Source organism: Cucumis sativus, chromosome 1 (genome assembly GCF_000004075.3).
Source record: "Cucumis sativus cultivar 9930 chromosome 1, Cucumber_9930_V3, whole genome shotgun sequence".
NCBI lineage: Eukaryota > Viridiplantae > Streptophyta > Magnoliopsida > Cucurbitales > Cucurbitaceae > Cucumis > Cucumis sativus.
This window is the reverse complement of record NC_026655.2, coordinates 13,411,389-13,483,477: the sequence shown is the minus strand read 5'-3', so window position 1 is coordinate 13,483,477 and position 72,089 is coordinate 13,411,389. Positions and strand designations below refer to the sequence as shown.

General features: G+C 34.1%; 3 protein-coding genes and 3 long non-coding RNA genes across 9 annotated transcripts; 1 reads left to right on the top strand and 5 right to left on the bottom strand.

Moving 5' to 3' along the window:
• Positions 1-17,035: 17,035 nt before the first annotated feature.
• LOC116406423 lies at positions 17,036-18,054 on the bottom strand. The gene is made up of 2 exons (XR_004219436.1): positions 18,022-18,054; positions 17,036-17,232 (listed from the first exon to the last, which is right to left on the bottom strand). It is a non-coding gene; the product is annotated as an uncharacterized LOC116406423 (long non-coding RNA).
• Positions 18,055-28,470: 10,416 nt separating this feature from the next.
• On the bottom strand, positions 28,471-40,169 carry LOC101206810 (importin beta-like SAD2). Its single transcript, XM_011651111.2, has 22 exons — positions 39,794-40,169; positions 39,438-39,573; positions 39,269-39,356; positions 38,920-39,069; positions 38,348-38,510; positions 37,787-37,971; positions 37,479-37,652; positions 36,764-36,909; positions 36,550-36,673; positions 36,297-36,477; positions 35,760-35,919; positions 35,382-35,423; positions 35,186-35,304; positions 34,903-35,101; positions 33,727-33,858; positions 31,939-32,042; positions 31,680-31,859; positions 30,936-31,075; positions 30,702-30,841; positions 30,462-30,622; positions 29,458-29,581; positions 28,471-29,360 (listed from the first exon to the last, which is right to left on the bottom strand). Exons 1-22 carry the CDS (start codon positions 39,881-39,883, stop codon positions 29,209-29,211), a joined length of 3,090 nt encoding a protein of 1,029 aa, XP_011649413.1. The 5' UTR covers positions 39,884-40,169; the 3' UTR covers positions 28,471-29,208.
• Positions 40,170-43,812: 3,643 nt separating this feature from the next.
• LOC101208181 (spastin) lies at positions 43,813-47,754 on the bottom strand. 2 transcript variants are annotated; one of them, XR_004216437.1, is made up of 9 exons: positions 47,260-47,752; positions 47,146-47,181; positions 46,841-46,934; positions 46,371-46,458; positions 46,154-46,281; positions 45,167-45,739; positions 44,684-44,819; positions 44,528-44,596; positions 43,813-44,056 (listed from the first exon to the last, which is right to left on the bottom strand). XR_004216437.1 is itself a non-coding variant. In XM_031885011.1 (8 exons), exons 6-8 carry the CDS (start codon positions 45,508-45,510, stop codon positions 44,549-44,551), a joined length of 528 nt encoding a protein of 175 aa, XP_031740871.1. In that variant the 5' UTR covers positions 45,511-45,739; positions 46,154-46,281; positions 46,371-46,458; positions 46,841-46,934; positions 47,146-47,181; positions 47,260-47,754; the 3' UTR covers positions 44,273-44,548. The 2 variants fall into 2 exon arrangements, 1 of the variants encoding a protein (XP_031740871.1); XM_031885011.1 differs by lacking the exon at positions 43,813-44,056 and having other exon boundaries at positions 44,273-44,596; positions 47,260-47,754.
• Positions 47,755-50,067: 2,313 nt separating this feature from the next.
• Positions 50,068-53,749, bottom strand: LOC116403231. The gene is made up of 3 exons (XR_004215890.1): positions 52,523-53,749; positions 52,401-52,435; positions 50,068-50,512 (listed from the first exon to the last, which is right to left on the bottom strand). It is a non-coding gene; the product is annotated as an uncharacterized LOC116403231 (long non-coding RNA).
• Positions 53,750-58,849: 5,100 nt separating this feature from the next.
• On the top strand, positions 58,850-63,185 carry LOC105434625. 2 transcript variants are annotated; one of them, XR_004214029.1, is made up of 4 exons: positions 58,852-59,010; positions 61,153-61,313; positions 61,675-62,424; positions 62,517-63,185. It is a non-coding gene; the product is annotated as an uncharacterized LOC105434625 (long non-coding RNA). The 2 variants fall into 2 exon arrangements; XR_004214028.1 differs by lacking the exon at positions 62,517-63,185 and having other exon boundaries at positions 58,850-59,010; positions 61,675-62,087.
• LOC101222277 lies at positions 62,131-65,017 on the bottom strand. Of its 2 annotated transcripts, XM_031880123.1 has the most exons (3): positions 64,539-65,017; positions 63,786-64,399; positions 62,131-62,532 (listed from the first exon to the last, which is right to left on the bottom strand). In XM_031880123.1, the coding sequence occupies exons 1-3, from the start codon at positions 64,893-64,895 to the stop codon at positions 62,508-62,510; spliced, it is 996 nt and encodes a 331-aa protein (XP_031735983.1). In that variant the 5' UTR covers positions 64,896-65,017; the 3' UTR covers positions 62,131-62,507. The 2 variants fall into 2 exon arrangements, with proteins under 2 accessions (XP_031735983.1, XP_004151123.2); XM_004151075.3 differs by lacking the exon at positions 62,131-62,532 and having other exon boundaries at positions 63,516-64,399.
• Between the last annotated feature and the right edge of the window lie 7,072 nt (positions 65,018-72,089).

Genomic DNA, 72,089 nt, shown 5'->3' with positions numbered 1-72,089 from the left:
ATTCCCGTTGATCATAAAAATATCAAAACTTTGCTTAAAATTTCCAAAAACCACAAAAACAGGCCAAAGACATTAGCTTGCGTACAAAATATTGTGGCAGAAGTTGGCAGGTGCGCGTAGGGCTTGCCTTGCCATGTCTCGTTCTAACCTCATGTGCAGCGTGTCACAATCACAACTTTTCAAACACGGAACAGACTATTGTGCGACACTTGTTGTAACTCGATGAACACGTCAGTTGTATGAAATTCGATACGATGTAGCCTCCCTATAGATTTTAAGAGAAATTGGTTTTATTAAACATGAGAGAGAAAGGAAAGCATTGGAAACATCGTTAAAAAAAACTTTGAAGACTGTTCATTGCAAAGAGAGCTTAAATTACAAAGAGTACCATTAGTGTTGTTTTTAAGAAAATTGTTTTCTTCTAGATATTATAACTCTCTTTCCTTCTAGGAATAGAAAATGAAGTAGAAGAGAATCATGAGATTCTATTAATTTATAAATAATTAAATTAATATATATTTCAAATCTACTGATTAATTAAACATTAATCAATTAGTTAATAATTAATGAAATCGAATTTAATTAAATAATATTAAACTAAACTATTAATTAATTCTCCAATTAACTAATAACACTAAATTATTTATCTTATATTTAACTTAAATTAAATTTGAATCATATTCAAATATAAGTTTCTCTCAATAATTTTAAATATGAATCCAATTCACATTAAATTAATATTTGAACTCATTCAAATATTTTATCTCTCATAAATTAATTTTGAATCATCCCAAAGTTAAATTTATATAGTAAAGTTTGATAAACTTTATATTATAATGTATCACTATACATTATACTAATTCCCAAGTTAAATTTAAACATTTTAAATTACAACCAATACAAATAAATCTCATTACCCTTTACGAGCTAGGAAAGGGACCTAATGGACCTACAGATCAGAAGCTACAACGATCTAAGATTAATTGGCTAAACTCATTAATCAATATTTGTTAGCTTTGTGTACACTCCACTAAAGACTCACAACTGAACTCTTCTCACTAAAAATATATTTATGTGTCCACGGATATAGACCAATAATAGTAAGTTAGTCCTTCACGAGTGTTTGTAACACCAGTTGGACCAATTTACCGCTTTACCCCTATGTTATCTCTAATCCTTAAAAACCAGTGCTCCTCTAATGAACAACTTGTTTATGGTCCTACTAATAAACAAAAACCCCTCTCATGTCATAGAGAGGGTACGAGCCCTTTGTTCAAGTTTTGGAGACACCATTTAAGCTAACATTCATCTACTTACCCTAAAGTAGGAAATGAGTGAATTCCATTTTGTGCAATTATAATCCCAACTCCCCACTCAGTCTTGTCCCCAAAATCACTACTACAAAAACAGGCTCTCTTGACGGTTGTAGTTTTCCTTTCTTGACGTTTTTTCCCAAAAACGTCAAGAAAGATGTGATTTCAAATAAAAAAACGTCAAGAATTTTTATGAAAGGCCAATTTTCAACTTTCTTGACATTTATTAAACGTCAAGTAAGATGTACTTTTTCTTGACGTTTTTTAAACATCAAGAAATATCTAATAATTTTTTGACGTTTTAAAAACGTCAAGAAATTTATAAAAAAATTCTTGACGTTTTTTAAAACGTCAAGATAATTCTAAAAAATCATTGATGTTTTTAAAAACTTCAAGAAATTTTAATTTGTTTTTGATGTTTTAAAAACGTCAAGAAATTTCCAAAAAAATTATTGTGTTAATATTCTTTTACAAAACGCAACGTTTCAATTAGATCACTTCCCCTTTTCTTAATTAAACCTAATTCACCGCGACTTTGTCCCTTCTCCACCCGAAATCAAAAGCGTCGTTCACCTAACCTTCCCTTCGCATTCATCTGTGCATTCATCTGCGTTCATCGCCGAAAAAGACTTCCCTTCGCGTTCATCAGCGTCACCTTCTTCATTTGCCTTCATCGTCCGTCACCGTTCGTCTGCTTTGCGTTCCCTTCACCTTCGTTGATTTGCGTCCGTCTGTTCACCGTTTGAAATGTGTAAACACATTCTCTATTCGAAAACGAGTAAACACGTTCACCGTCCTTCTGTCGCATTCCACTTTCGCTAAACCTCTATTCGTTTCCAAATCCTTCATGGTTACTCATTCATTTTCTTCCCTTTCTAAAGGTAATAATTTTCCTTTTTTCCTTTGTGATTAAAATTTGTAATTTGGAATTTAAAATTGGAATGCAAACTTAAAGAAGAGGAAATATGCCTTAGAGAATGGAAGAAAGGTTTTGCATTTTAGGCTTGAAAAGGGGGGATACAAGTTATTATAATTGTAATATATAATATTTTGAACAAGGCTACCAAGCGTGCGAATATGATTCATTGGTTAGTTTAGGGATTGGAAAGAGAAGGATTGTGGAGTTTGTGATAATATTTTGGTACACTGGAGCTGGAAACAGAGAATATTAAAAAACACATACTGTTATACACAATATTATAATAATACGAATCACTAGATTTTCTTCTTCGTTTTCTTTTTCTTCTCCTCGAATTTTTGTTATGGGTATTGTATTGAGTTTTGTGTTTTATATTGTGAAGTATAGGTAGCTAAACTCTTAATCCTAGGGATAGATGTAGACAAAGTTTATGAATTATTCTTTGTAATGCATCTGATTATCTGCTCTTAATCTTTTCATGTTTTTATGTGAATAATGTTCATAATATCTTAATCACAGATTAATTGTTGATTGGCCATGAACCTTAATCTTTGCATGACTAGAGTGGTTATGAACTTGGAAAGAGCTAATTAAGGATCCTTGAGGAGGTTGTTGAAAGAAGTGGACCTAAAAACTTTTGTTTGTTAATAAAAAGAAAAATGAACAGAGATTCATCTTCGTGAGGGGTCTTGATGTTTAATTTAATTTAAATTTTGTATGAATTTTTAATTACGAGCATTTTAATATGTTGCGTTTTAATCCTAGGGATAGATGTAGACAAAGAGCACTATAGCCAAGGTATAGAGTGAGGGAGATAAGGTTTATATGTCTTAGAGAATGGAAAGATGGAATTTGTGCTAAAATCATTAGTGTTCCAAATACAATTATGAATTGGGTATAGTTGCATTCCCCCTTCTGGATTGCATAGCACATAAATATATTCTCATGGATTGCATAACACATAAATATAATGTCAAAAACAATAACATAAAACACAAACTTGATTTAGTTTCATTCACACTTGTACACCAACATGTTTCAAGGAATGATCATATATTAAAAATCATTTTCAAATTTGGTAATATAAAATGGAAGAAGTGAGACCTTGAGGTTTTGACCACCAATACTATCTAACTGATGAGTTTATGATTTTTGTTTCTACTATGTTCTTTCCTTAAGCTTTAACTTGCTTTAGGGGCAAGATGGTGAAGGTCTAGTCCACAACCTTTCCAAGAATTTAATGATGTTTGGGTCGACCCAATTATTGTTATTGGACACCGTTTTATGGTAATTGGTTGTTATGGTTTTTAAGTGTGTTTTGATATCTTGTGTTAAAAAGTAATTGCAAAAAGTCAGAAAAGTTTGTTAAAGATTAAGTGTTTTTAAGTTTGTGATTCCACTTTAATTCTCACCAGTACTTGCTGAACGGAAGCCTCTTGTCTAAGACAATTCGAGTGGAATAACTCTCGTGACTACCACAACATTTGGGAACTCACCAAATGTAAGACTATTCCTTTATCCTAGCATTTGATCTCTCTCTATAATTTGGTTTGCTATCGTAAGTTTGATTAAAATAAATGCTGATAATTCAACTCCAATGTTCTTATTTTCTTATCTCTCATTCAGTCAGTTAGAATCAGAACTCATTTATTTATCTTGTCTCCATAATTTGGATTCAAAGATTCATCACAATAATCTTCTCAACAACATTCTTGAAAAGGTATTGAATTTTCAACTATGTGACCTTTATACACAAATTTCTTCAAAGAAATTTACATTCTTTAGAGTTTAGAGCTTTGAATTCTAGTACAACTTATGAAGCTTTTGATACTTGTTAGACTTTTTGCTTGGTGCGGATAAAACCTTATTTACATTCTTTCTTTCCTGCATGTTCTCTTTTGATATTTGTTAGACTTTTTTTGCTTGGTTGTCCTTAGTGTTTTCCTCTTTAGCTGAAATTTCTCTTTCTTGAAAAAAATAGAGCCTTAAAAATAAAGTATCCTCTAACATTGAAAATGGTAAAATGTACAAGTGTATTACATAGAATGTGTATATACAAATACAATAAACTAGGGCATCCTCATACCCATTACACATCTGCCACTTTTCCTAGATTACCTAATGTACATAACTCGCAGATCTAGACTTTCTAGAAGACCCTTGAACACTTTAGCCATGAGAGTCTTTGTAAATGGATTAGTAATATGCCCCACTATTATCACAATATAGAGTGATGGGGTATGTTCATGTTTGGAACAACTTCCAAATTATGCAAGAACTTCCTCAGCAAAACTGCTTCTTTTGCTGCTTCACAAGTATCAATATACTCAACTTTCATAATAGAGTGTGTAATGACGCGTGGCTCAGGCTGCTTGATCATGCTAGGACATGCTTCCTGCATGTCCGAAGCCTAAATAACCTCTTTCGCTCAAAACACACGCTCATCTCACCTTGTCATCCTGGCAATCAACCCACCCTTGGCCTTGCCTAGAAATATGATTTTTCTACCAGAAACTTAACTCGACTTTGAAGCTTAAATCAATAAGATTCCTTCTACAAACTTACTTAGAATGTCTTCACTAGCTTACCACAAAGTGTCACTAACAAATTCCAAGTATTGAGTTATGTAGCTCCAAAATACTCTAACATTGTTTAGGTTTTTTTTTTTTTTTTTTTTTTCTGAAAATGACCTTTGAGTCTTTCTTCACTTCAATGCCTTTCTTCCTGGTAGCCTTTCTCCTGATACTACACTCAATTTAGGAGATTTTCGAAGTAGAGTTACCCAATTAACACAAGTTGATTGTTAACATAATTCGTCCAAAGTTGTACATATAGTGATCCTTGCATGCTCTTTGGTTGACACTTTTATTATCACCTCTTACGCCTATACTTGCCACTTTCCACCTCATGCAAGACACTTATTTGGCAAAACTTAGGTATCTTGTATGTTGTCCACTTGTACTCTACCGCACATCTTACCTCATATTGCTTAAGTCATCCTTGGACGCATATCCCTTTTTCTATAAGGGTTCTTTAGTAAATTCTTACTGCCAAGAATGCCTAAGACTTTTTTTTCTCGCCTAATCTCCCAAACATCCCTCAATGCCTTCAACAAACCATGCCATCTTGACTAGCATTTGGTTGAATTGCCCCATTGGCCGCATGGCCTATGTCCACATAGCCCACCTCTTTGTTGCATGACATTCCTTATCCACGTTCTAACTTCTTTAGAGTTTCTTGACATTTCCTAGATGCTTAGCTTCCTTGCCTAGCGCATACCCTTGGTCATATAGCCTTGTCTTATAGAGGTTGTCTTGACACCTTTCGGCCATACCACATCTCAACCTTTGGCCACCCAACATGTCTCTTTAGAGGTTCGCTTGACACTTTTGGCCGCCTAGAGTATGCAACATGCCCTAGCTAACACTTAGCCAATTTTCGAACACCCTTTAGGCCTTTCTTTGTTACGATGACACTTTTCTTTTGTCATCTTAAAAATATTAACACATCTTCCATAACACTTCAACTAAACTATCCAATCTTAAACCATCTTTCTCCTAACATCAACCCCTAATGTCCTATTGAGTTATTTAGATGAATTAAGGATTATTGGGTATCGGGTTTACACGCGAGATGTAAGTCTTCCTCCTTGGAATTACGTATAGTAGTGTGCGGAGGGAGAGGAATGTGATGCAGTTCTTCCTCCTCAACCCTAAGGAATTCGTCTTCGCTAACAATGCCCTTTTTATCGGGTAAGGGCTTGTTCGGTCAGGTCGTGAGGTGAAGGATGTTGTTATAATGATGAGGTATTTGGTGGTGAGAGGATAATATTAAAGGTTTTGAGGTGTCTTCTTCTTCTCTGCCATTCCATTCTTCTCCCTTACTTTATTAAAGGTTTTGAGGTGTCTCTGTTCTTCTTTATTTTGATGGAGTGTTATGGTTTGGTTGAGATTCGCCTGAGAACATGCATAAGGGGTGATTGGAGAAAAGCTAAAAGCTTAGGAACCGTCGGAGGAAGGGCAGATCATTAATTGTATGTTACGCCTTCCTCTGACGTGGTGGCAGCAACGTTGAGAATAGATTTAGGGATTCCCGACGTATCATTAATCGCGTGGGAATATGTTTAGGGATTTCTGACGTTTAACAAATCAGGTCAAGAATAGGGTGCTATTCCCGACGTTTTCGTTGTGCGTCAGGAGTTCTCTGTCTTTTTTAACTCCATTCTTTACATAAAAAAAACATAAAGAGAAAGAAAATGAGAGAGGGAGAGGGAGACCGAGAGGAAGATTGAGAAGAAGAGGGCATTGTCATCTCCATTGCCGTCCCTGTTGTCGTCCTGTCGTCGTCGCCATCGGTAAGTGGTTTAGTTTAGATATTGTTTTGTTTTAGTTAATTAGTTTTAGTATTTAGATTTCAAATTTGTTTTAGGTGTTAGATTTTAGATTTCAAATTAGTTTTAGTATTTAGATTTTGAATTAGTTGTAAGTTTTAGTATTGAAATTTAATTTCAAGTGTTGTTAGAATTTTAAATTAGTTGTAGGTTTTAGAAATTTGAATTTGAAGTGTTGAAGTTGAGATTGAAGTGTTAAAGTTGAGGTTGAAGTGTTGAAGTTGAGTTTGAATTTAAAATTTTCAATTTGAATTTAGGAATTAATTGAAGTTATTTTTTTTAAAAAAAATAGAGGATCTCCCGACGCATGGTTCCTAGACATCTCTCGATGCTATATTGACAACATCTTCGACGTTCATACAACGTCGGAAGATGTCTAGAAACTCTCGACGCACAACATTGTGCATCGGGAGAGGAACTCCCGATACATTTTTCCTGACTTGTGTTCCGACGTATATTAGTGCGTCAGAAAAGCCTTTTCTGACGCTTTTTATATATCTCCCAATGATTTTATGCATCGAGAGAGCCCTCATTTCTTGTAGTGTTAGACAAAGAGCTTCAATGTGGTAGAGGGGAAAGGCATGACACCTTTAGGTTTCATCAAAGGGAGGATTGAGGTTCTGATTACGGCGCTAAGGTTAACTGCGCCATCTTCTTCTTAATGCAATAAATCATCATTGTGCACTCTAGTGGGATGGTGTTGTTGTCAACCAGGCAGGCGGTTTCGTTTTCAAGTCTTAGTTCTTAATTCTTAACAACCTTTGAGTATTGATGCTCTACCCCAACCCTCATCCAAAACGATAACTAACACAATGGTTTGGAAGTTTTTGTGAAACATCATCTATACTTTTTCTTTAATGGTCGATGAAAAAAAAGTCAGGAAAATGGTATTTCTGACCATTTTAAGTGTTACCAAAATATCACATTTGGTGTAGTATGGTATTGTTTTGAATATTTTTGTAAAATAGTGGATCAAGAAGTTTTACTAAGATAAAGTTTCATGTTGGACAAGAGGATAGTGGATGGGAATTAAGTTGAATGGTCCACTTTTTTTTAAATCCTTTAAGGTTTTATGAAAACCTTTCACAATACCTTTTCATAATCATTTTGTAAAAATAATATCAAATCATTTAAATATACCAAAAAATTATTTCATTTCAAATAAACCTTTCTATGCTTAAAAAATCATTTCATTTTGTCAAGGATCCCGAATCGTTCTCTACGCTTGGTCTCATTACCTCGCGTTTAGACTACTGTATCAACAGCATCTGAGAACATACAAATTCGTCTTTGTTGCTCATACCGCTAAGCTTTATACGCTCATTTCAATGCATAAGTCAGCTTCTTATTACCATGTAGTTCGTACACTCCATAGTGGCCTTCACTCTTTATGTGCACACAAAAGTTAGCATCATCTCAAAGAAACATAATATTGAAATCATAGTCATCAAATCAAGCTTTAACATTATAAATAATGCTTGAAAACATAACTTTTCATAGAAATCTTTCTGAAACATTCTCATCTGAATTCTTCTTTCGAATCAGTAAAGAGAAATCGTAATAAAGTTTCTTAACATAAATTCTTTTGACTGAAAAGCACTCACCAAACTTTACTAAAGAAGTCCTTCTCACAACCATCTTTTCGTGTGGCTAAACCAACAACACTTTAGCATTTCAACAAAACTCTCATCATCCCCTCCTTAGTTACCTAAATTCTCCTATTTTATAGATCCCTTATACTAACTTAGTCATGCAAATCCTTAATATTTAACCTAGTCATGCTCAAATCCTTAATCTTACATGTTAACCCATGTCAAATCAGATTTGACATTTTCTTTACAAACCTTGCTCCCCACCTAACCCAAACCGTGAATAAATTCAACCACTTAACATTTCTCGTGAATAACCTTATCGCTTGATTATATTTTTATTATAAGAAACGTTCCACATGAACTAACCAACTTTTACTCGCATAAAACTCTTATCACGAACTTAAACTCCAAGGCTTCCTCGTAGACTTCTTCTCCACGAAATGCTTGATTCTTCTCGCGAAGACCACCCAAAACTCCTAGTCTAACACTCAAAACTTTCATTTCTTAACTTACGCAAAGACTTTTTCGCTTCTTATCGCACAACTTCTTTCGCGAACTACACACTTATCGCAAAAAAGTATACTTAACCGTAAAAGATCTTATCACTTAATCTTTCCATGGATTTATTTGAACACCAACTTCTTAATTCTTAGCCGAATTTTACTTCCTTACTCGAATTAGAAATGGGTCGCACAACTTCCTTCGCAAACTACCCACTGAATCGCAATAACGTATACTTAACCATAAATTTTTTTATCGCTTAATCCTTTTCGTGGATTTATTCAAACGCCAAATTCTTAATACCTAGCCAAATTTACTTCATTACTCAAATTAGAAATGGGTCTCACATTTAGAGCCTATCGCTTCTTTAAGATACATGATCTTACTGATTCAGAGAAATTAACCACAGGCGTTATTAGTTTTGATGATCTGGCATTGGATTGGTACCAAGCACAAGAAGAGTTGGAAGTTTTTAAGAATTGGGCTGACCTGAAAGAACGAATGCTTGTACAGTTTCGATCAATTCGAGAAGGAACTTTGGTTGGAAGATTTTTCTCAATCAAACAGAAAATGATCGATATTTAGCTCTAGTAGCATTTCTTCAAACGGTAGTTTTAGAGGAGACTTTGATGATTGGGCTTAGCCCATGAATAAAAATGGAAGTGGAAACTGTGGAACCGATTGGGTTGGCCCAGATGATGAAATTTGCGTTGAAGATTGAGAATAAGGAACTAGTGAGAAAAGAGTGGGTTGAGCAGTGCATTTCATGTAAAACTGCAACTCACCCTATCTATTGTGGAAAACAACAATACAATGATGACTAAGGAAGAAACCAGCAATGGAAAGTCTACTGATGAGAGCTATCACCCTTTGGCCATACCACATCTCAACCTTTGGCCATACCACATCTCAACCTTTGGCCACCCAACATGTCTCTTTAGAGGTTCGCTTGACACTTTTGGCCGCCTAGAGTATGCAACATGCCCTAGCCAACACTTAGCCATATTTCAAACACCCTTTAGGCCTTTCTTTGTTACGATGACACTTTTCTTTTGTCATCTTAAAAATATTAACACATCTTCCATAACACTTCAACTAAACTATTTAATCTTAAACCATCTTTCTCCTAACATCAACCCCTAATGTCCTATTGAGTTCTTTAGATGAATTAAGGATTATTGAGTATCGGGGTTTACACGCGAGATGTAAGTCTTCCTCCTTGGAATTACGTATAGTAGTGTGCGGAGGGAGAGGAATGTGATGCAGGTCTTCCTCCTCAACCCTAAGGAATTTTTCTTCGCTAACAATGCCCTTTTGATCGGGTAAGGGCTTGTTCGGTCAGGTCGTGAGGTGAAGGATGTTGTTATAATGATGGGGGATTTGGTGGTGAGAGGATAATAGACATGCGAGAGGACTTGGGTAAGATTCATGAGGGGGAGGTTCAATTTTTGGATGAGGACTGGAATTGAAGGATTTGGATTTTTGAGGAGGCGATGAGAGAGTTAGGGGTCGGATTGCAAGAGCTTTAGGGTCGATGACCAAGATGTTTATTAATAACATGTGTTTGATACATAATTACAACACTTTGACCAAACAACCAATGCTTAACTATTTTCAAAACGTCTGGTCATCTCGCTGCAAATCCTTCAACCTTCTTCTCTACTTGGCCTAAACACCTCATCTTGGAAGATGAATTTTTGAAAGAATGTCTAAAAGACTAAGGTTTTATGAAATCCTTTTCGCAATACCTTTTCATAAACATCATTTCGCATAAACAACATCAAATAATTTTATCTCGCATAAACCTTTCTTTATCCTTAACATACTCATAACATAACAATTTCACATAAACACACATTAGTTAACATTCATTCATTTCACCAAGGATTTTGAATCGTTCTCTACACTTTGATGTAGAACATCTCCCTTCTTGATGTTTCTTGAGTTTTATCCTAGAGGAGTGGTTTGAATTACCATTTTTATAGTTTAGGATTAGTTATTTGAATTACCAATTTTGTATCTTGAGTTAGTTATAACTAACTCAACTCCAAGTTAAACTAACTCAACCCTAAGTTAGTTTAACAACTCTCGTAATCTCCAGCCTATAAAAAAGCTTCTCATTTTCATTAATAAGACATAAAAAAAAAGAGGCATTATACATAAAGATTTCTAGCTTTGCAATTACTGCATCAATTGGTATCAGAGCGTGATCCTAGCTCACTCTTCCCTAAAAAACTTGGATCCTACCACTCTTATCCATGGACGCAGAAGCCTCCTTCAACCAAGGCTTGCAGTTGGTAGAACAAGCTATTGAAGAACTTCGAAAAGGGCAGTCGAATATACAGCAATCGTTAGTAGAATTAACAAACCTTTTTACCCGATTTCATGTCCAACCTTTAGAAGAAGCAATTCATCCCCCAAGAAACCCAATTGCAGCAAACCAAGAAAGACAAGAAAGACCAATAAACCCTGTTGTAAACCAAGAACTACTAAGAAATCAACCTATTCACATCCACAATAATCGATTGTATGGAAACAACGTACTTGGAAATTTCTTAAACGATTCTGACTCTTTCGATGAAGACAACTTGTTGAACATTCATCAAGAACCTCAACAAAGGTTTGGACTTCGACCATACTTTCAAGAAGATCAAGAAATACGTATGAAAGTGGATCTCCCTACCTTCAATGGTCGAATGGACGTGGAGAAGTTTCTTGATTGGATCAAGAACGTAGAAATTTTTTTCGACTATGCCAATACACCCGAACACAAGAAGGTTCGATTAGTTGCTCTCAAACTTCAAGGTGGCGCAAGCGCTTGGTGGGATCAATTACAAAACAATAGACGATTATTCGGTAAACAATCTAAAGATTAGCTGAATATCTTATAAAAAGATGTTGCCGTAGGCTTAGTGGTGACAGGTGAGAAAGTAAGCTGTATCTTTTATGACTCTTAAACGTTGAAGTCAATCAATGAGTTCCAAATGCAATATTGGAAGTTTTCTTAAATATTTTGATGCTTTTGCATGTTGTGAAAGAACTTGGTTAGATGTGAGAAAGGGGTTTATGAGATTAGTTACTTACTATTCCCTTTTTCACTGTCATTGCTACTCCGTAGACATGCTATGGGCTCGTGTTTCTGTAGAATATAATTCAGATGCTCTTTCTCTAGAATATAATTTATGTGCTTTCTCTACAAATTTGAAGTAATTTCTACTGCTTTTGCTAATATTCTCTAAAGCTTATTCAAAATGTAGTTGTTTAATGACTGTTCAGATTTAAAATATATTATAGAGTTAAATTTAACACAGTTAATCAGCTTAAGCATTTGACTCTGGTGTTCTTAAGATATAAATTCAAATCCCTATAATTTTATCATGTTGATCTTTTCAATCTTCTCACATACCGTCTTCATTTCATAATCTTGCCTACTAGCTGTGTATCATCAATGAAATTACCATAGGAGTCCACATGTGGTAATTATGGATCTAGCACGATATACTGCGTATCATGTTGTTGGAGATCAGTTTAAATGATTAACCAGTCTATTGGTGGTTTGAGTCTTTTCTTTTGAATCTATAGGTTGTTCAATGGTCTAATATTAACTGTGTTTAGATTTATGGTAATTTTCATTCTTTTACAGCCTTAATAACCAAGAAAAGGTGTGCTTTGATAATCTTTTCTTTCTCTTCAGCATGTTGGTAATGTAGAAAGATTACATGTATACTATGCCCATGGACTAGATAGCCCAACCTTTGTTCGCCGGTGTTATTGGCTCCTAGATAAGTATGTTATGGTTGAAAGAAAATTGTTAAATTGCTTGCTACCAGTTGTTTCAGTGGGGTCTATCCCCATCATGCCACAAGCAAAGAAAAATGAAATTAGACAGTGGCAGTATATCGTGTTCTACTTATATAATTTATGACTTTCTTCTGCTTTTTGTTCAGGACCTTTGAACACATTGTCCTTGTTCATTACCGTGAAACACAAGAGGTTAGGTTCAACACAATGCATCTGCAGTTACTAAAATATTATCTTGAGACAAACTTTTATCATTTGGACTACTACATCTATTTAAGATTTGCTGATTTTTCCTCCATGGTTGCAATATTAGAACTTCATCCAAAATAATGTTGTCATGTGTGTCTTTAAATTTTTACTGGCAGTCTGGCACCATATAGATCTAGTAGTTGTGCATGCATGTCTTCCTCTCTATCCTCCATTGAAAAACTCGATAATTATCTATTTGTGTTTTATTTTGATGATTTAATCCAACATTTATTATGGATAAAGTCAGCCATAAAATACATATGTTTACTACTGCTCTTTGTACATTTTAAATACTAGATTTCTTGATGATTGTTGTCTTTAAGTTGCTCTTAATGTTGTTGCATATCGAGAAATGCACTGTAATTTCTGTACCAATTTTATCACTGCTTTTAACTAAATCTTCAAAAATCAAGGCACCACCTGGATGTAGAGTGCTATATGGTGATTCAAGTGTTGAGAGTTCTCTTTCTTCTGCTATCCATAAATTTATGGAATGGAAAGGCAATGATCATGACACTATTTTTTGTCAGATAAACACAGGTTTCATATGCTTCAACTCTGTGGTGCTTCACAGCACACGGATAAAACTTCCAAACATTCTGCACCCAATATTACCATAATGCATTTGGACACTTCATTAACAACTTCTTACAATTAGCCTTTCTATATTGAAAATAATTCGTTGTCTTAACTTCATGTTGCTGCTAGTTTCAAAATTTTGCATCCACATCGTTGAACTCAAATTCTGGTTCTGTCTCTAACCCATCAAGGCTTTTATAACTTGATTCCAAGGCTACTCATGTTTATTCTCTTGGTGAAAATGAATTGTTAGGTGATACTGGCCGAACCTGTCAAAAATAAATGAGTCATAGTTTGTTTGATCATTCATTTTCTAATCTTTCTTCTTTATATTTAATTAGTTGTTTAATTTCTTAAAAAAGAATTCTGGTTTATTTATAGTATATTTGGTAGTATGCATGCCTCAGCTCCTTTAATGCATGTCTCTTACAGTATATTTGGTAGTCTTTTATAATGTTACACCCTTTTTTTTAATTCCTAAAACCTTTTAACTTTCCAAATTTTCATTCATTCTTTTAGAAAATTATTTTCATTATTTTTTTATGGTTACAAAACCATCCATTAACTACATTAATTAGACAATTCACTCCAATAATAAATAAATAACTTTTTTGGATCTAAGGTCTTTTCTCATTCTACAAATTTAATTTACTATATAAAGGTTATTATGCTAATTGAAAAATATATTTCTCTCAAGTATGCAATGACAGAAAATTAGGTTATAAATATAAAAAATATATTTTTAGGTATTATAATTTTTTTAAAAAAATTATATTTTAAATTTTTAATAAAACCTTGCATTTGGGGATTCACATGTTGTTACTTGTCGAACCAAAAAAGATAAATTCGTGGTGAAAACTCTTTAAAAGCCCAATTCGTGGAAGGAAAAATTGAAGTGTGGCGTTGAGTTATTTTGTTGTTGAAGAAGATCAGTAAAAAACCCACAGCATTAAAACTTCTTTTTGTTTCTTTAAGTATATTTTAGATTGCAACGTATTTTCTATTTGGGTTTAGTTAGGGTTTCTCTTGTTTATTCCAAGATATGCATGGATAGTTCATGTTCGACTATTTGGAAAGAGGGATTTATGTAGCACGGGTATTATATTCTGGTTTTGGAAGTGTCGAGATAAATTAAGGACTTTTTTAATCTTCTTCAAACAAACCTATACGAAGGCGAAGAATAATTTGTGCTTGTATTTTAGTCGGAATAAGAAGAAACATGAAGAGAATGCCCACGAGGAAAATGACCATGAGAAAAAGTTGTGTATTCCTCCATCCATAACTGAGCTCTCTAATGTGTATTCCTCCCTCCATAACTGGCTTACTTTGGATAGAAAGAAGAATCCTTCGAAGCCCTAGACTTGTCTCTACCGCATTCGAAAATGCCAAGTTCTCTCTGAGGATCTCTAACTTCTGCCGTGTTCACCGTCCGTCCGTCCGCGTTCACCACGTCTGCGTTCACCGCGTTCACCACGTCCGAGTTTATCTAATATATTTTTCCAAATCTTAAAGAAGAACTTTTGATTTCATTGGAGTTTATCATTAGAGGCATTACTATATTGGCTGCCTCTCAGTGGGCGATAGGTTTTCCAATGGTCATTTGAGACTGGTTGATAATAGCAAAAGTTAGAGCTTGAGAAGAAGGAGCGAAGAAAGTAGTGAAGACAAAAGAAGAAAGAAAGCTGAGTGAAAAACGAAAATTGACAAGGTAGAGATGTGACATGAAAATGATGATGAGAAGTGAAGGAGGCACGACACAATACTGGTACACAATAACAAAGCCTTGATAATTAAAAAAAGGATGGTGCCAAGAAAATTTAAATACAAAAAAAATGAAGGTTCTTGCAAGTGTATTGAGTGAATGGGAGAAAGAAAGGATAAAAAAGGTAGAAAGAGAGAAAGAGAAGTCAAGGGTAGAGATACATAGCTTTGTATATAGAAACTTTATGTTTATACTCCATTATACGTTGTGGAGAATATAACATCCTGATATGTTTGATTCAATTTGAATGATGCAATTATTTATTTTTCTGCAATAATTCTACTTCTAGAACCTAAATTTTGAAAGCCTACTAATTTTTCAGAATTAATTCGAGACCCCACTTTTGCTCCCCTTCCTACCTACGGTTACTTTTTGCTTAAACTTTAAAAGTTGTTTGAAAATTTTTGCTGAAACTTGTAAAATTTGTTTGAAGTTCGTATATCTCTCACATATTGCAAGGTTTCTTAATTATTTTATTGAATTTCCTACATAAATGCATTCAAACATGAGTTGACATAAATGCATTTTGCTATCAAGAGAGTATACCATACATGCATGTGTAGGACTTTTATCCCTTATATTTTATAATTTGTCTTACTACTGTTATTGACTGATATACCAATATACATGTGTAAAGTATTGATCATATAATTAATATTAAATTTATTACATTCACTCATCAATTTAAGTTTTTTAGTCAATGTATGTTCATGATGTACCATGGTCATATCATAATAGAATAGATCCAAGATTATATATGTTCAAACCAACTGGTGATTTAATTATCAAAGATATTATGATTTTGTCCAGTTTTTTTTTCAGTCACTACTAGAAAAATGGATTTTAATCAAGACATTGTGTCGTTGAAAATAAAAGAAAAAAGAGGTGGGATGAGGTACATTGTGTTGTTGAAAATAAAAATATGGATTATTTCTTAAAACAATCATATTGACACAATTTAATTTATTTCAAAACAATTTTTGCGTCATTAATTAACAATTTTTTTGTCATTAAAAAAATTTTCAAATGAAAAAACCTCAAATTTCAAAAAAGTTCGAAGTGGGCTACCGAGTCGTTATGAAGAACCCTTGCCCTCCAATTTTTTGCCACTTGCCGTCGTCGATTCCACACTCCAACCACTGTTGTCGTTGCTCCCACAACAAGCCTTCGCCGTCAAACCCACCAATCTAGCCACTTTCGTCGAATAAATTTATTTAGAAATATAAGTTTTAATGACACTTGAAATCAAGAAAAAGGGATATGAGGGAATAAAATGTGTCGTTAAAAATAAAAATACAAAATTTTTTGTGACACAAATTGAGTTTTCTTGACAAAATTTTCGCATTGTAAATAATGGCATAAATTATGTGTCATTAAAAATTACCCTAATAAAAAATCAATGTTTTCCTTCAATCATATCGCTTTTTGATTTTAAAACAAATAATTCGAAGCTTTCATCCCACTTGTGAACAATGACCGAAAAAAACCTTACTTCATCCCACATCGTCACTGTCTTTAGCTCTCTCGCAAATGCTCTCTGGCGACGTTCCCCCCTCTCTCGCAAATACTCTTCACGACTTTTCCTCTCTCTCTCAAAATTAAGCTCTTCGCCCACCGTTTGAAGGAACTCACCAAATTTGCAAGTAATTGAAGAATTTGTGGTCCATGAGATCGATTAAGTCCATTTATGAGTTAGTTTGATTAGATTATGTCACATATACATGTATTACAATTAAGGGACACTTGCGAAAATGGCAAAATAAGTTATAATAATTAAGTCCATAGAACACATACTTTATTATTTGAGAAAGTGACAAAAACAAAGACCAACTGTAACGACCCAACTTTTCTAGGTAAGTCGAGGTCGTTAATTTTTGACAAAAGACTTTGGTTGATACAAAATGAAATGTAAGCCAATTGAAAAACAACTTTAAGTCAGGCCTGATTTTCAAATATTCCAAAAACTTAAAAAAAGTACTATTTACAAATAAAAGTTTGTAAGCTAAGTTTCAATACAACGTCTTAAACCTAAAAAAAACAATAAGCGGAAGCAAAATAACACATTTCCTATGGCAATCACACTTCCTTCCTGCCCCTCGCCGGTTTGCCGCCTTTATTACCTTTGCCTGAAAATTAAACATAAGAAGGGTGAGTATAAAAATACCCAGTAAGAGACCCTCTACTGGTCCCGTCAGGGGAAAAATAAATTGTTAACATTCTATTGGGACACCCTGTACAGTCGCAGTCTTGTGATCCCGTAGGATGCACATTTCAGTCTAACGCCCGAGGGACGTACATTTCAGTGTAGTGTTCTGCAGAAACACATATCAGTCTAATGCTCCCGAAGGTGCAGAATAATTGGTGATCCCGTGGGACACCTACAAGGCACACATCCCAATAAAAGCTAACAATTTTTCCCCTCAATCCATTCGTACCATCTTTCAGTTACTTCAAAATATAAAGTTCTTTCACTCAACGTTCTAACAGTCAACTTATCTCACTTTAGCCCAATGTCTGTCAGTAACATACTAATACGTCAGTCAATCAAACTATATAGTCATAACGCCTCTCAGTTCACCAGCACACAGTCATACTTTAGTATAACGTACACCCAGTCTAAACGACAATCACAAGTTCACATCCGCATCTCATACAAACACAATCTACAATTGTCGTCCTGTCTACATCCACACACATATATATATATTCCAAGACAATCACAATATGCATTCAACATCAAGTCTACTTCAATCCATGTGTATATATAGATTTTCAGTCATCCACAGTATACATTCAACACCGAACCTACATCCATACATATATATATATTGTCTCAATCCATTTACTCAATCAGAGGTGACTAACATTACAATTCAAAAGCATAGGTGAGTCCAGTAGAAAATAAAATCCTTTACCTCACTTTTATGCAAGTTCTTCAATCTATTAAATCCAATGGTTAAAAATCGGCCGATTTTTCGTATGGTAAAGCCTTGGCCATTTTTTGACCGTTTTTGGCGCAACCGTTGTGCACCCCGAACGAGCCCCACCTAGGGCCTAGGCTTTTTTTCTGTGTCATACAGGGTGCAATATAGATGTGTTTCCACACCTATCCGCGGGCTTTCATCGGTCTAAATAGGTTGCACAAGATCAAAGAAACACACCTAAACCATTGGAAGAAAAGTATTGCGACGAAAATAAAAACTGAGTCTGGGCAAGTCCGGGCGGTTTTTAGGGGAAAATACTTTAACATTACTCAAAGTGAGGCCGCCTAGTAGTTATCTGTGAATTTTTGGGACGTTTTTCACATGGTTAAAAATCGGCCGATTTTTCGTATGGTAAAGCCTTGGCCATTTTTGGACCGTTTTTGGCGCAACCGTTGTGCACCCCGAACGAGCCCCACCCGACCCCTAGGCCCTGGGCTTTTTTTCTGTTTCATACAGGGTGCAATATAGATGGGTTTCCACACCTATCCGCGGGCTATCATCGGTCTAAATAGGTTGCACAAGATAAAAGAAACACACCTAAACCATTGGAAGAAAAGTATTGGGACGAAAATAAAAACAGAGTCTGGGCATCTCCGAGCGGTTTTTGTGGGAAAAGACTTTAATATTACTCAAAGTGAGGCCGCCTAGTAGTTATCTGTGAATTTTCGGGACGTTTTTCACATGGTTAAAAATCGGCCCATTTTTCGTATGGTAAAGCCTTGGCCATTTATGGACCGTTTTTGGCGCAACCGTTGTGCACCCCGAACGAGCCCCACCTAGGGCCTGGGCTTTTTTTCTGTGTCATACAGGGTGTAATATAGATGGGTTTCCACACCTATCCGCGGGCTATCATCGATCTAAATAGGTTGCACAAGATCAAAGAAACACACCTAAACCATTGGAAGAAAAGTATTGGGACGAAAATAAAAACTGAGTATAGGCATCTCCGAGCGGTTTTGTGGGAAAAGACTTTAATATTACTCAAAGTGAGGCCGCGTAGTAGTTATCTGTGAATTTTCGGGACGTTTTTCACATGGTTAAAAATCGGCCGATTTTTCGTACTGTAAAGCCTTGGCCATTTTTGGACCGTTTTTGGCGCAACCGTTGTGCACCCCGAACGAGCCCCACCTAGGCCCTGGGCTTTTTTTTCTGTGTCATACAGGGTGCAATATAGATGGGTTTCCACACCTATCCGCGGGCTATCATCGGTCTAAATAGGTTGCACAAGATCAAAGAAACACACCTAAACCATTGGAAGAGAATTGTTGGGACGAAAATAAAAACTGAGTCTGGGCATCTCCGAGCGGTTTTTGTGGGAAAAGACTTTAATATTACTCAAAGTGAGGCCGCCTAGTAGTTATCTATGAATTTTCGGGACGTTTTTCACATAGTTAAAAATCGGCCGATTTTTCGTATGGTAAAGCCTTGGCAATTCTTGGACCGTTTTTGGCACAACCGTTGTGCACCCCGAACGAGCCCCACCCGACCCCTAGCCCCTGGGCTTTTTTTCTATGTCATACAGGGTGCAATATAGATGGGTTTCCACACCTATCCGCGGGCTTTCATCGGTCTAAATAGTTTGCACAAGATCAAAGAAACACACCTAGACCATTGGAAGAAAAGTATTGGGACGAAAATAAAAACTGAGTCTGGGCAAGTCCGAGCGGTTTTTAGGGGAAAATACTTTAATATTACTCAAAGTGAGGCCGCCTAGTAGTTATCTGTGAATTTTCGGGACGTTTTTCACATGGTTAAAAATCGGCCGATTTTTCGTATGGTAAAGCCTTGGCCGTTTTTGGACCGTTTTTGGCGCAACCGTTGTGCACCCCGAATGAGACCCACCTAAGACCTGGGCTTTTTTTCTGTGTCATACAGGGTGCAATATAAATGGGTTTCCACACCTATCCGCGGGCTATCGTCGGTCTAAATAGGTTGCACAAGATCAAAGAAAAACACCTAAACCATTGGAAGAGAAGTATTGGGACGAAAATAAAATCTGAGTCTGGGCATCTCGGAGCGGTTTTTTGGTGGGAAAAAACTTTAATATTACTCAAAGTGAGGGCGCCTAGTAGTTATATGTGAATTTTCGGGACGTTTTTCCCATGGTTAAAAATCGGCCCGATTTTTCGTATGGTAAAGCCTTGGCGCATTTATGGACCGTTTTTGTCGCAACCGTTGTGCACCCGAACGAGCCCCACCTAGGGCCTGGGCTTTTTTCTGTGTCATACAGAGTGCAATACAGATGGGTTTCCACACCTATCCGTGGGCTATCGTCGGTCTAAATAGGTTGCACAAGATCAAACAAACACACCTAAACCATTGGAAGAGAAGTATTGGAACGAAAATAAAATCTGAGTCTGGGCATCTCGGAGCGGTTTTTTTGTGGGAAAAAACTTTAATATTACTCAAAGTGAGGGCGCCTAGTAGTTATCTGTGAATTTTCGGGACGTTTTTCCCATGGTTAAAAATCGGCCGATTTTTCGTATGGTAAAGCCTTGGCCATTTATGGACCGTTTTTGTCGCAACCGTTGTGCACCCCGAACGAGCCCCACCTAGGGCCTGGGCTTTTTTTCTGTGTCATACAGAGTGCAATACAGATGGGTTTCCACACCTATCCGTGGGCTATCGTCGGTCTAAATAGGTTGCACAAGATCAAAGAAACACACCTAAACCATTGGAAGAGAATTATTGGGACGAAAATAAAAACTGAGTCTGGGCATCTCCGAGCGGTATTTGTGGGAAAAAACTTTAATATTACTCAAAGTGAGGCCGCCTAGTAGTTATCTGTGAATGTTCGGGACGTTTTTCCCATGGTTAAAAATCTGCCGATTTTTCGTATGGTAAATCCTTGGCCATTTTTGGACCGTTTTTGGCGCAACCGTTGTGCACCCCGAACGAGCCCCACCTAGGGCCTGATCTTTTTTTCTGTGTCATACAGGGTGCAATATAGATGGGTTTCCACACCTATCCGTGGGCTATCGTCGGTCTAAATAGGTTGCACAAGATCAAAGAAACACACCTAAACCATTGGAAGAGAAGTATTGGGACGAAAATAAAATATGAGTCTGGGCATCTCGGAGCGGTTTTTGTGGGAAAAAACTTTAATATTACTCAAAGTGAGGGCGCCTAGTAGTTATCTGTGAATTTTCGGGACGTTTTTCCTATGGTTAAAAATCGGCCGATTTTTCGTATGGTAAAGCCTTGGCCATTTATGGACCGTTTTTGTCGCAACCGTTGTGCACCCCGAACGAGCCCCACCTAGGGCCTGGGCTTTTTTTTTGTGTCATACAGAGTGCAATACATATGGGTTTCCACACCTATCCGTGGGCTATCGTCGGTCTAAATAGGTTGCACAAGATCAAAGAAACACACCTAAACCATTGGAAGAGAATTATTAGGACGAAAATAAAAACTGAGTCTGAGCATCTTCGAGCGGTATTTGTGGGAAAAAACTTTAATATTACTCAAAGTGAGGCCGCCTAGTAGTTATCTGTGGATTTTCGGGACGTTTTTCCCATGGTTAAAAATCGGTCGATTTTTCGTATGGTAAATCCTTGGCCATTTTTGGACCGTTTTTGGCGCAACCGTTGTGCACCCCGAACGAGCCCACCTAGGGCCTGGGCTTTTTTTCTGTGTCATACAGGGTGCAATATAGATGGGTTTCCACACCTATCCGTGGGCTATCGTCGGTCTAAATAGGTTGCACAAGATCAAAGAAACACACCTAAACCATTGGAAGAGAAGTATTGGGACGAAAATAAAAACTGAGTCTGGGCATCTCCGAGCGGTTTTTGTGGGAAAAAACTTTAATATTACTCAAAGTGAGGCCGCCTAGTAGTTATCTGTGAATTTTCGGGACGTTTTTCACATGGTTAAAAATCGGCCCATTTTTCGTATGGTAAAGCCTTGGCCATTTTGGACCGTTTTTGGCGCAACCGTTGTGCACCCCGAACGAGCCCCACCCGACCCCTAGGCCCTGGGCTTTTTTTCTGTGTCATACAGGGTGCAATATAGATGGGTTTCCACACCTATCCGCGGGCTATCATCGGTCTAAATAGGTTGCACAAGATCAAAGAAACACACCTAAACCATTGGAAGAGAAGTATTGGGACGAAAATAAAATCTGAGTCTGGGCTTCTCGGAGCGGTTTTTGTGGGAAAACACTTTAATATTACTCAAAGTGAGGGCGCCTAGTAGTTATCTGTGAATGTTTGGGACGTTTTTCACATGGTTAAAAATCGGCCGATTTTTTGTATGGTAAAGCCTTGGCCATTTTTGGACCGTTTTTGGCGCAACCGTTGTGCACCCCGAACGAGCCCCACCTAGGGCCTGGGCTTTTTTTCTGTGTCATACAGGGTGCAATATAGATGGGTTTCCACACCTATCCGCGGGCTATCATCGGTCTAAATAGGTTGCACAAGATAAAAGAAACACACCTAAACCATTGGAAGAGAAGTATTGGGACGAAAAGAAAATCTGAGTCTGGGCATCTCGGAGCGGTTTTTGTGGAAAAAAACTTTAATATTATTCAAAGTGAGGCCGCCTAGTAGTTATCTGTGAATGTTCGGGACGTTTTTCACATGGTTAAAAATCGACCGATTTTCCGTATGGTAAAGCCTTGGCCATTTCTGGACCGTTTTTGGCGCAACCGTTGTGCACCCCGAACGACCCCCACCTAAGACCTGGGCTTTTTTTCTGTGTCATACAGTGTGCAATATAGATGGGTTTCCACACCTATCCGCGGGCTATCATCGGTCTAAATAGGTTGCACAAGATCAAAGAAACACAGAGTGTGAGGCCACCTAGTAGTTACCTGTGAATTTTCGGGATTTTTTCACATGGTTAAAAATCAGCCGATTTTTCGTAGGCTAAAGCATTGGCCATTTTTGGACCGTTTTTGGCGCAACCGTTGTGCACCAGAAACGAGCCCCACTCGACCCCTAGGCCCTAGGCTTTTTTTCTGTGTCATACAGGGTGCAATATAGATGGGTTTCCACACTTATCCGCTGACTATCATCGGTGTAAATAGGTTCCACAAGATCAAAGAAACACAACTAAACCAATGGAAGAAAAGTATTGAGAGAAAAATAAAAACTTAGTCTGGGGCATCTCCAAGCGTATTTCTTCGAAAAAACTTTAATATTACTCAAAGTGAGGCCACCTAGTAGTTATCTTGTAATTTTTGGGACTTTTTACGCATTGTTAACAATCGGCCAATTTTTCGTAGGCTAAAGTATTGGCCATTTTTAGACTGTTTTTTGCACTACCTTTGAGCACCACGAACGAGCCCCACCCGACCCTTAGGCCCTGGGCTTCTTTTTTGTGTCATACAGGGTGTAATTTAGATGGGTTTCCACACTTATCCGCCGACTATCATCGGTCTAAAGAGGTTCCACAAGATCAAAGAAACACAACTAAACCATTGGAAGAAAAGTATTGGGAGAAAAATAAAAACTGAGTTCGGGGCATCTCCGAGCGGTTTTTATTGGAAAAAACTTTAATATTACTCAAAATGAGGCCACCTTGTAGTTATCTGTGAATTTTCGGGACTTTTTTCGCATGGTGGAGAATCGGCCGATTTTTCGTAGGCTAAAACATTGTCCATTTTTTGACCTTTTTTGGCGCTACCGTTGTGCACCACGAACGAGCCCCACCTGATCCCTAGGACCGTGGACATTTTTCTATGTCATACATACTGCAATGTAGATGGATTACCACACTTATCTGCCTACTATCATCGGTTTAACTAGGTTCCACAAAATGCAAGAAAATAACTCAACCATTCGAAGAAAAGAATTGGGAGAAAAAAAAAACTGAGTCGGAAGTATCTCCGAGCAGGTTTTGTGGGAAAAAACTTTCATATTACTTAAAGTGAGGTCACCTAGTAGTTAGATATGAATTTTTGATACTTTTTTCACATGGTTAAAAATTGGCCGATTTTTCGTAGGCTAAAGCATTGGCAATTTTTGGACCGTTTTTTGCGCTACCGTTGTACACCACCATCGAGCCGCACCCGACCTCTAGGCCCGGGTCTATTTTTCTATGTCATACACTGTGCAATGTAGATGAGTTGCCACACTTATCCACCGACTATCATCTGTCCAAATAAGTTTCACAAAATGAAAGAAAATAAATAAACCATTCGAAGAATAGTTTTGGGAGAAAAATAAAAACTGAGTCGGGGCATCTCCGAGCAGGTTTTGTGGGAAAAAATATTCATATTACTCAAAGTGAGGCCACCTAATATTTAGATGTGAATTTTCGTGACTTTTTTCACATGGTTAAATATCGGCTGATTTTTCGTACGCTAAACCATTGGCCATTTTTTGACTGTTTTTGGCGCTACCGTTGTACACCACCAACGAGCCCCACCCGACCCCTAGGCCCTAGGCTTCTTTTCTGTGTGATACAGTGTGCAATGTAGATTAATTGTCATACTTATTCGCTCAGTATCATCGATCTAAATAGGTTCCACAAAATGCAAGCAAATAACTCAACCATTCGAAGAAAAGTATTGGTAGAAAAACAAAAACTGAGTCTGGGGCATCTACGAGAAGTTTTTGTGGGGAAAATCATTCATATTACTCAAAGTGAGGCCACTTAGTAATTAGATGTGAATTTTCGAGACTTTTTTCACATGCTCAAAAATCGGCCGATTTTTCGTAAACTAAAGCTTTGGCAATTTTTGGACCGTTTTGGGCGCTACCGTTGTACACCACTAACGAGCCCCACCTGATCCTTAGGCCCGGGGATATTTTTCTGTGTCATACAGTATGCAATGTAGATGGGTTTCCACACTTATCCGCAGACAATCATCGGTCCAAATAAGTTCTACAAAATGAAAGAAAATAACTCAACCATTCGAAGAAAAGTATGGGGGGAAAAATAAAAACTGAGTCTGGGGTATCTCTGAGTAGGTTTTCTAGGAAAGAACTTTCACATTATTCAAAGTGAGGCCATCTAGTAGTTAGATGTGAATTTTTGAGACTTTTTTCACATGGCGAAAAATCGGCCGATTTTTCGTAGGCTAAAGCATTGGCAATTTTTGGACCGTTTTAGGCACTACCGTTGTACACCACCAACGAGCCCCACCCGATCCCTAGGCCCAGGGATATTTTTCTGTGTCATACAGTGTGCAATGTAGATGGGTTGGCACACTTATCCGCCGACAATCATCGGTCCAAATGAGTTCCACAAAATGAAAGAAAATAACTCAACCATTCGAATAAAAGTATTGGGAGAAAAATAAAAAATGAGTCTGGGGTATCTCCGAGCAGGTTTTTGAGAAAAAAACTTTAATATTATTCAAAGTGAGGCAAAGTAGTTATATGTGAATTTTCGAGACTTTTTTCACATGGTTAAAAATCGGCCGCTTTTTCGTATGCTAAAGCATTGGCCATTTTTTTACCGTTTTTGGTGCTACCGTTGTACACCACCAACGAGCCCCACCCAACCCCTAGACCCGAGGCTATTTTTTTGTTTCATACAGTGTGCAATGTAGATGGGTTGCCACACTTATCCGCCGACTATCATCGGTCTAAATAGGTTCCACAAAATGAAAGAAAATAACTCAACCATTCGAAGAAAAGTATTGGGAGAAAAATAAAAAACTGAGTCTGGGCATCTCCGAGCAATTTTTGTGTGGAAAAACTTTCATATTACTCAAAGTGAGGCCACCTATTAGTTAGATGTGAATTTTCTAAACTTTTTTCACATGGTTAAAAATCGACCGGTTTTTCGTAGGCTAAAGCATTGGCCATTTTTGGACCGTTTTTGGCGCACACCAACGAGCCCCACCCGACTGCTAGGCCCTGGGCTATTTTTCTGTGTCGTACAGTGTGCAATGTAGATGGATTGCCAAACTTATCCGCCGACTATCATCGGTCGAAATAGGTTCCACCAAATACAAGAAAATAACTCAATCATTCAAAGAAATGTATTGGGAGAAAAATAAAAACTGAGTTTGGGGTATCTCCGAGTAGTTTTTGTGGGAAAAACTTTCATATTACTCAAAGTAAGGCCACCTAGTTAGATGTGAATTTTCGCGACTTACTCTAAATTTTCTAGGTATATTAAACCATTTAATTTACCTAATGACATCTTGTGCTAATATGAATAAGGTGAATTCAACGCTAGTTTCAAGTCAGTTCTCAGGCAGGAGGTGTTCCCTAAACCGTTAAGTACTCCTAGCCTTAGATGAACTTTACTAGTAGAGTTACTTTATAACCTTAAATCCTATTTGTCCTTCGTTAAATTAATATAAAACATAATTCTAATCCTACTAATGTGTTCTTAGGTCTATTTGATTTTAAATGGTTTAAAATTAAAACAAATTAATCCTAAGATCCTATGTTCGCATGCAACTCTTCATTGTAGGTTGACGGTTTATAATTATCAAATTTTAGAACTATTACAAAATTAATTAATTAGTCCTATAATATGCATACTATGTTTTAATTAATTAAAATCAAATTATAATTAAATAATAAACCATGCAACATGCAAAACATTATATTAATATAATAATTATATTAAACTATGAATGTAATATGTTCAATACAAATTGATTTTCATCTTAATTAATACACTTATATTAAAAAAAACATGAAAATCATTCAACCGTACACAAAACATTAATTTAAATATAAAAAAATTTATTTATCTAAGTAATATCATGCATCATGCTTATCCAATTTCATATATTTAAAATATCAACATACTTTAAATAACTCATGAAAGTCTATCCTCCCACCGACTCTCCATATCATAAAGCACTCTCGTCCCAGCTTGCTCAACGATAGGACCACCCTGCAACCACAAATCAAGTCACAGTCTAAATTGTCTACCATCCCCACCTCCATTCGACATGATCTTTCAATAGTGTATTTCTACACGTATATTATATACAATTGTATCATATGGATCAAATCCCTAAATTCAAAGTTATCGTACAAACTTAATGCTAGTTGGGATACTCATTTTATCCAATTGTATTTCTAGTTAGTTTAATTTATCACGAGATACTATATTTACTATATATTTTTTTTATATAAAATAAATCTATATTTCAAATTCAAATTTTAAATGCAACGAAAAAAAAGTTGGTTTTAAGTATATCTATTAGTGATAGACACCAAAAGACAGTCATTTGTGTTGACGAATAATAGATAAGAATAGTCGATCGATGGATAATTTATCATATTCTAAATATTTCGATTTATTTTTCTACTTGAAAATCGCTGTAAAAATTATTTATTAAATTAGGTAATTTTGGGCTGTTTCTTTTCAAATTATTTTGGGCTGTTTCTTTTCAAATTATTTATGAAAATAAATTAGTCTTTTCATCATATATCCAAAGCATAAAACTGATGTTGCAAAAGCTTTTGTTTTTCCTCTGTTTTGGGTTTTGTTTTATGTGGTTTTATACGTTTGTTTAGTCTTTTAGACTAAAAGTTTTCCTTGTCTGAGGACCTCATCGTTGTCTGAGGACCTCATTAAAAGTTTTCATTCAAATTTTAGACTAAAAGCTTTCCGCCATTGTGCCTTGACCTCAGGCTGTGAGGACCTCATCGTTGTTGTATAATAATATCATTACCATTTCAAAAAAAAAAAAAAAAATTGGGTGAGGGTTAATTGGTCACAGTTGTAAGGTTTTTCATATATGGAAAATGAGAGATTTAGAAGACGAAAAAGGAAAAGTGGACGGGAAGAGAAAAAGAAAAGTGGGCGTGAAGAGAGGCAGGTTCAATTTTCACATTTCAGCATTCCACCAAATCAACACATTCCAAAATTTCAAAATTCCAAAATTCCTGTTAATATTTCAACAATTCATAATCACTTTGTTTAAATCCTTATTCCGTTTCTAATTTATTTTGCTCTCTCACCCATCTTCCATTGTTAAAATGGGAATTTGTCACTTGGAAATATTATATATCATCTCTTTATATTATTAATAATATTATCTACTTCAGTCTTCCTCTATTCTTGCAAGAGAATAACTGTAGTTTAGAATTGCTTTATTTAACCCCACTAAATGACAAATATTTATGAAACTTTTTAGATATATGTTTATTTAGATATATGTTTAAATAAGTACAATATAAGTCATTTAAATATATATTTAGAAAAAAATATAGAAAGAAATATAATACTTGTCAATTCCCTTTAGTCGGCCTCCATTTTATCACTAGCTTTTTGTGCAAAACAGAATCTTCCAATGCACATTCCCCCAAATCAGATTTTAATTTAAAGGCCAAAAAATGAAAAATAAACAGAAGAAGCAGATCTCAAAAGCTGAATAAGAAAAGTATTATTTTTCCTTCAAAGGGTTGGTAGAGAAAAGAAAATTATATAGGCCATTAGAGGGAGAAAGAACAGAGCAAGGCAAGAAAACAAGATTCCTTCTCATTAATCCCACAACTTATAATGATAATAGTAATATAAAGAATCAAAAACAGCAGCCACAATCCAAAAAGTATCAAAAGCTACCCTTAGTAGCCCTCTGCAGTCAACCCCAAAACTAGCAAAAACTCCGTCGTCCGTCGCAAAACCGGGTCACCGACCGAGGGAATTCTAACCTAAAATTTGGGACTTTTATGAATACAGCCGAGGAAATAACCACCCAGAAATATACTGATGTGTTCAACATATTTTTAAAAAAAGGGAAAAAGAATGAATGATCAAAAAATAGTACTCTGTATGACCTAAGACGAGAAAAAATGGGAGGTATGGAACATTCTATGTGAAATATGCCTGGGGCCAAAATGAGACAAGACAAACTATGATAGGCAGTTATGTTCTGCCATCACATGCATGGGACTCACTGAACCATCAACCCAACCCGAACCATCTGGGTCAAGGGTAACCGACTCTGGCAACTCAGGACAATTTGCATTGTCTCTAGAGATGGGAACTTGGCTGCACCACTGCACCAAGCAACTTCAGACCTGAACTTTTTGAGGCTCAGACATCATCCATGAACACTGAACCAATCAAATCAAGAGAATGGCAGCAACTTTTTTTGCATTCAATCAATCATTTTACTAAACCAATGAACATGATGGGACCAGGAGAGCAATTCAAAATTTTAGCCTTACAAGTGACATATCTGACTTGCGGTCACGAAGAGGCTGCCCTTTCCAGCTTCTCCTTCTCAATTTCTACTCTCCGCTGTTCGGCATGCTGTGCAACACCATGTGCTAGAGCCTGATATTGGAACTCTAATGATTGGCTAAGACTCTGAAACCTCATCGGATCTAATCCTTGCATAGCTAATTTTTAAAATAGGAAGGACCAAAAGTATAATAAGTTAAATTTCGTGAGGAAGTTTGAATCTTATTAAATCAAATTAAAAGAAGCTCCACATACCTTTGATTGTATCTACAAAATAAATAAAAGGGTCCACGTCATCTAAAGGAGACTGCATCTCCTCGTCATCACTATAATCATCATCTGAGTCAAAATCATCATCATCTGGGCGGAAAGATTTTGCCTGTAAAGTCCATTGAATTTGAAATTACAATGCAATCTGAGTAACAAATTGATAATGTGTAGTGAAATGTGAACCAAAACTGAACATTTAACACATCCAATATAGTCCAATCATCATCTGAGCTTAATTCGGTAAGAAGAGCAAAACCCACAAGCCCATAAAGACAGGAAGAGATCAATAATTACGGAGAACACCATCAAAGATCTAAAAGCAGCAAACAACAATTTTTTTACAATAATTAAGAACTGCTTTCAAAATGAAATAAACAGTAAACCAATTAATAAGCAAAAAGGAAAGAAATAAAAATGAACATGAATGAACTTTTCACTGACAGATTAAGAGAGTTACTTATCTAAAACTCCAAAGGAAATAGCCGAGAAAAATTTTGAACCCACCAGATCAAAATTATAGAGAACTTGGTTTTTCAATTAACTTCCCCATAAATCAAGTTCCAAGAGAATTGGACAGATAATTTTTTAATCTTGTACCAAAGAGAGGCAAGGTTACGAAAAGAGGGAAACTAAGGCATCTTGAACTCTAATCTAAAGTCAAAAGAAACTAAACAAAAGACGTTACAATTGCCATAAATTAAATAGTGCTTCCCACCAAAAAAAGTTCAAACAAATTTGGTGAAAATTTAACAGAACACCACATACACAAAGAAAGGTGTTGCTGAGAAACTATATAACTAGACAACCTAGATTTGCAAGAGTCCTAAGAATGAAAATTCCCTCCTCTGAACCGTTCAATCTAAACAAATTATAACCATTATCAAACACAAAAGAAACATTGAGATGTAGCATATAGTATAGTATAACTTATCTAAGGGATAACCATAAAATTCTGATATTATTACACAATGTATGAACGATGTGCAGACCTGTGCAGCCAGCTTTTGAAGCTTGATGCTGTCAACTTCATCACCATCTTCCCCATCAAATCCCATTTCCTTATCAGAACCATCTCCGTCGTCATCATCTTCATCGCTTGGGTAACCATCCATTTCATCATCTTCTTCAACTTCCTCCTCTTTTGCAGCTTCTGTGTGCAAACGAGCAAAAAACATACAAGGACTTAGCCTGGAAATATAGTTATAAATAGGGGAGGGAGTGAGAAAAACCTGCAACTTGATCCTTGTAAGCAACTAAGAGATCAAGGGTGGCTCTAAACACACGCCCCAGAGCCTCTCCAGGTAATTGATCAGCTGGAAGTGCAAGCAAAGAGGTCAATCCTAAGCAGCAAACTTTTTTATCTTGTTCCCTGCAACATGACAACATCATTCAGGCAAAAATCCAAACCATGCAGACAATACTAGCAGTAAGTAAACAAAAAGAAAAATAAAGCCATACTTTACCTTCTAAAATTAACTCGGATGCCACTCTTTTTAACCTGTTGAAGCATCTGGAACCAAAGATTGAATACGTCTGCTGCAACACCTAGCTTTTGCAATATGTTGAGTGATAATGAGGCATTATAGTAAAGGGCATCAGAAATCTGCAAAAGGAAATTTAAACAGAACCATCGTAACACTTTACTCCATAGTTAACAAAAAATATGAAGAAAAACACCTAGTCAGAATTAAAAGAAAATCTACAACTGAAAACACCATCAATATTGTTTCAGGCTAGAAATTCAAACAGTCCGACATTCAAATGCTCTAGACCAATAAGTTAAAACCTTAAATAAATTGCTAAGAATGACGAGAAAAAATACAACCCAAAAATTCAAGTCATCTCATGCAATCAAATGTCATTTACTATTAAATTTGTTGCTAAAAGGATTGTATCTTTATGCTAAAGTGACCTCCACAAAGGATCATTAAAATTCCCCAAATGTACATAGATTTTAAAACATTATACCATTGGACATCCCAGAATAGAAAGGAATCACATAAGAGACCAAGTTCCAAACAAGAAAGAAACAATAATATCTAACCCCCTGCACAGTTAAATTCAAAGATCTTAAATAGTATGCTCTGGAAAGTAATACTAGAATATGAATAACAAAGGAGAATAACCAAGGAGAAAGTTTGAAATGTATGGGCATTGCACAATAGCTTATTCACTACCGTAAACTGGCCTAGGTCCTCAACCCTTACCACTTGCATTAGAAGACACTTCAAGTATGATTTCTCAGTTCGTTGCAGGCGATCTATTGTGATTCTGAGATATGGTTCAATCCATTGATCAACTTGACCTTTGCAGTTTTGAAAGACAACTTGAATAAGCTTTGGAGCCGGCTCAATGTCACCATCTTCCAAATTCTTGTCGGTCATTATCTAGAGTGGAATTGTGCAAGTTTATCAGCGTGGAGGCAAGTTAACAGAAAAGAATGCAATCTAAAGAGTAGGAGCTCACTGAGGAAATCATGTTCCAAAGGCTTTGTTGGTAATCAGGTGCTTTACAGGTGAGGAAATGAGCGGTCCCTCTGGATACATAATTGTCCAATGGAACAAGTATATCTGCGAACAAAAAGACATTAGAATCAATAAACTTCTTTCCATGGCTACCTCGTCCTACATTCATTTCATATACATGGTACCAGTCAAATGCTACTACCAGAAATGACTGTTATATAAATGCATGCATGACAATGACATTACAGACTCTAACCTACTAAAGTTAATTTGTATCCCTCCCAAGTTATAAAATCAACAACATGAGCACACAACTAAACTAGATTTGGTGTAACCTAGCAGCATAGTATGATTATGTACCGAGTTATGTTGTTCTAATGGCAATAAGCTACACGTTTTCTATCCGTTCTCACCAAACTGAGTACTAGAAAGGGACATCAGTTTCACATTGCACACGCATGTCACAAAGTTTTGTTCTGTTTTTGGGCTATCAAGTCAGGAGTTTGGACCAGGAGAGATAGTAGAATTTTTAGAAGGATGGAGATATATTTTCCTTTTCTTTTTTAGCTATCTTGTGGGGAGATAGCTAAAAAAGAAAAGGAAAATATATCTCCACCCTTCTAAAAGTTCTACTATCTCTCCCGGTTTGAAAGTGTAGAATTTTTAAAGAGATGGAGATTTTTGTTCTCTTGAGCAAGAAAACTTTTAATTGATAGATGGAGGGGAAGTTCTCTAGGGGAGGCTAAGAAAATTGGGCACAGACAAAGCTGACACAGGAATACACTAATTCCAAAATATTAGGACATGGACCATTGAGGATACACTCTTTTTTATTATTATTTTCTTAGAATATATATAAATATAACATAAAATGCCAAATGCATTCCACTAAAAAAAGCATAAAATATCAAGTTAATTAAAAATTATAAGAGACGAAACATTTAAGGTTTCGTACTTCAGTTTTATATGGCTATGTTTTTTTAACTTTGGTTAAAGAAAAAGGGCTTTTCTTTTGTATTTTTTATCTTAATTTAACATATAACTGATTTGGGCTTTAAATTTAGATCCAACATAAAAGGTTGGACCATTTTCTCTTTAAGAAAAGTTCCAAACATGTGCAGTAAGTTTACTAAATGTGACTGATGTAAAAATAGGACATGAAGTTTTCGTGTCGGACACATCTCCGAACATGTCCATCTCTAACATGGACACTATCTAAAATGAAGTGTACATGCTTCAGAGGGAAGGTGTGAGTGGTTTCAAGAATTGATACATCTTTCTGGGTAACTGTAGTCAAACATTTTGTAATCAGCTTAGTATTATTCTTTTGGGTTGGTTGGATTGGTCTCTTTTCTTATAGGGAGTTGAAGGACTTCTTTTGCAAACTTGTGTTTCGTATGCCCCATTTACATTCCTTCAGTTTTCACAAAGAAAACTAAGTTACTTTGCAAACAATTGCAAACCAACCAATGCCCATATACATTCCTTCAGTTTTCACAAAGAAAACTAAGTTACTTTGCAAATAATTGTAAACTAACCAACCAACCAAGAACCGCCTGTATTGTCTACAACTTTGCTATATATCAAATTTCACTACACTTATTTCATGCAATTTCACGTAAATTATCTGCAAATAGAACCAGACCACTAGACTACATCTGATTAGAATTATGAATCAAAGTAGGAAAATAAAATTCGCTGCTTTTAAAAGCTCCTACTTATGCCCAGAGAACCATCGTTGAAGTCGAAAAAAATGAGTACAAATTGGCTGTATACAAAGACAACATACTTGGAAAAAAATCAATAGCCCATTCTGACAATGCTTCCATCATCAGTGGCCAAAGACTCCACATATCCATAGATATTGTAGGGGAGAAGAACGTCATAAATGATACAATTTCCAAGACTTCTTCAAAAACCTCTGCAAAAAGCATATATAAAGAGTGAATTAGATATTAAAGGTTCTAAAAAAGAAGAGGAACTGACAACTATTGCACTTGTTAGCATTATTGGCATTAAATTCTAAGTTCGCTATTATTATAAAATAGAAATAAAGAAGTTTAAAATAATTCCAATCCTCAGGATGCATATCAAGGGGTAGTTTAAAGATGACAAATGATAATGAAGCATTGGATATGCCAACTCAACAAAATAATACAATACCAATCATGCTACCAATAAAGTTTATCAAGAATTGACGCTATTATGGAAAAAGCCTGAGGAAAAATGATGAAGGATTCTTTTTTCTTCATATGTTTTGTAGCTGAAAGGACGTCGAAGGTAGTATCACCAAAATAAAATTTCAATCTAACATTAGACGTTGGCTCTATGTCTTTTATCCCAAATTCTTTATTGGTAACCCACCACTTCCCTGACACATCGTAATAGATTACATCCAACAAAATAACCTCTAAAATTCTGAATATTCATGAATTAAAGAAGTACTACTAAGGAGTTCCAAACGAAAACCTTTTCCTAATCATGGATACCATCCCGTTTATACATACCTCAATTAAGCCTACCATCAATTTTCTGACTCTCAGCATTTGACATCAAGAAGTTTATTGCCTATGTGGCTACAATGTCTAGATTTATAACTAGTGACTGTTGTTGTGCAAATTCAATCTCTTCACTGAACTCCAATTTCCAAAGATAAAAATCAAAGTTCAAAACCAGTATAGAATCTTTAGGCCCATTTACAGAACTTCAATAATATATTCTCGTGTCAACGTTTTCGATACTTCAAAGTACAAACAATTTCGATAATCATTAAAACCAGAATGGAGAAGACCAAGTACATACTAATCTTTTAAACAATGGCAATAAGATTAAAGAAACAATAAGAAAGCAAGTCATCCCACAAGAATAGGATAAAAAGAATTATTAAATAATCAGAAACATATTAACCGAAAGAATGTATCAGTCAACAAGAAGCAAGAGAAGTATATTTCAAAATTATCCAAACCTTGCCCATCAGTTGTCAACATTCTTCGCATGATTGGGAGCAATGTTGGCTCAATCTGGACAAACAGTTGAGGAATTCTGCTCACTGATTCAAGAATTGTGCTAATTGCACGCAAACAACCAACTGCAGCAAGAGCACCAGGATCATCAGCTTCTTCGTCTGCTTCTGCAGTATTCATACACCTCCAGAAAGCCGCAGCCTGGATCCAATTTCTAAAAGTCACCTCCAAGCCTTCAATAAAATATCACAGCTATTTCTATATTGAACTTAGAATTGAAAATACCAAATTGTGACATAATCCAAGTGCATAAGGAGCCATTTCCTCCCCAAACTTATCAACTATTGTCTCCAGAGTAAATACAAGGTCTTCATTTTCAACCTCATTCATAAGTTTAAAAAACTCTGAAAAGAAAACGACCTCAGTCACTTGATAAGAAAAATAGCAACTATTTATGAAAATCACATGTTCATCAACTAACCATCAAGAAGTTGGGGAAGGATTGGACGGATTTCATTCAAATCTGCAATTAAATGAAACTCAATTCCATCACTAAGTAACATCCAAACAAGCATCTAGACCCAAAATAATATTAAGGAAAGGATCTAATATAAAGTATAAATAGTCAACATGAACTAGGCTCAGAATGTATGGGCATCTAATCCCTTTAATACGTTGTAATTCAAGTCTCCAACTAGGTATTTGAGATGGGGTACTCTGAAGAATTGTCTATATATGTTAATTTAATTTAAGCATAGGTCGGTGGTAAGACATTAATTACCATCCCAAAAGTCAATGGTTTGATCTCCCACCCCAATAATTGTTGAGCTCAGAAAATATATTATTATAAACTATTAACCTCTGCAAGCTTCAACGAAAGATCGCAATGCAAAAACTGAGTCAACACGAACAGGAAGTTCTGGATCACGCATCCCAGCAACAACACTATGCAAGGCCTTCCGAAAATTGTTCTGGTCAGCAAAATTGATATGGGCGTACTGTCCAGCAACCCATGCTGCCTGAAGCAATTAAACCAAAACAATAGAAGAAAGTAAATTTCAAGCTAATGATAAATAAACCCAAGCACCACATCAATATGTTCTCACAAAAAGAACTACAAATCACGTGTACAAAGAAAATGAGGTTTGGAATCAAGTGCAATAGCTAATAAACAATCGGCAGTATCCTTTTTGCTCTTCTTTTAAGGTTGAAGAATACAAATCTCGCAGAATGCTTAAGTAGTGGCCTTAATGTGTGTGTGTATTGTGTGGAAATTATCAGTTATGGACTTAAGTCATTCATGTTAACCAAATTATTACATTTGTCATGTAACGGTATTATTTACATGACATATATCAACAAAAAAGATGCCAATGACGGTAAAAGTCTACCAGACCTTGGCTCTGAGATGCCCAACAGGACTGTTGAATTCAGGAAATACGTGTTGAACTAGCATGCGCTCAAGTTCAGACTTGTAGGGCTCTGTTTGTTTCAATTTGTCACAGAGTGCTCCAATGGCAAGAAGAGCCCCATCCTTCTGTCTATAGGGCTTAAATTCAATAGTTGCTTCGTCGTACCTGTACAGTAATATATTGTATCATAGTTCATGTATACAGTATCAACCATTGGCATCAAAATTATAAATATACCTATTGAAAATTCCAACGATGAATTGGATAAATTTTTGAAGGTTTTCTTTCCCACGCTTCCTAACCAACTCACTGACAAAATCCATAGAAGCAGTCCTCGGACTATACAAATCCTCAATAATATCTACAAAATATGTGCAAAGCATTAAAATACGAGCCATGTAATTGTCATCAAGCATTGCAAGCATTAAAACCCATTTTCCATGTGCCTTACCATAACCCTTCCTAACGTATTCATGGGGATCCTCATCCCACAGCTTCTGATCATTGTCATTGAAGCACATAAGGGGGAAAATTATCTCAAAAAGTAAACTATCAAGTCGAGGTTGCAGCAAAGAATACATACTATTCTTTGAGATACTGAAAAAGACAAAAAAAATCATCAAAATTTGAGGGTAAAACAACCCTAAGAAGCACAATTAGGAATACAAGACACAAACACAACATCACACAAACATGCTTGTCAAACTAAAGTGTCTCTCTACTTCTTAGAAAGCACAAAAGGTAATGAGAATTCATTAAAGAAACTAAATAAAAACAAAAACAAAGCAAAAAACAAAAAGAAATTCCCTTTCAGAATGAACCCCCTTTCTACTTTGAATCTTAAAATCCAACTAATTTTCCTCAAAAGTTGGGCACAAGAGTTGGAAATTCAATTTAAACAAATTAAGAATTCAATACTAAATAAAAGTGTCATATACTTGTTATTTTACGCAAGAACTTGATTAAAAAATTGTTGATAGTTTACTTTTATCAACGATGAATACACATAAAAATTTTACAAAAAAATAACACATATAAAAATCATATCAAGTGATGGTCCTTCCCACCTTCAAATTTAAAGAACTCAAAGAACTAAGGGAAAATAGCATGCATAGCAACAAACTATTTTGCTTGTAATTGGAAAAGGAAAAGTGAAGTTAGACCACCTATTGCTTAGATATTGAAGAATAAGATTGGTAACTCGATCTGGCAAATAGCCACCACTACGTATCACATTCAACAAGTTTAAGTGACATTCCATGACCTTCCCAGCATAGTTCTTCTGAAATGCTTGAGCAAAAGCTCTACTTTCTGGATTCTTGAGTTTCAAATCTCCAAACCTACAAATTAGGCATCAATAATAAGAATAAACCAGAAAGAGAAAGAGAAAAGGAAGGGAGAAAAAAAACTCCATCCTACAAAAAAAAACCTTTAAAATAACAAATTGCCATGAACATTTAATGTTAATTCTCACCGGGTGTAAAGCCTATTTAAAATATGAACAGTCCACTTCTTCACTTTCCACCAACCCCAGGATTTCCTAAGTTCAGGGTCTGCAGGCTGGCCTTCCAAGGGGACTGGCCTCTCCAGTATATTTAAGAATAGCATCATCCAAGCATTGAACACATGTGTATCGAAAAGATGCTTTGGAATCTCCATCTAAAACATATGCAAAATATTTTTTAAAGTATCTAAAATTGAAGGAATGCATAATATCCAATATATTCACGGTGGAAAGATTTATATACACATTATTCTACAAAAGTGCATGGGCAGAAGAAGATATAACATCAAATCGCCATTACAGTAATATTGTTCATGAAATTCTGATGAGCACACCAAATGAAGATAGCATCCTTGCATGTGCATTAAAATAAATGTATATCCATTTCACTTTCAGTTGGGAAGGTAATAATCTAACCAAATAGAATACCAGCTGTAATCAAAAGAGCGTAACATCTTCGGATAAGACTTACATATCATTTTTTAAAAAGGAATCCATAATTTTCATTTGATGTATCGTAACAAGACTTACATATATTGACGACCAAAATATTTTACAAATAAACTTGATCAACTCCGCTACTTCCAAAGAAGGGTCACCAATCTGAACAAGTCTGCTAAATATATTGAGTAGAAGAGGAAATGTCTCGTCAACAATTCGATAGACAGGAGTCCTGTCATCATCTGATTTAAACCTATCAACCATAAACAAGGTAACCTTTAGTAAATAGTATGTAATAACCCAAATGTTCCATTCCAGATGTTAAAAAGTGAAATATATAAATAAAAGATCTATAGAACACTCCAAGGGAATGTTCCTTAGGCATGACAAGGCAATGGATCAAATTACGGATAGCACAAGATCCTATTAAAAGAAAATAATAAATATTTAACAAAAGTAAATAACTAATACCTCTTCCCTTTATTGGGGTGTGTGTGTGTTGTGTGTTCACAAGAACATATTAAAACCACAAGGATCTTTTTGTGGACCGTGAAATTGGAATGTTAAAATAAAACTAAAAATAATGCATACACTCAACAATCCAGCATATAATGCAATTACAGAGGCGGAAAAAAATATGCTATAAAACATCGCATACTCACTCATATTTTCTAGCAAGGATCCGCAACACAAATAATGCCCCATAAACGTTTGAAGCTAGCAAATTTTCTTTCACCCATTCAAGAAGACTCGGCCATTGCTCCGGATAATCAGCATGAATGATAGTCTTTAAGCACTCCCCAAGCTGTACCCTGCATATGCACAAAGTTGAAGCGTCAGAAATCATTCATCATTCAGATACACACGTGTCAAAGTCAATGATTATCGTAAGTTACCATATCTCTAAAAAGTTGTTTATAGAACAATGAGTTTCCAAAACTTCTATTAAACCCAAAACATTTAAGAAGACAACTGTCTTCCATGATACATAAATAGACAGCAGACACTCACCTCAATAACGATGGAACCTGTGACAAGAATGGAAGAATGTTTTTCCGGACTGCATCTTTATCACTTTCAGAAATTTTCTGATGTTCATCTACATAAATTCAACAAGAACAATTAAGCCACCCAAACTAGCCAACGATTTCAATAACAATTGAACAAACCTATACAGTACCTGGGTCAACGGGGGACCAGTTCTTAGCAATGTAATTCTTAAAATGAATGCTAGCAACTTGACGAACAGCCAAATCACAATTATTATCCACAATAATCTGTAGCATCCTCACCAGATGTTGTGGGGTATGCTGAATCTGCAGACATGAATCAATAAGCCAAAACCATAAGAACGGATATCAAAGAACAAAAATACAATCAATTGAACCACCATGTTCAACTAAACTTCACAAATTCACAACTTCAAATGAAAACCCAATTTAAGAAAGTAAACAAAAAGAAACAATGAAAAATTCCCAGAAATTCAAAGCCGCCGCCACCACCCAATGGTAAGTAAAGCAATGATCGAACAAACACCTGATTCAGACTTTGCTCAGCAGCCTTCCTCTCATCGGGATTGGGGCTGAGAACAGCTTGAAGAACAACAGCCAGGCTAGGAAGATCCATATGGGTTCAGAAAAATAAAACCCAAATCAAGAAAGAAAATATAAGTCCTCGCAACTTAATTGGAAACAATCAAGAATTGAACCCAATTGGAAAAACAGCAATCTTGGCCCAGAATCGTGGCTGTGAAATGGAATTGGCGAGAATAACGCGACAGGAGGGACGAGGAAGAAGAGTTTGAGAGACCGGCAAAGAGTGTTTATGAGTTTATTTAAAGTACTAGGGTTTACGGTTGTTTTAACCACTACTCACTCTTCTCAGTCTTTGTATTACATATATGGCTTCTTTTTTCTCTTCGTTATCTCGCCGTAAAATATTTCTTTTCTTTTGGTTTTCTTTACAAACGTTAATAACAATATTAGACCCGATTAGATGACTTTATTATTCAAATAAAACATATAGAAAAACTAAACTAATCTAATGTGGTTGATTTGGAAAGGAGTAAATTTTCATTCAAACAAACTTTAAGCAACAACCATTAAATTTTGATGTAAAAATCAAAACTAGCTATTTTTGACAACCTCACAAGAGACACCTTTATTCAAATTTGTTACCACTAAATCGTTTGTAATTTGTTAAATCACTCTTAACCCTAAAAGGCCGTTTGGGGGAGAGGTTGAGTTATGGAAGAGTTAGGGTTATGATAAAATTTGTTTTATGATAAAAGTTGTTTGGAGAAAGGGTTATGTGAGTAGTGTTATGATAAGATGTGTTTGGGAAAGAGTTATGTGATTAGTGTTATGATAGTTTTATGATAAGATGTGTTTGAGGGAAGGGTTATGTATGTTGTGTTATGAAATTTATTTTTTATACATTTTTTTTTTAAATTCATATTCTAAATCCAACCAAAATTTTGTATATTTAATTTACTAAATTATTCTATTTTTGTAAAGCAATTTTCAATAATTTCTTTAAATGCGACATCTATTTCCAACATTTTTTACGTTGTCGTCATGTGCAAATAATTTATTGATTTTTTTAAAAAAAATTGTATTCTAAATCTAATACACAGATTTCTTTGACGTAATTGTTACGTGCAAATAAATTATTAATTTTTTTTTTAAAAAATCATATTCTAACTCCAATACACAAATTTTGTATATTTAATTTATCTAATCGTTCTAGTTTTCGTAACACAATTTTTCTTAATTTATTTAAATGCAATATGAACTTTTTTCAAGTAATCATTTCGGTTGAATAAATTACTATCTTTTAAGGATAAAACATTCTCAGTTTTCTTCCTATCTCAATATTATGTTTTTTTTTCTCCTCTTTTTAAATTAAAGGATTGTTGTTCGAGGAGCAACAAAAATGATAAAAAAAAATTATAATAAATCAATGAAAGATATAAAAATGAGGAAGAAAAGAGAAAAAAAAAAGAGTACATTTTGGAAAAATAAAGCATAATTTGGTAAAAAATTAGATTCAAAATTTAATTCAATAAATCTTAAATCAAATCTCACTATTAATTGATTTTTTTAAAAAGAAAATTCCTATACATTTAAAGTTTAAATACTTTCAAAAAAAATATTTGTTATACATTTTTTAGGTTATTTAAGAATTCTAAAGTTAGTTAATTTAATATTAAATCGTCTTATTTGATTTTGTTTCGATTTTTCTATAAGTTTAATAAAATTCAATTTTTAGAAATTTATTTAACTCAAATTTACCTAAAATAGTTTAGATGCATATAGATTAGTTTTAAAATAAAATATTTGAAAAGGTAAAAAACAAATAAAAGACATAAAATAATAAAAAAATTAAAGTAAATACGAGTACTAAATGCATAAAAACTAATCACAATTAATATTTATTTAAAATTTATTTTGTAAATAAAATAAATTAAAAATAAAATTCTTTTAAGATTATTAAATTAATTTTTAAAAAATGGCATTTGATAAATAAAAGAGTAATTTAAAAAAAAAATGAAAAGTTAAAATTATGGGAAATTGAAAAGGTAATATTATGGAGAATTGAAAAAGTAGGATTATGGAGGGTTGAAGAGGGATTGAGAAGGAAGAGAGAGAGGGAAGATGGTTATGATAAACCTAAAACAAGGGTTATGATAACCATTCCCTCAAACAAGGGTTGGGTTACCATAACCCTAACCCAATAGTGATAATCCTTCCCCCAAACGACCCCTAAATTTTTTTTTTGCTATTTTTGCAAACACCCCTAAAACATTTAGACTCTATAAACAATTTTGAAAAAAAAAAAAAAATCATAGATTCACGATGAAAAATACAAAAAATACTTCTGTCAACATACGATTAATCGATCACACAGGCGAAAGTAATATTATTCTAAACGTTTGTGTACTACCGTTTAAACAAATGATCTATGATCGTTTAGAATATGATACACGGTCGTTTAGTTCTTATTTAACTATGGGAACAGATACACGGTCGTGTAGTTCTTGTTTTTTCCTCCTTAAATTTAAATGATCGTGTTGATCATAGCAAACGATCGTGCTGATCATGAAAAACGATCGTATTTATCATGATAAGAAAGTGTGTAGTTCAATGTAAATGATCGTTAAAAACTTCAAATATAACAAACATGTTGATCTTGGTAAACGATCATGTTGACCATGCCAAAAAAATCGAGTTGATTATGGTAAGCAATCGTTTAGATCATGATACACGATTGTGTAACTTTTTTAAGCAATGGAAAAAATGTTTCAAATTTAAACGATCATGTTGATCATATGAAATAATATTTAAACTATCTTGATATTCTCAAATATAAGTAAGATGAAGAATAATAATGAAACAAACGTGAAGTGACTCTAAATAATATTGCCTACACTACAAGAAAGGAGGCGATCCCGACGAATAAAATCGTCGAGAGATATATGAAAAGCGTCGAAAAAGGCTTTTCTGATGCATAAATATATGTCGGGACACAAGTCGGAAAAAATGTGTCGAAAGTTACTAAACAATTCCTGACGTTGTATGAACGTCGAAGATTCTATCAATATAGCGTCGGAAGATGTCTAGGAACTCCCGACGCATTTTTTTAAAAAAAAATATCTTCCATTAATTCCTAAATTCAAACTCAACTTCAACACTTTAACCTCAACTTCAACACTTCAATCTCATCTTCAACCCTTCAAATTCAAATTCCTAAAACCTACAACTAATTCAAAGTCCTAACAACACTTCAAATTCAATTTCATTACTAAAACCTACAACTAATTCAAAATCTAAATGCTAAAACTAATTTGAAATCTAAAATCTAAAACCTAAAACTAATTTGAAATCTAAATACTAAAACTAATTAACTAAACAAAACAATAACTAAACTAAACCACTTACCGACGACGACGGCAACGGGGATGACAATGTTTTATGACGACAGTTATTTTTTGTCGCGAAAAAATTCGTGACAGTTATTTACAGTCATAGTATCGCGTGTCGTGGAAAGTCCTTCCATGACAGTTCCAAAAAATTGTCACAATATGTGTTTTCATGACAAAAAATAAATGTCATAAATTAGTATTTTATGACAACAAATAACTGTCATATATTATTTTTCGTGACAACAAATAATTGTCATCATTTACACATTTACGACAGTTACAAAAATGCCACAAATTCTTATACTATGACATTTTATGTCAAGAATATGTCAATCGTGACAGTTTTTTGTAAAATTTAGTTGTCATTGATTTGATTTTGACGACAGTTACGAAAATGTCACAAATTAATATATTACGACATTTTTTTCATGTTATGGATAGACCAATTGTGACAGTTTTTTATAAAATTTAATTGTCATGGTTTCGGTATTGACGACAGAAAATAAATGTTACGAATTTGTATATTATGATATTTTTCCTTGTTGTATATTCTTCAATTCCTGTTTTTCTTGTCGTTGAACCATTACACTACTAACTTCAATAACAATAACAATAATACATCACACCCATATGAAAACAATAAGTCAAACATTTTATAAAGATACACTTTGAAGTATTCATACACCCATTGACTAATAACCATTTGTTTAGTTCAAATGTAATTTCCATAGAAAAAAAATATACATTGACAATGGAAGCAAGAAGCCTAAACTCAATACATTGGAAGCAAGAGTTGGCTACCAACCATACAAAAGATGTTATATCAATCAATTGCTCCAAATTGGGTTCAATGCTTCAAATGGATTCTTCCAAACCTAGAGAGAAAACAAAATCTCATTTAGAGGATGATTAAAGAACACTACCTATGAGGATGTTCTACTTAAAGCTATTTAAAGATAATTAGGAACATTATCGTTGATGTAAGATTGAAAAAAACAATATTGAGCTACTTCTATGATAACATTTTCAGCCCCCTCCTCCCAACCCTTCATTCCAGTCCCCTCCCAACACAAAAAAAAAAGCAATGAAAATGGCACACACATAACATATGTCTTCGGTCGATATATCATAACACAATGTACCAAATATACAAAAAAAATCCAAATACATTATACCAAGAATATGAACAAAACATATAAAGAAAGAAAAAAATTACATGATACGAACTCCGTCCATTCAGATCTAACTTCATCTAACAGAAATTTATTTGGAGAATTTTGATTACATAACATTTCATGTTATATACAAGTAATGATGAGACAGAGGAAAAGCTTTAATGAAGTTACCAAATCTTTCAATCTTTCTTGTTACAAGAGCTCCCGAACAGGGCGATAAGCTGCAGTCACACATAAGTTCTGTTGCCAGAGGTAAAGGTCATTAGCTGATCAATGGAACTAGGCAAATAACTCATGTGGTATCATAAGACATATTAGAGAACACACCTTGAGATCACTTCCACTGTATCCTTCTGTCATAGTTGCAAGCTCTTTGAAATCAAGATCTTCAGCCTTCTCCTTTGATAGAAGAGTTCTTAATATCAATTCCCTGCTCTCCACTAATGGAAGACCAACCATAATTCTGTTCAATAGAATATATTGAAGGATTAGCAAATGAGTTTCTATGAAGTATTTGTCAATAACTAATACTTCTCTAATTCCCTTGTAGTGACGAGCCCATCAGGTTTTGGCAAAGATAATGTGTTACATTAACCCATGTCCTCACCAAATTTATACAACTCATCAAGAGATCACTTGTGATTATGGTTATAAGCAAAAGTAGACCATCACTCTAAGATGAGTAATAACCTTTCTTGAACAGTTTTTATTTTATAGGTTGTACAATAGTGTCCTTGAGTTCTAAGGAAAGGAGAGTGGAAATACTAAATGAGAATAAAACCAGGTTAAGGATAAATGGTATATTCTTACCGACGTTCAAATCGCCGAATGATTGCTTCATCAAGGTCAAATGGCCTGTTGGTCGCAGCAAGAACTAGTATTCGCTCATCATTCCTAGTTAGGAGTCCATCCCAATGTGACATGAATTCATTTTTAATCTTTCGCATGGCCTCGTGCTCTCCCACTCTAGTCCTTTGGCCGAGTATGCTATCGACTTCGTCGACAAAAATAATTGTAGGTGAGACTTTTGCTGCGAGCATAAACAATGCACGAACATTCTTTTCATCTTCTCCAAACCATTTAGAAGTGATTGTAGACATTGAAACATTAATGAAACTTGCTCCGACTTCGTTAGCAATGGCCTTTGCCAACATTGTTTTATCCGTTCCAGGAGGACCGAAAAGTAGGATGCCTCTACAAGGTTTAAGAAGTCCGCTCTTAAAGAGGTCTGTCGAAGAGGAAGCATGACTAATTCTTGTAAGGACTCTTTGATTTCATCCATAGCACCAATGTCTGCAAATGTGACCCCAATTTCATTTGCAGGGATAACTTCAAGTCTGATACGCGTTTCAAATTCATTGTCGGGAGGAATTTCTTGTCAAACTAAAGGAAATATTAAAAGGATGAAAGAATGAGATATAGGAGGGAAAGTGTCTGTCAACAGTGACCATATAAACTGAGAATTAAGTGAAAGAATACTCAGAAGTAACAAAGTTGAAACCTCATTTCCAAACATTAGAAACCAACAAGGACATGATGTTCATAAAATACACATGATTCTTATCCAATGTAATTCGAGTACCAAAAACTCGTAAAATTGGTTATCATTTTGAGGCACGGTCTAGGGACCTGTGATTTAGAATATGTAGAAAACTTAACAAGTAGAAATAATAACATTGCGAAGGTTTGACATGATACTTGGTAAATCATCGATTGACTCAATAATTTAAGGTATTCAAAGGTCAGAAATCGAATCAAACATGTTCCAAGTTCCACCTTCACTAAAGACGAACTTACAGGTGCTTTTTGTGGAGGCACATTTTCAACATATTTTTTCACTATGGGAACAGATTTCTCTGCCTCTGTAGCTGGATTTTAGATTTATTTTCAGTCTTTGCCCCAACAGCTTCGTCCCTTTGGGCTTCCTGCAAAAGTTGCATTTTTTAGAATCACATTAATAAAGATGTACAATGACACATGCTTTTGAAGCAAATTTTTTAAAGCTAAATCAAACCTTCGATGATTCTGCATTTGTCTCAAGCTTTAGAGTGTCTTTTCCTTCACTATTGTCTTCCTGGAATATACTCAATCCATGGGATAAACTGCTCCAAAACCAAAATTTTATTAAAATATATTAATAGAGGCCCATTCATGGGGGCTCTATTATTTTCTCTCTTCTTGTTGAGTGGGAGATTGGTTGGGATAAAAATCCTAACTCGGAATTTGGTGCATACCTCTTTTTGTTGATTAATAACTATGAATCTTTTTGTTGAACTTCGAAAGAACAATTATAAAGGAATATTTTGTTGTTCATCTTTATTGATATTACAAATCAATCAGAATAACCTTAAAATCAACCATTAATTTCATTTTGTTGATAAGAAATAAAAACACAGAACTCGTATATTTAGATAAGACAGAATAAACTTGTCAAGTGTAGGAGGAACATTTATCTTGGAAAAGGAAAACATATGTTTTTCTTACCCCCAGTATTTCCACTTGTAGGAAGAATGGAAAAGGAACCCCAAACGCTAGACATTCGCTCCAATGTCACCTCAGAGATCGACCTCCTGAATGACTACAAAAGAAATCCAACATATTAGGAATAACTCTTTTACTAGGCCTCCTCAAGCAACATCTCCATGTTTAAGCACTCGCGTCAGATTGTGGCTAAATACCTACTAACCTAGTTGAAGTTTTCAGAACTTTCATTCTAAAAACATGACAATTACCTATACTTTAGGAAAGTAAAAATATTTTAATCCTCACTGATGGCAATTGGAACTTACAGATTCTTTCTTGGGACAACCATATTTGCTCTGCATCTGTAGAAAATTTAACATTGCTGATGTAAGCCACAAAATAAAACCAAAAAGATGAACTTAAATGTGTAGTTAAATTACCTTTAAAGAGAAGTCAGAGACATCTAATAACAGCAACTTCATGAAGAACTCAAACTCACAAAACAATCCCATGGAGTTGCAGGAACGAATTAGAGACCATATAACAAAAAATCAACAATTAGAAAAGAGAAATCGGGAATAACTCAAACTCACAAAACAATCCCATGGAGTTGCATGAACGAGTTAGAGACCATATAACAGAAAATCAACAATTAGAAAAGAGAAATTGGGAAGAACTTAAACTCACAAAATAATCCCAAACGAATTAGAGAGAAGAACTTCATAGAGAGAGAGAAAGAGATAAGGAAGAGAAGCTTATCGACGAAGGGGTGACGACCACAGTTTGAAGTTTGAAGTGATTGCGGAGGGTGGGAGAAGACGGGCACAAATTGAAAAGTTTGAGGAGGTTGTGGCGATGGGGCGGTGGTGGCGACAGAGAGGAGGTTTGAACGGACGGGCATGAGAGTGTTATCCAAAAAATTCTGTCTTTTCTCGCAAAAAACACGAAATTTTGCAATTTGTGACCGTTTTTCTTCTCCCTCCCATTTTGTGAGATACACAACTGTCATAGTAGACAGATTTTGTTGTAGTGTAAAACAAAACAATAACGAAACTAAACCACTTACCAATGGCGACGACAACAGGGATGACAATGCCCTCTTCTTCTCGATCTCCCTCTCAGTATCCCTCTCCCTCTCTCGATTTTCTTTCTCTTTTCTGTTTCCAATCTTTAAAGAATGGAGTTAAAAAAGATAGAGAATTTCCGACGCACAATGAAATCGTCGAGAATAGCACCCTATTCCCGACGCGATTAGTGACACATCGGGAATATCCCTAAACCCATTCCCTACGTTGCTGACACCACGTCAGATGAGGGCGTAACGTACAATTAATGATCTACCCTTCCTCCGACGCAACACTGTAGACGTCGGGAATAGGTACTCATTTCCTGACGCACCTGAGACCACATCAGAGGGAGGTCAATTAATTGTGTGTCTTTTTCGACGCTACACTTTTCACGTTAGGAATAGGGGTTCATTTCCTAACGTATCTGACACCACGTCAGAAGAACCCTAAACCATTCCAGCCCGTTTCGACGCTAATGTGTCTGTGTCAGGGGGAATGACTTCCCTCGACGTGCACCAAGATGCGTCAGAAAACACTGGCTTCTACCGACGTCATGTTTTTTGACGATTTTTCCTGCGTTGGGAAACTTCCAATTTATTGTAGTGCTAAAATAACGAAGATGAAATATGAGATTTAAATAGAAGAATAAATCATTTAAAAATATAAGAAATAAAAAAATGGAATATGAGATGAAGAAATCGCAAAAAAAAAAAAAAAACAATCATAATCGATCGTCTACAATATTTAATGACAAATCTAGAATTTATGAAAATATAATAGTGGCTTCATAGACTTTTGGTTTTTTCAACTGTAAATATTTTTTAGCTTTGTTACATTTTACATTTTTTTTTGCCCTTTCTTCTCAATTTTCAACAATTTCTTCAATAGGTTGTTTTATGTTACACCTCACTCTAAGCACATGCTTGCTCGGTCCGAGATAAGGCGTGAAGTCAATTGACGTCACTCCCCTTCTGAACAACACTAGTTGACTCTTACTACTGATCATTTACCATGTTATAAAACTTGAGTAAATTAAGTCTTATGCAACGAAAAATACGATAAACATACTTTAAATAAACTTCCTTATATTAGCATAAAATAAGTTTAAGTTAAACGTCATTTCTTTGTTGAGATCTCGAGACCCGAAGAAAAACATTTAAATTGATACAACCTTAAACAAAACTAATATACATGACATACAAAGATCTATAACTAACCTTCAGCAACAAAACTATGAATAATTTGGCATAGAAGACTAGAGACACGATTGGGCTCTCGGATCACGATCTCTACTTAGAAAGTGAAAAAAATATTTGAAAAATGTGAGCTAAATAGTCTAGTGAGTGATAGTTTTGTTAAAACATACTTTAAACATATACATTTTGAATTTCTTGATAAATCAATCAATAACTTAACAAAAGTACTTTGTCATTTATTTTGCATTTTATTACAAAATTTTGGAGTGAATCTTACACGAGTAGGTACGTCGCACAAGTAAACAATACTAAATTTAATCAAATGAGATATACTATTCAAATTATCATTAATTAATATGTTTTTTTCTAAGGTAACGTACACTAGTACAAAAGTGGGCTACGACGATAGTTATTTACTGTCGCGAACGGATTTCGCGACAGTTATTTTCAGTCATAGAAGCGGGAGTCATGGAAAGGCCTTTGACGACAGTTTTTGAAAACTGTCGCAATAGGTTGTTTTATGACATGAAATAAATGTCGTTAATCAACATTCAACGACATTCAATAACTGTCATAATTTATTTTATGACATTCAATAACTATCATCATTTCTTTATTAACGACAGTTAAATAATTGTCACGAATTCTATTATCGTGACATGTATTAATTGTCATGAATATGTTTTTCGCGACAGTTTTTTTTTGTAAAAATGTCATTGTTTAGTTATTGACGACATTTTTTTCCAGTCAACGATTGTGCAATCGTGACAGTTTTTCGATAACATTAAATGTCATTGTTTTGCCATTGACGACATTTTTTTCCAGTCAAATATAATGCAATCGTGACAGTTTTTTTTAAAAAAAATTGTCATTGTTTATCTTATGACGACATGTTATTCCTGTCACATATAGAGCAATCGTGACAATTTATTTTGTTAAATAACTGTCATCGTTCTCCAATTTACAACAACTATTAACTATCACATTTCTCAATTTCCTATAGTTTTATTCTGTTCTCCATGCAGCTCCACCATTACACGAACCATTAGAATGACAATAATGTAGCTGAGAATGACAAATTTGAAATTATACAAGTTTCACACCAATGTACAAGAAAATAGCCAACACTTTAATATATATACACTATAATTCTTGATGGCAGGTTATGACAATAACAGTATATCTATACAGCAAAAAGGACCAAGTGACTCGATAGTTGTAGTCAGTCTACAAATGAGTAGAGATCAAAGCGCTAAGTAATACTTGTAAGATTTGAGAGGTAGAAGAATCCTGCAATTTAGAGGCATCCATAACAACAACCGAGTCTGGCTCTGGGCGGTGGGTCATGAAGAAACTCCATAAGGCAGAAGCGCTGCAGCTACAATTCTACCCTCCTCATTTAGGATATTATAAGTTGATGTCGCATTTCTCTGCAAGTAACAAAGCTTTGTTAAGGATAAACATGCCAACTCGAACATAGGTCAACTGGTCTATACATGTACTCTCAACCTCCCCAAGGTATGAGGTTAAAGGTTAAGTGAAAAGTAGTTGTACAAGAAGAGACAGCCCTCTTCCCAAGTAGAGTGCATAATTCTGCCCTATATCTGAAGTACCCTCATTTTTCAAATATCAAATATCGATTAGGTTTGTAGTGTACGGAAATACATAGGATATGAAGAGAATTGCTGGACATGGATGATTTGCCTTGAGAGAAAGAGAGAGTGCAGATAACTACTTGATCTACAGTAACAAATTATCCATCGTGTCAAAAACTAGTTAAATTTAGACAAAATGAGACCATTCGAGATTCCAAAAGCCCACTGTTTAAACTAGCAAGTCCCCGGTTGATCATTGTAATTGGTAATTTACTCAACAACAACCCACTTGTTTCTTTCTTAAGCAAAAGTTGACATATGGCTCTAAAGATAGTTCTTGAACAGTTGAACTTAACATCATTCTCAAATATCACCTATAATTCAGATCCTATTTCCACTACATCATGTGGGTTGGTTTTTTTTTCTTTTCTTTTTATTGATGAAGAAACATGTGGTTTTTAATATCCTACACTAAAAAGTCTTTAATACCCATCTGATCAAGGGATTGTAAGGAAAAGAGGATGTTACTGGTGAATTGATGACACGTTAATTTATCTTATCACAAACTAGACAATACAGTAACCCACTACAATCTCTTTTGACGAGGCTATTATGGTTGGTGGATGTTTTTCCACCTATTTTCTTATCCTAAACAAAGAATATACTGTTTCCCACCAATAGTCACAGACCCATAAGATAGCTCAAAATCTTGATTTTCAGATGCATGAAAAGTAATTATCTTATGGATCAAGACAAATTCGACAAACAACATAATTTCAAACCAAAAGTACTGTGTCTACAGCTTCCAACTTCATGCCAGTGGAACGAATGAACTGCCTCAATTCAGGATTTACTGGTTCAGTATATCTCCCACAGCCAAGTATTAGAACATATTACAAATTCTAGATTCATTCTCCCATCTCCTCTATAACATATTACACGTCCCTTACAAAATTAGCTAGCTGATGTAAATATCTCATTTGGTCCTCTTCCCTCTTCTAGCATAATCAAAATAGAGAGAGTATCGGGATCGGGAAGGTGTGAATATCGGCAGAGGTTAGAAGCTATCACCTAGCTGGATGGAGTATTAAGACCGGTCCGGAGTGCCAAAGAAAGGTATATGGAGGGTAGACTTGCTTATCAGCCGAAAGAGAGAGAAGGAAGAAAAAAACGAGAAATAGTGAAGAAAAAAAAATCCTCATCATCTTCCTGTTTAAAAGCTTCAGATCCGTCTACATTTTTAACTAGGTACATGAGTCAAATTATCAAAAATCTAATTATTTAAACAGCAAAACTAAGGCATGGTTGTATTGTGGGATACTTCAAAGGAACAATTAGGCCACAACCTGCACTATCTCACAAGATATCCTCGTCTAAGGCAGACGTGAAAATCTTACCCCACATGTTACAGTATTGAAAGAAGGAAAGGAATGATAAAGTTAAAGTCTTGCTCATGCTCAAGCACAGAAAAACTAGTCCAAGAACCTTACTCGTCCACAGTCGCGGGCCAGCTTGCACTTCACCTCAATAATCTGACAGGACAATACAACTTACCATATAACATTTGGGCACCAATTGCCAAGGAAAATCACAGACGTCCTTTAGTAATAAACACATTTCAATACAAACGTCAAATCTAGGTATCTTTAGACACTCGTATTAAAACTACTTCAACAATGCCCAATAATTCAACACATTTTCCGAACACAACAACAGATTTTACCTGGAATAGGGCGCACAATCTGGAAGATTGATAAGCTGCAAAAAAAAAAAAAAACATTTCAATCACCAAAAAGAACAAAGGAAGTAAATTGAGTATTGTAAGTTAGGAACAAGAAAAGGCACGTCTGATCGACGGCAGAGGCTGGCTGAAACCAGGCTTCCGGCCCGGTAGTGCAGACAACGGAGGAGAAGGGATCGGTGGATGGCGGTTGTGAGCGGCGGACGTGGCGGTTACTGCTTCACACGGTGGCTCGGCTTCGACGGAGACAGAACAAGACGCGAAAACGGTGCAGATCTGGACCGGGCAGCGGCGGAAGGGCAACGGGCGGTCTTGCGGTGCAGATCTGGACGTGTACGGCTGCTTTGCGAACTGAAGAGAAGAGGAAAATGGAAGGGAAGGGTTGCGGCAGGGCTGCGGACGGAAGAAGAAAATGGAAGGGAAGGGAGGCGACGATTTGCGGCGGGGCTGCGAACGGGAAGGAGAAGAGGAATGGAGGTCGGTCGGTGGCGGTTTTGCTTCGCGAACGGAGAGAAGGGGAAGGATGGGGCGGTTGGGCTGCGGCGGAAAGAAAGACGGAAGGGAACGGAAAGAAAAGAGAAGGAAAGGAGAAGGAGACGGTGGAGTCGTCGCGGCGTACGGAAGGAAGGAGAAGAGGCGCGGCGGTTGCGGCTGGGGAGAAGGGGAAGGACGCACGGGGAGGAAGAAGGAAATAGGGAAAAGAAAGAAAAAGGAAAAAGAAAAGAAAAGGAAAAAAGAAAAAAATTTTAACCCTAACATTCTATGACAGTTAATAACTGTCACGAAAAGTGTTTTCCGAAAAATTCCGTCTTTTCCCGCCAAAAACGCAAAATTTTATATTTCGTGACAGTTTTTTTTCTTTCATTCATTTTTTGAGATATATAACTGTCATTGTAGGGTAGTTTTCTTCTAGTGGTAATCTTAGCTCAGTTGTGAAATATTGTGTTTTAACAATCAAGAGACTATATTTCAAATCTGTTAAAAAAAATTGAACCAACGAATAACTTAAAAAACCAAGTACTTTGATTTCGTTATATCCCGTTCTTAATAGTAGACGAGAGAGAAAAGGGGATGAAGTCGTGCATTGTTGTGAGGAGATGAGAGTAACAAATGATTGAAAGGAAAAAGGAATTAGTTGTAGAGTTTTTGTTAAGGTGAATACCTACGATTTAGTTTGATTTTAAATAGTGTTTCAATAAAATAATACCAAACTGAATATGTTGAGTTTTCTCAAATTTTATATGGATGTGTCACTTTTTAAACCAAACAGAGCCTACAAAATTCAACTCGATTTCAATTGACTTGCAACACACTTGTGTAATTTTAAATTGAGCTACTCGTTGCATCATCTAGGGTTTTATTGTTAGTTTTAAGAAAATTATTGTAAATAACACAAGTTAGCAAATAAACTAAAAATATAAAGCAATTATAAAATATTTATAAAAACACAAATGTTTACCGGTCAACTAATAAAGCTTTTAAAATGCCAAGTACATCTTTTAGTCCTTATAATCGTTAGAAATCATACTGATGGTGGCTATTATCTGTAGAAGATGTAACAGATAGCATTTGATAGCACGTTTATTAAATCGAAAGCTATAAATACTTGAAAGATATAAATTACAATTATTGATCATGATAGCTTTTAACGTGAGAAAATTGGGAAGAATCATCTTAATAGTGACAAACATAAAATTATCACTGAAAATAGTTACCAATAATATTCATTGATTTTTAGAGCCAACAATGACAACAACGGATTGTTGGAATTTTTTGTCCTAAAACTCGTAGTTTGTAAATCATATTCTGTTCAATAAAGTTGTTTATTGAGAAATTAAATATTATAATATTAAATCCAATAAATCAAGTTCCAAGGCTATTTTTGAATAAACTTGAACTTTATGTGTAAACATAAACGTGGATCAAGTTCGAGTATATAGCCTAAATAGTCTATAGTATATGAAATAAAGGTTGGGCGTCTTATTTAGAGAAACTATGGATGCGGCCCACTTTGTAGTACAAACGAGGTGATCCTAATCGTTCATGTAGAGACATGAAAGTGGGGGCATCCTATGTAAAATGTTTACATAAGACTGAACCATGAATTAGTCTTTTTTACGTTATAACACCGTTTACTGTTTAAAACTGACTATCTCAATTATTGATGACCTAGGTAACTTAGTCTTAATCCTGAGTTAATTATGAACTCCTGTTCACACGAGATTATCCTTAGATCTGCATAGGTGAGGGCAACTCATCAGCGTTGGCCCAATAAGCCTCCCATTTCAGGGGTAAGATCGGGTGGATAACTGGGAACATAGGGTACAAGATGGAATTCACTCCTACCCGCTTTAGGGTTAGTAGATAGGTTGTTCTCTTAAGCACTGAATCCAAGTCTTGAACAAGGGGCCACACCCTCTCATTGGCCCGAGAGGGATTAAGTTTAAAGGTTAAACCTTAAACCAATTGTTCAATAGTGGATTAGTGGGACTTAAGGAGCAAGATGTAATCTTGGGGGTAAAACGGTATTTTGACCCAACCAAGGTTACGAGCAACCTGTGAAGGATTAACTTACTGATTATGGTTTTATCAAATGGACACAAATATATCTATAGTGAGGGGAGTGCAACTACGGGACTTTAGTGGAATGACCCGTTAGTTAACGAATGTTGATTAACTCGGTTTAAAAGAGTTTAGCTAGTTAATCTTGAATCGTTGGAGCCCATGATCTATAGGTCCATTAGGTTCCTCTGCTAGCTCATATGGATTAAACTTAGAACAGTGTGATGAAATAAGTCGAATTGTTCGAATTGGGAGAAAAAAGGGAAACCGACAAATATAGTGATATAGTCGTCGGTCTTCTAATTAGAAATAGAGCTTTTATGTTTTACATACTATAAGTATGAATGCGGATTCATACTAAGAAGCTCGGAATTGATGAAATTGGTCAAAAATAGTAAAAAGTCAAAATGTTGACTTTTGACTTTGAAAAGTCAAACTTTGACCGGCCTTATATTCAAATGTGATTTGAATTTTGGAAAAATGAATGCGGATTCATGCTCAGGAGGTTGGAATTAGTCAAGACGGACAAAATGGTAAAAAGTCAAAATATTGACTTTTGACTAAGAAAAGTCAAAGTTTGACTTTTGACTAGAAATATCTAATGACCATTTTACCCTTGGACTAAGTTAGTGGGAAAATCCAACATTTTGTTGGATAATCCCACTAACTCTTAGTGGGATATGTGGCTATATGAGATATAGTCACCTAGCCCACTAAGTTCCACTAATTGTTAGTGGAACATTAGGTGTTGAGATTTGGCAAATGAATTGCATGCATTTTTGCATGTAATTAGGTTATAAATAAAGATGTTTTCAAAGGTTGAAGAACTTTTGCCTCTTTTATCATTTTCATCATCTCAACAAAAGAAGAAAAAAAAACTTCCAATCTCATTTTATCTCCATTATTTTCTACACCAAAATTGGGTCCCACAACCCGGTTCTTTGTCTAGAGGATAGCAGTTGAGTACTAGTGGTGGTCTCGGTTAGAATTGGTAAGAAGATATCAAACCTTTTGAAAGCTTCAAAGGTAATATTTCTTAAAACCCTAATTTGATTAGTTTATGGTGACATGTTAATTGTGGCAATTAGGGTAGAAATTCGATTCTTTTTCCGCTGTGCATGACTTAGTTCTATCACGGATAATATTCTTGGCGGTCACTAATAGCTACTATTAATGATAAATTTTTAACGTGAGAAAATCGAAATAAGTGTGAGAACTGTCATTTCTTAAATTGAAAGCTATAACTGATAGCAATCATCGTTAGTAGCTACTCTCAATGGTTCATTTTAATTTGAAAATTTTGGGAAGAAGGGTTGTACGTATTTTTCAAACCAAACGTGCAATCATTTTAGGGAAATTTTAAAAAATAGCAAATTTTACCAAATATCTACAACCTATAGCAAATCATATAGTAATTGATATACTATAATGATAAAAGACTATTATTAATAGAATCCAAAATTTTGTTATAGTTTGTAAATAATTTCTTTTGCTATTTTAAAATATGGTCTTATTTTAGATTTTTTGTTACGAGCGACCCTTATTTGGACTGTGAAGAAAAATGACAAATTATGACTTTTACTTTGGAAAAATAGCAAAAATAAATTTAAATGGTTAAAATAGCAAAACATAAAAATTAAAAAAATAAATAAATGAAACAATCCCTCAAATGCCCTCAACCAATATGTAAAATACAATTGTTCACATAAACCTCAAATACATTGTAACTGAAATAAAGTACATGCTACATTAAAAATTTCTCCCCAAAACATAAAGATTAGAAAATTTGTCATTAATGGGAAGCTCAAAATTTAAAATCTTTGTAAGTGATCATTTTTTTCCTTGGATTTCGGCCACTTACTTTCTTCTTTCATTCGAAATCCTTGAGAATGTTTGAAAACCATTTAAAACCATCAATTCATCAAAGAATTCAAAAGGGGAGCATTGTTGATATTATAATAAATATAAAATCATGAAATTATATCATAAAATTCAAAATTTTTATACGTGAGTTATTCAAGTTTTTCATACATTCAAGATTCATTTGAGCTCTTCTCCTCTCTTGTTTGGAAGAAAAAATTTATCTTTGTCATTGTATTTGTCTCTGGTCGCCCCCTCTCTCAATCTTCTTCTTTTCTTTTTTCTATAAAAACCTAAAAAATGAAGATTCAAATCATCGTAAAAATGTCATTGAAGCATAATTAAATTATAAAATTTAAATTCAAATTGTTATTAAAAATATATATTCAAATTCAAATTGTTATTAAAAATATATCTTATGTGTTATTTAATAAATGGTTTAAAATATAACAAATTTGAAAATATTGTGTATAATAAAATATAACTGATTTAAATTTAAATTAGTGATTTAGAGATTAGATTGAGAAATTGTTGAAAATCCCCCCATTTTTAGGGGAAATATTTGTCAAACAATAAATGTTAATTAATTTGATTTAAATACTATATTTAGAAGATATTGCAGAAATCTTGTCAATCCCGAAAATATAAAAATTAGTTAATATTTTTTAAAATTGATTGTAGTTTGCAAATACACCATATCTGTAACGGTATGATATTTGGTCTTATTATTTGTATCATGCAAATATACAGTATCGGTAAAACATGTACTAACCTACATAAAAAGTATAAACACATATTATACTTCTTGATTTAGACATGCATAGTAAAAATGAATGAAAATAAAACGTCACAAACAAAATAAAACGTCTAATTAAAATAAATATGAATATTAACGTAATTAAAAAAACACATGGTGAAAAAATTCTTATTCGATACAAGAGGCACAATAAATTCATTTTTTTTATAATAAAAATTAACCAATATAAGTGTATAATCATAATTAGCACGATTGTAGGAATGAAATATAACGACTCAAGAATGGTTGAAATTCTCCTAACCATTTTTTATTTTAACCATACGTATTATTTATTATCTAATAATTTTTTAAAAGTAATTTGAAATATAAATCATACGAAAAATATTGAATGGATGATTGTCATTATTTCAGGGATTAGATTTCATAATATTTTGGGATTAGATTTCATAATATTTGAATTCAAAATATTATGAAATTTAATTAATAAGGAAGGGTGAGAAGGTTTTAGCAATTTTTTAGGAAAATGTTTATTAAACATCTTTTATGAATTAGATAAATAAATGTTAATTAATTTGATTTAAATACTAAAAATCCAAAAAAAATTATAAACTATAGGCATATATTTATGGGATATTAGAAAAATCTTGTCAATCCCGAAAATATCATAGTTAATATTTTTCAAAATTAATTGTAATTTGCAAATACAGTATGTGATATTTGGCCTCATTAAGCAAATGTTATGAAACCTACCTTGAAAGAATAATTTTATGATGTGAATTAAATAGTGTGAAATAAATAGATATTATTAAAAATATTTTTGTTAAGCATTTTATTTGAAGCGTACAAATTCGATAATCTGTTATAAATTGAAGGTGTGAATCTAGTATGGTTAAATGAGATCAATCTGAAACATAAATATCTATTTAATATTATTATAATTGAATGATATGTAAATATATTGTAATTGTAATTTTGTATTATATTTCATTATTTTAGGTTGGACAAATGCACGAATACATTATAACTGACAAAAATGAATTGGAGACTATCAAGCATAAAATCGGTTGAAAGTTTTTGCAAAAAGAAATATACATTATGGCTAAAAATTAAATTATTTTTAGAATTTGTTATTTTTCAAATCATAATCTATTATTTTGTCATTATTTTGACAGTTTTCTCTATTTTTATGGGGTCAAAAGTTTGGGCTCGAATCTTGAAAGTTCAATATTGGGCCGGAGGAAGTTCAAGCAAGCCTTCTAAGCTCTAGATTTCGAAACGCCGCGTTCCGTGTTCTCCTTCCCTATTCCGCACGTCCTCTGATTTCGGCGGTGTTTCTCGTGCTCGTGCTCTCATGAAACTACAAGGCTCTACTGGAACTCTGCTGAAAATTCTCGTATTGCTCACAAATTTCTGGTACTTTTCATCTCCTTTTTAAATATGCGAGTTTAGTTAGTGATCATGCCGTTCTTTTGCTACGGGGAGTAGGAAGCTGGTGGAATGTGGGTTGTAGATTATTTTCAGTATTTTTCAATGGCTTATTGAATTTTGATTGCTGAAAGTATGGAGGAGCTTTAACGATAGAACTATGAGTATGTTGTTAAGCTGAATTTAGCTGAGCAGAAGGATAGGCAATCCAACTGCGAAATGGTCAAGGATAAGAAATGGAGGCATTAAGGTTGCATTGTGCCTTTGCGTTTAAAGATGCAAATTGATCGTAGTAGTCGATTTAACTGATTTCAGGATAAAACTTCAAATATGTTATTCTTGATCAATTTTTGGTTTCTTATGGCCTTTGTTTTGAATGTCTGTTACCTTACATTTCTTACTACTTTAGTAACTTAGCTCTAGGTTGAGATTCTTGAATTATTTGATCGTGACTTTGGGGATTTAGTTTTTGTTGATAAATTCTACGTACTGCGTTTGTGCTGGTAGTTGGTCGGAGCATGCATGACGCTGTTCTCGTGATACTCTGATCTTCGAGTATAGTTTTTATCAAATAGGCTCTTCAATCAACATAATAGAATTAGATTTAGAATCTAGTCCCTATACTTAGCTATTTTTGATGTTTTGATACTCATATTTTACTTTGTTTCACTATAGTGCTTTTAGAAACAAATCAGTTTAATAATTTGCATTAATTAGCCAGTAATATAGTCACATATATAGATAGATAAAAGTTAATTTGACACAGACTGCAAATGGCTTAGTTTCTGTGTGTATAGGCAACTGTATTTTCAAGGTATCACACAAACCTTCGCATGTGCATGCCAATTTTTCTTCGTATTTGACTGAATGGTCAACAATGGGAACCAAAATGTTTTGCTTGTATGAGCACAGTGACGGATTAAATTGAATGAACCATCTTTTATTAATTGTTCTTATTATTTTTTTAAAAAAGTACTAGAAGACCATAACTACAGTTATGATTTAATTAATTGAAAATATGAAGAAAGAATCGGAATGCATGTAAATTACCACAATGTAATGGTTCGAGATCTATACAGAATTTCAGAAACCTTGAACTATAATTTTTTCTATTTGCGTTAAACAGAAAATTTTTCGCAAATTATAATGTCATATTAGGAGTGATCTAGAAAATCATATTTGAAGTTAATGATTTCCAAGAGAACTTTTTGTTTATAAATCTTATGTAAAAAATATAAGACCTCACCGTGTTTATAAGATATATGTTACTCCTTTTATTATGACATCTTTCATTATGACGTCATACCACTATCGCCATGAATTTAAATTTTTAACTAAAAGGGCAATTATGAAACTTAGTAAAAACTAGAAGAAGAAAAAACTTTGTAAAAGTGAGGGGCTAAATTGAAAAATAACAATAGTTAAGGGGCTAATGTAGTAGTTTCACCAAAATTTTGTATGTAAATGTCCAGTCTTGATGGAACGATTAACTGCCTCCTAATTTTTTTTTGAGGAAATAACACTTCAAATTTTCTTTTAGTTCTTTTTTTTTTTTGTTGTTGGACAACCTGAAGAGAAAAATCGATTTTTTAACTTCAAACTTAATAGTTACAATTGAACTATGTTCCGTTATATAATTACCTAAAATACTTTATTTCTTGTTTAAGTCAATTGAACTATGTTCCGTTATATAATTACCTAAAATGCTTTATTTCTTTATTGACCCTGCATTAGACGTCTATTGTATGTGCGTATAAACTTAATTTTTGCAGAAAGAGAGGTTAACACATGGAATATGCATATGCTTATGCTTGCTCATATAAATGTAGAGTGGTCGGACAGCATGATCAAACGCATCATATGCTTACTATTGCTCCTCTACGTTGTCATCAGCTGGGGTTACATTGTGGCTTTTTGAGTGATTAAATTGCAGCAAAGCAATTAATTGTCTTGATAAGATGTGTATTGAAGTAATTCATTTCTGGACTTTTAATCATGATAAAGATATCATGTGGAAGTATTGTTTATGTTCGTTGATTGAATACAATACATTTTGTTTTCTATCCTCTGCTATGTATTGGAAAGTATTAATGTACTGGATCTACTCGCATTTACAAGCCTTCTCTACAGGTCTTTAAATAGACTGATTATGCAGTGATAACCGGAGCTAACTTCCTAACCAACCAATGGTTAGTTGCTGTTTAAATAATAATAGAGGATCAGGAAAAGCAAAGTCCTCTACACTGTGCCTGTAAAATGAAGGATTCAACTGTGTGTAAATTGAATAAACAGTAAGAACCCGGCCAGTAGAATATTCTTGTTATTTAAATTAACCCATTCTTCAAAGACCATGTATAAATCTAGTTGTCTTCCAGAGTTTAATTCAATTGACACTTGTATAGACGGAGAACTAAGAGGTTCTAAGTTCAAATCCTCCACCCTAATTTTGTACGTAAATATATATACATATATATATCAACCCTGTTCATGCCTCTATGTTGAACAGTTGTATTCAAGAGTAACATTTTCTTTAGTCATTCCATAGGGTTGTCATGTATTGGTATATTAATATCAATTTATTCGTTTATTATAGCTATTGTTTATTTAGACAGCCCATTGGCCATAGCTTATTGAGATTTCATTTGTTTTCAGACGACAGGTATTTCAGCCACAAGACCTAGAGGCGGTTAGATGAACTTTTACAACCTTGCAAGTTTGCTAGTTGGAGATTTGGCAGGATACAGCTTAGCGAAATGTAATGGTATTATTGCTGGTGGTATAAAGTTGAGGTTGGGTATGGCTACTGAACTAGCAATTACACAGTCAAGGAATGGTGTGAAGACATTTTTTCATTTGCTTGCACTTGAAATTCTCCAGTCTCCATTCTCCATTCTCCATTCCCACATTTTTCAATTTGTGTACGAGTGCTTTTCTTATTTTCATGAGAGGAACTCGATTAATTTATTTCCCACGATGGAATTTAGAGGGGGAAAAGAAAAAGAATATCTATTTCAGACTTTCAGCGGCCTATTATAATTCATTTGGTGGTCTGCATCTTCTTTACAGCTTATATCTCGTAATTATTAAGTTACAGTGAAAACGATCAAGTATTTCCAAACTAGTCATGTTTATAAGCATAGGGATGTTTCATCTGGGGTTACATGCTCTGAAAACCCGACACTAAAATTCTTAATTATTATTGTCTGAGGAGGAATATCTTTCTCTTCTTTTCTAGTTCTTGGGGAAGTAAAATAAAATCATTACTTCTGATGATTATTGAAAAGCAAAGTGTGCTTTGCTTAAAGGGCTTTTGGGAGCTGTTTGCGATCAGGCGTTTGCCAGAACTTGTTTCTGAATGGCTGGTCTCTATTACAATACAATACAGTACAACGAAGCCTGGTGGTTAGTTTATTTCCTTCCTTTCCCACCCTCTGTTTATTTATATGTCTGTTGCGTTGCATTTTGCTTACTCTTTTTGGAACCCTTTAATTTAGGCTATGCATGAAATTCCTGCAAGAGACAAAAAGCATGAGAGACAGTTGCAACCTACAAAGTGAGCAATTCAAAGCTTTCTTTTTTTCCAATTATAATGTTATATGTTTATATTTATGTTTCCTTCAAAACCCATTTAGAAAAATCAGCGAAAGAATAAACCAAAATTAGTAGAGAGAGAAAGTCAGGAGATGTCAGGAAGAAGGGATGTGAAGGGGAACTTTCATCATCAATCTCAATAGCTTTCAAAGAGAACCGAATCAGACAAAAGCTTGGGATTAAGAAAAGGATGTTGCTTTTGGGGGAAAAAAATAATATAATATTTAAAAAAAATGAAAAAAAAGAAACCAGGAATCTCACTGTATACATTGCTTTTTACAGAACTCTAAGCCCCCACTTTTCATCATTCTTTCACCGCTAGAATGATTAGTCATATTTACTATCCCAACTAAAATTCTTAAAAGACACCCTCTCTGCCTGAACTGAACTGGAGAGAGAGGGACATCACTTCTACTAGAAAACCTAACGCCCAAAAAGAAGATAGGAAATTTTTGGATGTTTCCCCTCTTCCTCTTCTATGGGAATATTGACCCATCTTTCTCTCTCTCTTTGAAAACTACAAAGAAGCTTCTTCCTTTCAATTCCATTCCTTTTGTTCACTCAACTTTCGTTTTCTTCTTTTCTGTACAAATTTGAGTATATATAATATATATAAATGTATTTTCATGGGTCAGTCTTATTGGACTTAGGTGTTACATTACATGTTGAGATGAATCAACTTATTTGACTTTTTTTTCCATTTTTTGTAACCTTTTTGACTTGTCAGCTAGTCAAAACTTTCAATTCAAATAAACAACCAAAGATATTGTTTATACTATTGTAGCAAATTTGTTTTACTGTTTACCAATTCATTTTATATTCTCATTACTTGACCTTAAGGCTTGATTAGATATTTCGACAATAAAAAAGAATAAGAATAGATTTGATAATACTTTTTAGTATTAAATGATATATGGGTTTCTCATCTATTTTTTCTTTTGTCACTTTATTTACCTGTAGATTGTTTTTACTTTTTAGAGGATTAAAGAAAAATCTGGAAACGAGAAGCAGGGAAGGGTTAAAAGGTACAACAACTCCATCAATTGATTCTTCTACTTGTTTCTTTTTTTTTCTATTTCTTTTTCTTTTTCTTTTTCCTTTTTTTTTAAGATTTTTTTTTTCTTTTGGCCATTGAACCATAACAACTACAATATTTTCCCATCTCTGTCTACCTGTGGCTACAAAAGTCCAAAAGCTTCTTCCTGCCTTCAACGATTTCATCAATGAAATCATCAAGTTGGCAAACAATATTCTCAGCTCCAGATCTCAGTACCCCAAAACAAGCTCTCAAATTTTCAACCCTTTCTCTAATTCCAATCTCTGTTTCCCATTCCACCAGTCCCTGTGACCCCATCCCCACCCTTCTCTCCAATTCCGCCCTCAATTCCTCCATCGCCATCTTGGACCTTCTAAACTCGTACAGCAAAATTCCAGGCCTTCCGTTCATCTGGTTGATCTCTCCGGCGACTCTCTCCTGCAATCTCGCCGTCGAAATCATAAAAGCTGAACCGAAGAAAAGACACCCTTCATACCCTCCTCTTACAAAATTCGATTCCGGCCAACAGTAAACCAGCCCGTAGAGCAAGATCATTAGGAGGAGAGAGCTCACATTTCTCATTGCGTACAGAACTCCCCTGAATCCATTGAATCCGTTCAGCTTTGATTCGATCGATACTTTCTCATCGAACCTCAGAGATAAAGGTTGAATTCTTGCTTCCATCAGTGCTCGATTCTCCTCCTCCAATCCCACCGCTTCCCTTCGACACCCTGATATTGCCCTAATCACCTGTATTTCAAGAGTTGGAGAACTTTAGATGATGAACCCAATGCTTCCAAACAAAACAGAACCGAACAAAACAAAACAAAAACAATAAAAACAAAATACGAGCAAAAATTAGATTGAGATTATGATTTTTGAGATGGACCTGGCGAGAAAGTTGTGGACTCAGATGGCGATGAGTTTCAAGAGAGGAAGTGATGTTGAAGCCAGCAGAGTAGAAATTTTCGATTCCAGAAATGCCTGATTTAAGGACATGACAGGCGTCCCAAAGCTTTGAGCTTTCATCCATGTACTCATCCAACCACTTCTCCCCCACCGGCAAATGAAGCTTTTGGACAAGAAGAATCAATTGGGAATGAAATGATCGGAGATGTGAAAGAACCCTTTGGAGGAATTGGATTGACATGAAATTGTTTGAAAGGTAAACCCGTTCAAGATCATCGATCCCTCGAGTCAGAAAAGTATAGAAGCCATTGACAGAGTTGGTGGAGGAGGGATCCATTGTGACCTTGTGGGAACTAAAAGGAAAAGGCAGAGAGAGAGAGAGAGAGAGAGAGAGAGAGAGAATTTTTTTTTTTTTGGGGGGGGGGGGGGGGGGGGGTGTGGGGAATAAGAAGTAGAAGAGGGAGAGAAAAGGTTATTAAGATGGCTGTATTTAAATTGAAGAAGCATTGAGAAAATTAAAAGGAAGGGAATGGGAAGAATGGGAATTAGAAACCCAATTCTATATCTTTTTAGAAGCTCAGGTTTCTAAGGTTGAAAAGGATTGTTGGGAGCAATGATGAGTGTTTCCTATAGGGGGGAAAGGATGATTGGTAATATGCCATTTTCATTGTTAAATGGGCAGAAAGAAAGAGAACCCAAAAAATATTCTTAAATTCTCAGATATTAATTAACTTAAAACACTAAGAGAATTTATGCAGAGGAAGAGGAAAATAAATAAATAAATAAATAACCCCCAAAAACTGAATAGAGAAGAAAAAAAAATCACCTAAACTAAAGTTTGGGCACATTGGACCACAAATTCCCTATGAACTCCCTTCCAATTTCTTCCTTTTATCCTCTGCCTTTAAAGTAGCCCTCATTTATTATTTTTTCATACATAAAGTTGAGAAAGATAGAGATAGAGATAGAGAGAGAATGAGTAAGAGAATGGTTGTAGCATTTAAGTTTTGGGAATTTTCATATATTTAAGAAAGTGAGATTTGAGTTTTTATTGGGTTGGGAAAATGATTTAATCAAGAGGATTCAAACCAGTTTTGATCAGAGTGCTGTTTGGATTCTTGTTTCCCATTCTTTTTTTTTTTTTTTCAATCCCTCGAGCAACTGAATTTTGCTTCTTTAATCTCCAATCTTCATTCCATTGAAATTTGTGGGTATGAGATATGGAGAAGGGAAAGGTTTTTCTTATTTATTTATTTGTTTGTTTGTTATTATTGTTTTTAATAATCCTAGATTTTCTTAATTTCTTTTATTTTCTTTCATTGATTTTTTCAAAAGAGTGAAGTTGGAATGATGAGGTTCCTTGTATATAATGCATTTTTGCAACTTTCTACTATGCAGAATCATTCTTTTTAGGTCTCAATTTTTTTTTTTTCATTTTTCATCCTCTTTTATTAAAACAAAATTATTTAATTTGTATTGCTCTTTATTCTTTGAGGGACAAAATGGATATGCTCATCTTTCCAAGTTCTCTAGCCCACCCCCTTCCTTCAACTAATGTTTTCTTACATTTTTATTTTATCCCACACTATAAATGTGCATTAACCTTCAACTTTTAAATTTGAAATTAAGAATAAATAAAAAAATATATGTGTGTATTGATAACCAAGCTCAAATTCCATTTTTTGATTCTAGTTAAAGAAATTGAGTATTTTTGTGTAAAAAGAAAATATTAAAATTCAAACTGTTTTTCTATGTATTTTGAATTATATGGTAAATTTTATCCTAATTTGAGAGAGGGAAAGAGATCCCCTTCACAAATAAGCCCATAACTTTGGTAGGTCTTAACTGCGACCTATCAACTGCGAATCTACAAATGAAATTTCACGGGTACGATTAGATGGGTTCCAATTATTTGTTCCATCTTCACCCTTATACAAATCAATTTACTAAACTAAATTGTAGCCATGCCAGATTTTATATTTATTTTTACTGTATTGAATTATTCATATGTTATTTAAAAATCTTTATTTATCTTGAACTCTTAGTCTTAGGACTGTGGACCTTGTTATCTTAAACTGTATGGGTATTAGCAAAAAAAAAAGAAGAAGAAGAAAAAGAAAGAAAGAAAGTGTATATAAAATATTTTAATTTTAAGAATGAATTAATAATAAAAGGAGTGGCTGAGTCGAGTGCTCGTGGGTTTTTGAAGAATGGGACGTGTGGAGAGTATGTTGGTCTTTTGAGATTTTCATTGGAAAATGAATTATTATAAATAAAAAGTAGGCAAGGTTGCATTCATTAAGGGTATTGATTTGGGCACCTTCCCTTTCTTTTCTTCTTACGCTGCACCTCCTCTCCAACATTTACTTCATAACCCTCCCTTACTGTCCTTTTCTAATTTTATTAAGATTTTATCACCATTCTTACCTATAACACTACTTTTATGGTAAGTGCGAATTTTGTTATATGATTGAAACAATTGTTTTATATTCAGAGATCATGGGTTCAATATATGGTAGTCATCTATCTTAGATTTAATATCTTATAAATTTCTTTGACAATGATTAAGAGGGTTGTCTAATTGAATTAGTCAATATGTACATAAGGTAGGTTAGTTACTCACATATCAAAATTTAAAAAATTCAAAGAGGTGAGTATAAATTAGGAAAATAATAGAGATTCTATTCTAATACACTAAATTATAGCACAACCCACGGTAACACCTTCCAAACACAAGGTGGTAGAGTGAAGATATATGTTGGTTATTCTGTAGTAAGGATGAACGCCCTAAAACAATAAGAAGAGAAGTATAAGAGTGCACTTGATATAACGAAGAATGCGAATTGTAAAGGTAAAGTGGATGGTTCAAGAAGTGGCCATGAGCGGACTAATTACATGAATGATACGAGCAAGTATCGAGTGATAGTTTCATACTTTTAGAGAGCGTGTCATTAAAAAAATATGTTTTTAGTGTTTATTTGAAGAATATGTCATTGTTTGGCATTTGAAATAGCTAAGAGGTTATAAACAAATGTCATTCTTAAGCCATTGAAGCAAATGTCTCATCATAGTCAATGTCAAATATGATGATAATGTTTGTGTTATGCTTGTACATTTTGTTGGGATGTGTGAGTACAAGAGCGTTAAACAATGATACCTTGTTTGTTGAGGAAAAAGATAAGACACGAATTTGTATGCTCCATTGGATTATATTGTCAACACAATGAAATTTAATAGCTTAAAAAAAATTGTGCTCCAATCGTATCGACAAAGACAATGTAAACTTGAGATGAGGTTGAACGATATTTAAGTAAATATATTCAAATAAATCAATGATAGTAATTAATAAATATGACAAAATCTTAGGGTTTCAATTGAAATAATTGTTGTACATTGAAAGAGTAATACAAGTGTGCATATACACAAAGGAGAATACACGTAAGAAAAGTATAAATTAAAAAATATATTCACAATAGAAATTCAAATACTAAAAATATAGTCAAATTTGTCAAAATTTATTAAAGATAAAAGTTTATATAACTGATAGATGACGTTAAAAATAATGTTATACCCTGATAGACTTTGTTATATTTCTAGTTTAAAATATAGACTTCTTATAATCAATGGGTATGGGTTAAACGTTTGCTATATTTGTAATTTTAAAAAAATGTTATTATATATTTAATTTGCTATATTTGTAATTTAAAAAAATGTTATTATATATTTAATTATTATTCTTAAAATTGCTATCTATTATAATTATTTATAATTTTTCTTTTTTCTTTTAATAGTTATTTGAGGGCTTTTTTTTTGTTAATGTTTTTGTTTTTTTAGGGAAAAATTAAATTATGTTTAGTAACTGGTTTTTCTAATATATATATTTTGTCTTTTATTTTTATTTGAACAACTCAAATATTGGGAACTATTTATTATTGTTTAAAATTATTTCACTGAACACTGAAAAGCCCACTAATATAATCAATAGACACATTTTTTCAGTGTATTTCTACAACTTCAGAGTATTTTGGACGGATTTTGACATTATTAAAATAATATTTCTTTATTATAAACCAATTTTGATGATAAAAAAAATACACAAAATCTAAAATTAAACATTCAATTACTCAAAACTGATTTTAACAATTCCAAAATCGTTTTTAAACATACTCAATTCATATTGTTAGAATTACTTTTAAACGCACTCTATTCATTACAGAAGAAAAAAAAAAAATAGAAGACATGTTGATAATGAATTAAGCTAAAATAAGATGACAGAACCAAAAATAGATGATGTAGACATGTATGATTGATAGGGAATCATTTTTTAAGGGTCGATTGAAATAACACACCATTTTATTGAAGAAACCAAAAAAGGCACTTAAAATGCCCCCAAATTCTGCCTATTAAGATTGTGGTAGCTGAGGATTTAGGATCTGCAAAATAGTAAAGGGTTGTTTGGTTATAAAAGGAGGGTTGTTTGATTATAAAAGGTAAAGTTGAGTACTTCTCTCATAAATAATACAAAAAAAGGAGAATACATTATTTGAGGATTCCTTCCAAAGCTAAACCCCACTACTTGGAGGGATACAATTGAAGGATAAGGCACCCAACAAAAAGAAATTTGAATATGAGTGAGAATGTATGATTAAAGTGAAAATGAGAATATTTTGGAGGTTAAATTACATTCATAATTCCGTGGCTTTTTTTTTTTTTTAAAAAAAAGAAAACTTAATTAAAATTACTAGAAACAAATAAATACAACCAAAATCCTCTAACAAACAAACGGGAGGACACTCTAGTGGAGAAAACTCAAATTAAACAAAACTTTTTTTCACCCCTCGTTCATAAAAGAAACACTATAACAAATATCAAAGAGAAGTCCGATCGTTGTTGTGGCAAGAACATGGACAATCTTACCGTGAGTTCTATTACAAAAGAAAACTTCGAAACATTCACTTGATTACGTGTGAGAAAACTAATATCTCAACAACAATTGTGATAAATCTAAACGATCCTCATTAAAGATTTTGATCAACTCCAGAAAATTTAATTTGACCTATGAAGTGGATAATCTCTTTGAAACTTGTTGTTGGTGTTACTTAGTTCGGTTTGTATACTTTCAAAAGTTGCTTGTACATAGAGTTGATTATTAGTTAGTAACATTAATTTACTTGGAAGCCAAAACAAGCATAAATTGCATATTTTACCTAACATATTTTTACTAACGACATTGGGTAGCTCTTGCTATTAATTTGATTTTGTTATATTTTATCATTCACATGTATTTGTTTAGCTTTTATTAGAAAGGATGATGATAAAACTTAGACAAAAAATTGAAAATGCACCTTTTAATATAGATAGATAGATTGGATACGTGGGGAAAAAATAGTGTATCTAGAAAATGTTGATATACAAGTCTAGCTAATGAACATTTCTTTTTCCAAAGCACGGAGTGGGAGATTGAACTTTGAACATGGAAGTTTTTGTCTATTAAGAATTTGAACTTAAAAGAAATTAATATTTCTCTAAACTTTCAATTTTGTGTCTTAATTTTTATATACTTTTGATGTCGTATCTAAAATAATTTGAAAACATATTTGATTTATTAAACATAAATTTGCAAACTAAAGTTTAACGAATCTGGTCCTCGTTCGGGTGTTTTTTTATATGAAAATAGATGTTTTGAAATAGCATCCTCTTTCTAATCTCCTTTAAGGTGAGAAAGCTCTGGGTACATCATATCATTTTGTATTGTTTTGTTGTGTTATTGTTCCTATTCTATTTTATTTATTGGAAACCCAAGGTTTAAAGCTTATAACCTAAAAATTATGTGACTTAAAGGAAAGTGCAAATTGAAGGGCAAAATGTTGAGGATGATTGAATGAGAATGTGCACTAAAATTATAAGGTCCTCAAATAATGAAGAAGTGGGGTCAATGATGGAATTAAAAGTAAGCAAAACGGATGGCTAGATTTGAATGGGAAATATCATTTTCATTATCATCACTATGGTTTAGGCCTTAGGAGAGAAGAGTCCCTATTGGGGAATTAGAAGAATGTTTCACTTTCTTTCTTAATGGCCTTTACATGGATACAACTGGATGGTCCATAGCTTCTCTCAATACTTTGAAAATGATACATTTATATATATACACACACACACACAAAGGAATTTTTTTTTTCATTTACATTAACTTAGATCAGTGGGACATCTTTTAATTAATAAATTTATTTATTTATTTATTACACTATTATCCTTTCAAACTTATTATTGTATCATACATATTCACACTTTTTCTTTGTTAGTATCAAATTCTATACTCTTAATATTCATTATTCTTATTTTGAGATTTGATCCATCTTTCATGATTGGTGAAAGATCTAGTTTGTTCTAAATTCAAATTAGTCTAGATTTATTTTGGCTATTAAACTAATCCTAATTTCTTTTAAAATTTTAAATCTTTCGGTGTGATTTTAATTCTATTTACATTTTTTAATCAATAGTATAATATATAAACATTTTAAGTATTTTAACTTTGACATTTAAATTTAGTTTTGTAGCTTTTAAAAATTCGAGGTAGTAAAAGACATAAATTAAAACAGAATATTGAAAGTTTAATACGGATCTAATTTAACATACAATACTAAAAGTTTAAGAAGTATGTAACCTAACCGTTAATTAATTTAAAATATTATGATGTAATGAATAGTTTGGGATATTGGGAAAGGAAAAGAAGTAAGAATATGGGAAGGGGAGAATAGCCAAAGAGAGGTGAAAGGGTTCGATAATATGTGCTAATGCCTTGGCTTGCTAGTCTCTTCGCAAGTTTTGTCAGATATTAATTCTTTTTGCGAGAGTATTGTAACAATACATGGAGATTTAAACATGAGACCTCTTGTTTACTGTAACATACATGTGTCAGTTGAGTTAAGCTCATGTTGACTTTCTCAAATATTAATTTCCATCAAATAATAACAATAATTTTAATATTCTAGTTTTTATTTTAGGATTTTATTCAGGAGACCACTCGTGGTCCTTTTCATTCCTTCCACTATAACAGTGTTTAACGAAAAAGGGATTCCCATTTTTAAACAACTAGTTAGTAACACGTGCATTTCATGTGAAAATTGTCATTTTATTTTAGTATAATTTATCATTTTTAATTTGTGTATACAAAATGTGGGATTTTTTTTAAAAATAATGTAAAATTTGAAACATATTTCAAAAATAGGGTAGATGCAAAACTATTTTCAAAAATAGGTGTTTTGAGGTGAAGTCGTGTACGGGGTACACGACTTCCATGCAGTGGACCCCACATACTCTATTTTTTCCTTATTTTTATATTTATACTACACTGGGCTCCACATTTTTTAATTTTCTCATTATTTATATACGTGGGTCCCACACACTTCACTTTTCTCATTATTTATATATACATACTCACATATAAATATAATATATATATTATACATTCAAATTCTAAAAATATCTTTCTTTATTAAATTAATTTTTTATTTTTTATTTTTTTCTT

What these genes read in the sequence shown, in the direction of transcription:
- LOC101206810 (XM_011651111.2), bottom strand. Translation starts at nt 39,883, where the DNA reads ATGGATCTTCCTAGCCTGGCTGTTGTTCTTCAAGCTGTTCTCAGCCCC. An exon ending in TTAAATAGGCTTTACACCCG is followed by an intron (nt 37,653 to 37,786) that starts GTGAGAATTAAC and finishes CCTAATTTGTAG; the next exon opens with GTTTGGAGATTTGAAACTCA. An exon ending in GTTGACAACTGATGGGCAAG is followed by an intron (nt 33,859 to 34,902) that starts GTTTGGATAATT and finishes TGCTTTTTGCAG; the next exon opens with AGGTTTTTGAAGAAGTCTTG.
- LOC101208181 (XM_031885011.1), bottom strand. Translation starts at nt 45,510, where the DNA reads ATGTTGGCAAAGGCCATTGCTAACGAAGTCGGAGCAAGTTTCATTAAT. An exon ending in ATTCGGCGATTTGAACGTCG is followed by an intron (nt 44,820 to 45,166) that starts GTAAGAATATAC and finishes TCTATTGAACAG; the next exon opens with AATTATGGTTGGTCTTCCAT. An exon ending in ACAGTGGAAGTGATCTCAAG is followed by an intron (nt 44,597 to 44,683) that starts GTGTGTTCTCTA and finishes CTCTGGCAACAG; the next exon opens with AACTTATGTGTGACTGCAGC.
- LOC101222277 (XM_031880123.1), bottom strand. Translation starts at nt 64,895, where the DNA reads ATGGATCCCTCCTCCACCAACTCTGTCAATGGCTTCTATACTTTTCTG. An exon ending in GTCCACAACTTTCTCGCCAG is followed by an intron (nt 64,400 to 64,538) that starts GTCCATCTCAAA and finishes CTTGAAATACAG; the next exon opens with GTGATTAGGGCAATATCAGG. An exon ending in TTGGACTTTTGTAGCCACAG is followed by an intron (nt 62,533 to 63,785) that starts GTAGACAGAGAT and finishes TGTCTCTTGCAG; the next exon opens with GAATTTCATGCATAGCCTAA.